This window comes from Lissotriton vulgaris, chromosome 4_1, assembly GCF_964263255.1.
Source record: "Lissotriton vulgaris chromosome 4_1, aLisVul1.2, whole genome shotgun sequence".
Lineage (NCBI taxonomy): Eukaryota > Metazoa > Chordata > Amphibia > Caudata > Salamandridae > Lissotriton > Lissotriton vulgaris.
The window spans coordinates 2091830504-2091902592 of NC_141691.1; the positions used below are offsets into that span (position 1 = coordinate 2091830504).

The window sequence follows — 72089 nt, forward strand, 5'->3', positions numbered from 1 at the left end:
GCAAACATTAAAAGAACGGTCATTGGTGTATGGGGAGTTTACCTGTTTTATACAGTCTGATATGGGCAGAAGAACAGCAGAGAGGCAATGGCTGTTGGTCTAAAAAATGAACAAACTCCGGTCTAGGGGGGGTGCAAGTCCATTTGAAATTCCCAGCTATGTTGAAGGTTATGTGGAAAAACAAGATGTATACCATGCAAGAACCGGAGGAAGTAGATGCACTATTAAAACAGAAGGGAGGGCCAGAATAAAGTTTAGATTACTCTCCGCTTCAGTCGAAATAATGTATTTGTAAATAATGTATAGAGACCACAGGGTGTGGGTCCCATTTAGATTCTAGTTTTCACTTTATATGTGGTTTGAATGGATATACATTAGGATTATTTGACATTAAAGTAGTATAGTTTATACTTGGATGCATAAGGCGTTATGGTTAGGTTGGGACAGGCACCTGGACTTGACTTGTCCGCATAGGGATATCTCAAAGGCGTTTTCGCTCTAGGAGATAATCAGGGGGGTTCCCTGGGGTGTGGGGTGAGGGTGGGGGGGGCACAGGGTGTTGGGAGCAGTTGGGAGAAAAAAAGAAAAAATTAGTGTCCTCGATCTGCCGTTTACAATTGGTTTCGCTTTGTTAATTTTTTTTATCTTCTTGGTTTCTAAAGTTAAATACAGGCTGAATGAATGCCTTAGCTTGTTGATTGGGAGGGAGTTTGGTAATATATAAATGGATAAGAATTTGGTGCATTTCATCTCATGGAATGTGAATGGGATGAGATCTAAGAGAAAATTGGCCTGTATTATGGAGTTCCTTAAGAAAGCTGAAGCGAATATAATCCTTTTACAGGAAACCCATTTAGAAGAAAGCCAATGTTTAGCTGAGCTTGGAACTGGGTTCAGAATGTAGCTTGCTCCAATCAGAGGGGTAGTATAATAATTATTAGATCAAATAGTGGAATTAAAATGAAAAGCCATCTTTCCGATTCTTCTGGTAGATGGATATTAGCCAATATTAAAATTCAAAATAGGGCATTAGCGTGCGTTAGCTACTATGGCCCAAATCAGGACAATCCAGACCTGTTAATCAAATTAGAGGCTGAACTTCTGTTAATCCACAGACCAGTGATTATTGAAGGTGATTTTAATTTAGTTCAAAGACCTGAGCTAGATTGAACGTCCAAAGTAAAATATATTACTCCTTTACACTCAATAGCTATACTTAGAACATTGATCCAACAATTAAGCTTGGTCGATGTTTGGAAAATTAAAATGGGGGATAAGAAGGTATATCATTTTTTTAAGTAAACAATATGGCCACCATTCCCGTATAGATAATTTTTTAATAGATCAATGCTTGTTGGAGAAATTAGAAAGGGTCAAACATTTCCCTGCTACTCCCTCCGATCATTCCGTGGTATGCCTCTCTTTGAGATTTCAGGGAAAAAGGGGTATAATTAGATGGACTCTATACCGGACATTCTTACTAGATGAGGCGGTCCAATTAAAGATCCGAGAAGAGGTCATGACTTTCTTTAAAGATAATAATAGGTCAGCAAAAGTCAGGTTATTTCGGATGTGTTTAAGACATTTCTTAGGGCCTTGGGAACATCAATATTGACGGGGAAGAAGCGTAGCTCTAGGCAACGTGAGAATGACCTGTTGAAAAATATTCAATTATTCAGCGGGCCTCCTTAGAGTCTTTTAGTGAGGTCCCTCGTCTTACTAAGGAGTTGGAGAACCTTCAATTAGAATACCGGGGACTTTTGGATATGATCATAATAAATAGATGGTCAATACATTGCAAAACTTCTCATACGGGGAGAAAAGTGGCTGGTTCTTGGCTTGGAAAGCCAAAACTGATAAAGTTCGTAAATATATAAATACCCTAAGAGAAAGTTCTACGGGCCAGATTTTAGATAAAAAGTACAAAAAAAGGGGCTGCAGTCTGGGGATATATGGCCAAATTATATAAAGAGGATACTACACCTGGGTTGGAGTTAAAGAACTTTTGGGTAGAATTGAGCTTCCTTCCCTGAATGAACATCAAAGAGTCTACCTTGCCTCCGTAATAAGTTAATAAGTCAAGAAGAGATTCGAGGACAGTTGAGAAGATTGTCGACAGGGAAGGCAGCTGGGCCAGATGGCCTTCCGATAGAAATGTATCGATCATTTGAGGATAATCTAATACCAGTATTTAAAGAGTTGTGTGATAAGATCTTGATAGAAGGAAGGGGAGGACCCTCCGAGGTCTTGGGCCGAGGCAACGGTCGTCTCAATTTTGAAACCAAATAAGTATCCGCTGGCAGTAGAGTCCTACAGGCTCTATATGTCTGTTGAACACTGATTTTAAAGTGTTCACAGGGATATTGGCAACCAGAGTTGCTAAGATTATAAAGAGTATAGTTCATGGAGACCAGAGGGTGCAAGAAAGTGCAAGAAACCCAATGAGAAAAGTGATAAAATGTACAACAGAAATAAAAATACAAAAATAAAAACATAAAAAAATAAATATACAAAAATAAAAATTCAAAAATAAAAATAGAGTGCCACGGTGTTTTACATTGTATCACTTTTCTCATTGGGTTTCTTGCACTTTCACCGGGTATTTTGTGGATTCTTTATTGTTACTTAGTTTATTTCTCGGACGCTTTTTGAGCCCTGGTTGCTCGCCCCTGTTTTTTCTATGCTCATTTTCCCTTACAAACTTTATTGTGTATTATAGTGAACACGTCGTTGTACTGCTTACAGGGACTGCACTTTGCAGTCCTCTTTCCCTGTTAACTATCCACCACGAGCATAACTTTCCTTACGCGTCTTCCGGGTTCCGAGAAGACGTTAGTTTTCTGCATACACACCGAGACGCTTACAACAGTGTTGAGGTGAGCGTTTACCCGTTTTCATCCGCAAGAGGTTATTTTCCCCGTGCTTTCACTGTTTTACTTTGATAAACGTGTTAGTACCGACTCACGCCACTTTTGTATAATGAACCCAAACTGTATAGTTAACCCGCTTTTGTCACAAACATGTGTGTTATATTTTTCAGCTTCAAATACCGTTTGGTATATACTCTATGTTGGTAAACTTTTTATCTCATGTTTATGCATGTCAATTAATCACTACTGCACCTCTTGGGTCTTTACTCCGCACGGGTGTCTTTTACTTTGGCACTTGGCATACTCAGACATGCCGGGTAATCATTCCTGTACCTTTAGGTATTCATTTATATCGATTTCCTTTTACCTTGGCACTTGGTCATTTCAATTTAGATGCTAGGTGATTATAGCTCACTATACTTACCACTGGTTCAATTTGAGCACTTTGTCTATTTTTAGGACTCCCACAATGTAACTCAGTATTCCATTTAATCTTTCAGTTTGGTCATTAGCTTGAGAATGAAAACTAGAATTCAACACTTTTTGGATGCCAAGTCTATTACAAAGGGATTTCCAAAAATCTGAGACTTCTGAGTACCACGTTCAGAGATAAATTTCAAGACTAATCCATGAGGTCTGAAACTGTCATAAACAGAGGATCAAAATAATTTCCGACACTGCGGGTAGTTTGGGAACAGCAGAGACATGACCCCAAATTCGACTGGAAATTGATGGTGACCTCAAGAGCCACACATATGCGCAAAAGCATAGCTGCAATTTGTAGATTCACTGCAAAGCTGGGTTACAAACTAATACATGAGATGGTTAAAATTGACTTGGCTAAAACAGTTTCTGTGGCAATGTATGAGGCAGCAATCTGGGGTCCAACCCGTGTGGATAGGGTACAAAAGGTAGAGGATGAGTTTGCTTAAAGATTATTATCTGTCCCAAAGCCTTGTTCAAATGTTATTGTTCATAGAGCATTAGCATTGCCATATATTACCAATACAATTAAACTGGCCCCTTTGTTATTATGGATGTCCATTTGGAAACAAAAGGTCGTCGAGCCAAATCAATCTATTCTGATGGACATCATGAAAATATAGCATGCCTCAAAAATGATATGGTTACAATATGTAAGGCGCATTCTTGAGTCTTTGGGGCTAGGGGATCTTTATGCCCACCCTGAACTCTGTGAAACCTTGAGTAAGATAAGACTAAAGAAATCTGCCACTGCTCTGACGCTGGTAGGGTCCTCCGTCCCTTCGCTTCTGTGCCACTGTCTCCCCCTCTTTTTGCCCCATTTTTCTCCTCTGCCACTCGGTTTCTTCCCCCCCCTGTGCCCCATTTTGGCTTCGGTCCCATTGTCTCCCCACTGCTGTGCCCCCTGCAGCCCCCTCACCCTGCCCACTCGCTCCTTCCGTCTCCCAGCTGCTCCTCCCTCAACTCCCCATAAATGCCGGACGCTGCGCAGTGAGGTGAGCACCCCCTGACCCTCCTGGTAGGTCGCTCCCCCTCCACGCAGCTCCGACTGTGCCCTTGCTGCCGCTGCTCTGCTGCTGGCAGTGTCCTCTGTCCCATCGCTTCTGTGCCACTTTCTCTACCTCGTTTTTCCCCATTTTTCTCCTCTGTCACTCAGTTTCTTCCCCCCCCTGTGCCCCATTTTGCCTTCGGTCCCATTGTCTCCCATTGTCTCTCCGCCGCTGTGCCCCCTGCGGCCCCGCCCCCTGCCCACTAGCTGCTCCCGCCTCCCAGCTGCTCCTCCCTCCCGCCTCCCCATAAATGCCGAACGCTGCGCTGCCGCGCCGCTGGCGCGCCTAAGGCAAGCCCATCTGCGCCCGTCCATGCCTGGACCACGCCCAGCGCCAGAACCACTGGACCCCGCAAAGGCCACAACACCAGACTCCACTACAATGCCAGAACCCTCCACGCACTCAACGCCGGCCGAAACCACACCTGCTTCCAGGCTTCCCTGAAATGGACCCACGGACTCTTCTCCTGCCACACCTGCAACTTCACCTGCGACAGAACCACCAAACCTCCAAGGACTGGACCCAACCACCTCTGCTGCATACTCCTCAACACCCGCTCCACACGCAAACACGCCGTCGAGCTCTGGGATCTGCTCGACACCTCCGCCCCAGACGTGATCTTCCTGACCAAGACCTGGTGGAACGACTCCTCGGCGCCTGACATCGCCATAGCCATCCCTGAAGGCTACAAGATCACCCGCAGGGATCGCGCCAATAGAATCGGAGGAGGAATAGCCATCATCCACAAGTCCACCCTCAAGGTCGCCTCCCATGCAGACGACACCCGCAACACCGCCGAACACCTGCACTTCCGGATCCACACAGACCCCAACATCACCCTCAGAGGAACACTCATCTACAGACCCCCAAGAACGCGGGCTCAGTTCTGCGACTTCATCGCCAGCTTCATCAGCACCCACGCACTTGCTCCATGGACTACATCCTCCTCGGGGACCTGAACTTCCACCTTGAGAACAACAACAGCGCCAACTCCGCCACCCTGATCGACAACCTCGCCAACCTCGGCCTCAGACAACTTGTAACCACACCCACCCACGCCGTCGGCCACACGCTGGACCCCGTCTTCTCCACAGGCACGCTTGTCGCCTTCAACCACACCACCGAACTCCACTGGACCGACCACCGCTGCATCCATTTCACCTTCAAGAAACCAACCACGCACAACTGCACTCAACAGCTGCCTCGCCGCTGCTGGACCAAAGTTACCGAAGACCAGCTGACCACCACCCTCGCTCAGAACACACCCACCAACCCCACCAACCCAGACGCTGCAGCCTGCAACCTCAGACAGTGGATCAACAACTGCGGATACAACCTTCAACGGCCACAGGATGCCAGCGGCTATCCATTGCAGCGTATTGCCCTTATACTCAGACTTCAAGAATTTTTATCGGAATTCGCCTGTCTTAATCTAAATGTGAAGGTGGAAGCATCAGTCCCCCCTTTCCTGCGTAGTAGCTATTTTCGCATATATCCTTTTATCAACACCTGCCGAGCATAATCATGCATGATCACACATGCTAGAGAAATCGACGCAGAAGAGCGTCGTTGGTATCAACAGCCATCTGGGTTTTTCATACAAAGAACATCGCTGTAGTCATCTGCCACATAGAGGCCTGCACTGGATAGAATATCTTTGGATAAAGCTTCACATATTCCCTATCCTTTTAAGACACCCGTCGAGCGTGATTCACTTATCTTAGTGGAATCAACGCGCAAGATCCCAGTTTATATCCATGACGAACTAGTTTTTGCTAAAAAAGAACACCTTTTGATGTATCTGCCCGCATTAAACAGACTGATTCCAAACATATTCCCGAAGTTATACATGAAATAGGGAATACTACTTTTGTGACTTTGGATATTACATGCTACATGAAATTACCTCACGTTTTTATTAATCAATAAAAAACATATTTCTTGCAACATTGAAGTAAGGCTGATTAGGACATCTGAGGGAACATGAGTTTGCTATAAGCGTTGCTTTGGAAATTCCTATAACAGAATTTGTGGCTCCTGAAGAAGGCGTCTTTGAAACACCGAAACGCGCGTCGGAAAGCATTGATTGCCACTCTATGGTCTTTTTAATATATGATTAATTTTTTGTTATTTCTGTACAATCTGTTATTTCTTGTTTCTTATTGAGTTATTTTATTGATTTTTATGTAATAATGACATGGATGTATAATTTGTTTTAATGTGAATATTTATTAAATGAAATAGAGTTTTTTGTACTTAATTGTATTTGTGGTTCCTTTATGCAGTTACCTTTCCCTTTTGTTTCAAATGATTATGCTATGATATACACACAGTCAACAACTTCGCCAACACCCTCGCCCCGCTCAAGAAACTCGCCCACAGCCACGCCAGCAAGAGAGCCACCTGGTCCGCCGATGAGCTACAGACTTAAAAAACGCGCATGCCGGAAACTGGAGAAAATATGGCTCCTCGAACGCACACCAGACAACCACGCAGCCCACAAGCACGCCACCCGCAGACATCACCACCTCATCAGATTAGCCAAGAGATCCTCCTTCAAAGACCGCTTGGATAACAACGCACACAACAGTAAAGAGCTCTTCAGCATCGTAAAGGACCTCTCCAACCCCAGCACCAACGCCAACGATATCCCGCCCTCACAAGAACTGTGCGACTCACTAGCCAGCCTCTTCCCCCACAGCTCATCCCTCAGACCAATGCTGTTCAACGTCTACATGGCCCCCCTTGCACAAGTTGCTCAACAGCACGACCTCAACATCATCTCCTACGCCGACGACAGCCAGCTCATCCTCTCCCTCACCAAGGACCCACACACCGCCAAAACCAACCTCCACGTGAGAATGAAGGCCGTCGCCGACTAGATGAGGAGCAGCTGTCTGAAGCCGAACTCGGACAAGATGGAGGTCCTCATCCTCGGCCCCATCCCCTCAGCCTGGGACGACTCCTGATGGCCGACCACACTGGGAACAGCACCAACACCCACCGACCATGCATGCAACCTAGGATTCATCCTCGACTCCTCCCTCTCCATGTCTAAGTAGGTCAACGCCGTCTCCTCCTCCTGCTACAAGACACTCCGCATGCTCCGCAGGATCTACAAGTGGATCCTGACTGAAACAAGAAGAACGGTGACACAGGCCCTCGTCCGCAGCTGACTGGACTACGGCAATGCACTCTACATAGGAATCCCAGCCAAACACTTACGACAACTACAACGCATCCGCCCGACTGATAATCAACGTCCTCCGCCACTGCCACATCAACCCCCACCTGAGAGACCTACACTGGCTCCCCGTCAGCAAGAGGATCACCTTCAAGCTCCTCACCCATGCACACAAAGCACTCCACATCACCAGAACAGCCTACCTGAACAGCAGACTCAGCTTCTACACCCCCAACCGCCAGCTCCGCTCCGCCAGCCTTGCCCTCGCCGCTGTCCACCGCATCCAACAAACGACCTCCGGCGGCAGAGACTTCTCCTACCTCACCGCCAAAACCTGGAACACCCTCCCTACCCACATACGGCAGACCCAAGACCTACTCGCCTTCAGAAGACTCCTCAAGACCTGGCTCTTCAGGCAGTAGCAGCACCCCCCTCCCCTCAGCTCCTTGAGACCCTCACGGGTAAGTAGTGTGCTCTACAAGTACTCTGATTGATTGATTGATTGAATAGATATAAAGTAAAAGCCAAAGTAATTGTAAATATTGCTATTCCACCTACGTTACATGGTGCATCTTCATATCTCACTTTTGTAGAAAATAATCATCACTGTTTCATTTTGACAAGATTTAGCTTCAATTATGTGACAATAATGTTGGGCTATCCTGCAAATGTTTTTTCTCTGAATCAATTAGAATTCTGCCCTTGTGACATTTCCAAATAATCTATTGTAAATATTGTATTATTTTGCCAATTTTATGTAAAGAAAAGAAAGAAAGAGATTTATTATACCCTTTTTAAAGAAATGTTATTTTCGCAGTCATATTACAGCATTGTCCGTTGTGCAACAGCTAGAGACATCATATGTGTGCTTTGCAATGGCCTCCTTTTTATACGCAGCTGTAAAAACTCGCAATCTAGCTAATCACTGATCAAATGTAAACCTTTTTAATAGAAATGAATTCTATGTTATGTTTAGTATCTTTTTAGGATTGTAAGAAAGATCATATGCCTGTGAGGTTTTTAGTTTAATTTATTGAAATCTAATTTGTCCTATGTACTTTTATGTATTTTTCTTAAATGTGAAATCATGCTATTTTATGATGAATTTAATCTTTTAGTTTGGTCATTAGCTTGAGAATGCAAACTAGAAGTCAGTACTCTTTGGATGCCAAGTCTATTACAAAGGGATTTCCAAAATTCAGAGACTGCTCAGGACCACATTCAGAGATAATTTTCAAGACTAATCATTGAGGTCTGAAACCGTCATAACAGAAGATCAGTCATTTTGAACACTGTGGGTAGTTTGTTAAGAGCAGAGACATGAACAGATTAGTGCACTAATCCACAGTTACCCTTATTGTGGTGAAATTAGGAGATGGGTAAATCTACAATAAATCTGTAAACATTGTTTCCCAAAGCACGAAGAGAATTTTAAGCGGCATTATGAATCCTGCTTTCTTTGAGTTAGTGATTGATTTTGGGCTCATACTTCACCAGATTTGTCAAAGCTTGTAATATCATGAATCAGAGTTAGCCACCAGAACCTTCAGACACCCTCTTTACACTTGGGGCGCTCACCAAATACGATGATTCCGAACACCATTCGGTCGGACTCCCATTGACTTTAGTGAGACTTTAGAGAGAGCCTGTGCTCCGACTGACAACATAGGCTTCCATTGAAGAAAGGGGTGGTTGCGGAAAACCTTGTACCAATTTGGCTAGCACCCCATTGTGCCTGCCACACTGTACATGGCTATAAAGAGGTGTCGGGGGCTACCCCCACGGGCTCCAACTGGAGTCCTCCAGGTGAAGGGGGCCCTGCTATGGCCCTCAAAGTCCATTTCTGACAGCTGTTCTGTGTCGGGCAAACTGATTTGGAAAGGCTGTCCTAATCTGACATCTTAATACGTCAGCTGGAAAAACGCTCCATAGACGATTTGGCTTTGACCAACTCAGAGTCTCCAAATGCCGGTCAGAACCAAGTCAGAAGGGCCACACGGTTACCTTTCCATTGTAATCAGTCATTGGGAAATGCATTTGAGTTGTTGGTAAACATGGGTTCCAACTTGGGTAAGTTAAATCGGAATGCCAGTCAGAGCCTCTCCGACCGACATCGTAATGAGGCCCTAAGTCCTTGGTGATGCTTCTTCCTCTGTGCACTGAGATCAATGAGTCATGACAAAGCTGTATTGTTTTTTGTGATTTTTGAGAAGGAATACAAAAAAAGGTGTAAGCAATGATGTAGATGAACTCCTGTAGCGCAATGATCCACGTCCAAGAATTCCATGATTTATGATATCACCTAGACAGAGAATCAGTGACAGCATTTCTGTGTCAGGAATGTAGGTTAGAAAATAATGTAATAGTTGAAAAAAGAATGCTCAGCGGGCTTGTCCACTATTCCGATATTCAGCCTGTTGGGGGACTTGAATATTTTTATGGTTGTGGGGACAGTAGTGCTAGAATTGGGCTCTGGGTAAAACATTTCTCTACTCTTTAAAGGCTCACTTAATAGCCAGAAGATATTTTTCCATCTTTCCGTCCGATATACAAAGAGAAAATATCTGAGAAAATAGATCAATCAGTTTTCAATAAACTTTAAAATCATATTTATTGATAATGAGAATGGATTACATTTTGATTACACATAATAAAATGTGGATTTCACATTGGATATCTGGAACTATATTGATTTTATTTATCATCCAATACTCAGGATGTGTTCCGGATTGCCTTCTTTTCACAGATCCAGCTGTTCTTGGCGATGCAGTCTTCGGGTTGGATCTCTTTACTTCTGAAGGTCCCACAGCTGCCTCCACGTCCCTGGTCTTTCAGGGCAAGGCTAGTAAAAAAAACAAATTAGGAGTTATGGGTATGTACCGTAATGAATTAATGGAATGATGTTTCTCTGTTGTGTGATGCCGGTGACTAGTCTATGGATTCTGCACACATTCCCATGGATGAAGGTAATCAATAGCGCAGTCAGGAGCATGCCAACTCTAAAATCAATGATCTAAGAGGGATCAGCCCTTGTGTGTCAATGAAAAAGGGGTGAGCACTTGTGTGTCAATGTAAGATGAACAGAACATCCAGGCATAGGACACAAACCCCCAGATGCATCAACAACCCATTTTGGGATTCCTTAATAGCAAAAAATACCGATTCGCTATTAAGGAACAGCAAAATGGAATGCATCAAGAAATCACTACAAAAATAGCGATATCTTAGAATTCCATTATTGCGACTCGCAAATTGCGAGTCGCAATTAAGGAATACCACCCCATTCATTCCAAATTGAGATTGCGATTTCAAGGGTGCAGGGGTGTCCAAAGGACACCCAGTTGCACCCCTGAAATTGATCTGTGCACATATGTTGCGCACACACATGCCCTTATGTGTGTGCGCAACATGAAACTTAAAAAAATGCACTTTAGTGCATTTTTCAAAGTTTTTGCAAATTACCATGAAGTTGTACTTCATGGTAATTTGCGTGCCCTATTAGCTAATTCACTATTTTTAAAACATTCATGCATTGCATTTAAGGAATCTCAATTTGAGATTCCTTAAATGCAACTAATCGCAATAATTACATTTTATTGGTAATTAAGTTTGTAATGTAAATTCATTTTTTATGACTTAATTATTATGTAAATTATGTAAATATTTATAGCATACATATAGGTTTATTTTTTATTTTTATTATATATTAAAATGTTAATTTTTTTTCTATCTTTAGTACAGTAGGATTGGGATTGTAGGGGAATAGGGTGGTAATTTTATTACAGTAAAAACAAAAGTTATTGAGAATACATTTTTGATTTTCAAGTAATATTTATTTACATTTTTACTTATAACAGTTTTAATTATTTAATTGTTAGTATGTTTAAATTATGATTATTTTAAAATAATTTACATTTGATTGTTTTTAGGGGTTAATGATAAATATGTTACTGTTAAATCACTTTAAATGCATTTTTATTGTACTGCATTTAAGAGTTCATGTTTTTTCTAAATTAAAAGTATTGTTTTGTAAGGTATTATGAAAGTTAAAATTTGCACGGTTTGCTGTTTCAGTGAAGGTAGGAAAGTAAGTTCTATTTTAGTTGTTTTATGTGTTTTTTTACAGGTTTTACTTATTTTTTGGGGGGGAAACGTATGTTAAATTGTTTATTTAGGATAAGATTTCACATTTTTTATCTGGTATTTATTTATATGTTTTTTTACAACAATTATTTGGAGGTATAATTCTATTTTCAGTTCCTTCAAAGTCCAACATTTTCCTTACTATTGTCTAGTTTGTTGTAGGGCAGTACATCTTACTTCCTCTGGAGTCCAACACATTCCCTCCTGTTTCTTTGACTGGAGTAGGACTAGTAAATTTGACCGCTCTCAAGTACAACGCTTTTACTATTGTTGCTTAGATTGTAGTGTGAATAATACATCTAAACCCATCGGAATTTAACAATTTCACTACAGCTGCTTAAATTGGAGTGTTTTTCTGTGAATTTCCAAGTGGTTTTTAATTCAGTCAGATATTATTACTATACCTAACTATTACAATACTTTGATCTTTGTTTTTCAATGAATTTCTATGATTATTTTTTAATGTAAAATAAGATTTTAGTATTGTTCAGCGCCAATCATGAGCCACCATGTCCAGAGTGGGAATGGCCACAGGCCAGGCCCTGGGCCGTACCCACGCTGGTGTCTAAACCCCCTGCTGCAATGCACATGGGCAGTTGGGCACAGGATGTGATGCCCACATACACGCTAAATGTAAGGGGTGTCATTTTAAGTAAGGCAGAACTACTGACTTTGTGAGAGAGTCAGAACACCAAAATAAAAAGGAGGCTATTGGCTTTATGAAGGGGTAAGGATATCAAGGTATACAGAGCATAGGTATTGGTTTTGACAAAAGATGGCCAATATTTATCATGAAATGTATATTTCATTGTTTCACACAGTTCAATAGTCAATAAAAGTAATTCTCATTAAAAAATATTAGGAAAGCTTTCTGAAACAGAAAATCAACATGTCTTTAAGTCTCAACATTTTTCAAGCTACAAAGCGCAGCCATAGAACCAACCACCAGAGGGCTTTGCACTGTAGCTGAAGAGCTTTGAGTTCCAACTAGCAGTTCTAAAGAAATATGGTAAGCTTTCCCCAGCTGTCCCATCAGCTACCCTTCCAACAGTCATTCCCGGTGCCTGCTGAACTACAATTAATGGATTGGGGCTTGCAGCCCACACCATGAGATTTTACCAAATTAGGAACCCCAAACCCTGGGGATGTATGCATTTTGAAGGGGAGGGGGCATGCAATCCCCTCCCCAAGCTTTTGCAGCCCATGTCGATCCAACAGCCAGAGGCATATTCATTTTTAATGGAGGAGGCACACGTCTGCTTTACCTGAGCCTTAACAGGCGTCGGTGACCTTATACCCTGGGACCATATTCCCTTTTAAGGGGATTGGGCGTTCGGCCCACATCTCCGAGCCTTCACAAGCAACGGGTACCCCACCACCAAGGCCTAATTTGGGTGCCCCCGTGCAACCACAATTCAAAACATGGGGGCAGTCGTCCCGCCTTCTACCCTCTTGCGCCCATCCTGTGCACATTGGGAGGCGTCTTTCACCTTCCATGACATAAGCATGATTTTTACTTTGCTCCTGTTGCAATTGGGCAATCTCTGTTTTCCTGCCCAAAAGAGCACGGGTTGGGAAAGATGTTTTGCACCGATATGGCTGGAGAATGTGTGCAGCTCTGGCCAGGTGGGAGTACACATTTCTTGAACTCCATAAAAAACAACAAGGGAGCTGACCTGTGGCATGGGGCCCAGTGGCCTTTGGAGCCATGGGGAGGGTAGGCCAAGCGCCCCTCCCCTTTTTAAGAATAGCATTCCTGGAGGATAGGGCCACAAGGTCTTACGGGGCACGGGAGAGATGCTGCATGCTCCCTTCTTTTAATTGGCGATTTTTCAGGCTGCGTGTCTCTTACCATTTAATTTAATGTCAACCTGGGGGAGGTATGGGGGGCCCGGGCCTCCTAGAGGCTTGGAAAGGGACCCCTCTCCTAAATATAGAAATGGGCCCCCTGGACCATGGCACACCCAGGATGGTAGGAGTTAATTTAAAAGGAGTATAAACGAAAAATAAAGACTGAACACATTCTTTTAAATCAGTGGTGCTGACAATTGAGTGCAAGTGCTGAGCACTGGAAACCACCGGCTCAGATTAAGCACTAGTTGCAAGGTAGGTCGACCTTTGGGTTCAAGCACCAAATTGATTCAATTCTCACACTATACATTTGTGCAGTGGAAGTTTAACCATTTCTGTCAAGAGTGTTGGGATATGATTTTATAGTGGACTACAATCTAACTATTTTATCTAAGTACTTATCTTTTAATAATTTCTGCTTTACATTACTCTGCACCATTTAGTTCTTGTTTACATATTTCAAAGTAGTACTGTTTTGTAGAGTAACTAGAATAGCAGTATGATGGTACGTACCAGAGGTTCATTTGGATGTAAAATAGAATCCGGCTCCTGTGCTGTAATATCCAGGTATCTTGCTTAATAAAACTCTCAAATAAATACAGAAGTAAATAAATAAATATGAAAACTAAATTGATCCATAGGTTTGCATGGATTATGGATTGTGTACTTCAAAAGTGTAGATTTATGGAACAAAGTGGTGTATTATTTACCCTCTTGTAACTTTCCTACCGTTGTCTAGACTGTCAAATGGATGCCATCAGTGGAACAAAACCCAATTGTTGATGGTATAAGATCTGCCCTTGTCCCACCACCACCCACCAGCCTTGCATCAAACTCTGATAACTTTCTGGAGCTATTAAGAAAATGAAATGATGAGATGCGTTGTTGAGTGGTGACTTTAAGCACAAGGTGGGGCTGTGGAACACAGATACTGAGCGCCAAACTAATTGACAGCAGCAGTGACTTCAAAGAAAGTTAACAACAGCTGCCTGAAACATCTGCTTTATCTATTTGTTTCCTATGAGTTCAATGCACAGCACTGAATTAGCTGTTGCAGATTGCCACCTGTGCCTTCTTACAGAGCTCATATACGCAGTTCATGTCATCCTGTTCTCTCTGTGTAGTCTCCCTCTATCTATGTACAAGTGCTAGGTCTCTCCAGCAGTGCCACAAATAAACCCCCTTATACTCATCTTGGTTGCTGTTCACTCCAACAAATCAGCACTTCAATGGCTGTTGTTATTCAGTAAGTAACTGGACTCACCAGAGTTCTTCACTAGCACAGCAAAGGGTTACTGAATGAGAGGGATACAGTCCAAGCCTTACCTCCCAGTCTTCAGTCTGGATCCATCCAGCCACCTCCATTCCATCATGACGTCACTGTACCTCAGTCCGATCCATGTGTACAATGACTTCTTCGCGGCAGTCTCAACCAAATCCTAGATGCAAAGAAGCAATAGAGAGATGTCTTCAGTGGCCCCTGTTTTCCTTCTTTTGTATGTCTTTGATTCTTACATCTCCAGCGTATATTTATAGTTGTTTTGTGTATAGGCTGCCTCCCAAAGGTTTTAATGAGACCACTATTACATATCCCTTTTATATTGTCAAAGCACGCACCTTTAAGGGTCTCACTACCGTTCTTATTCCCACCTCATTTATATGAGCACAGACTCTACCCAGTATTGTTTGAGTTTTTATTATATCCCTACGGGTTCCCCCTCTGTCTCCAGGTATCTGTCTCCTGGGGCCGCTTTCCTTGGTTTTTAATCATTTATAATCCTAGAGAGACTGATATTGGAGATAGGTTTCAAGTTGCTAAACACAAATCTCATTAGGGATCTGACTTTAAAGTTAGATGCACACAAGATCACTAATGCTCGGACGTCACAAAATTCTCCTTTTCAACATATCCCTTTGAGTCACACTGCTCTACTATTCACCCCTCTCTCTGACTCTCACTGTTTCGAATGTTGATTGATGTTGATAAAAAGGTTGGTTGACAAGGGCGGTAGTGCAGTAATGATTTTATTTGACCTCTCCACCGCCTTTGATATGGTTCACCACGCACTTCTCATCAAACACCTCCAATCGTTTGGTTTTAGGAATGCTGCACTAACACTGTTGAGTTTGTTCCTTAATGATAGACAACAACTCAATGGGAGACACAAGTTCCAAGCCTTTCTCTTTCCCCTGTGGGGTGCCTCAGAGGACTGCTCTTAGCCCAACACTTTTTAACGTATATATCACTACCCTTGTTAATCTCATTCTCAGTTAAGGTCTGGCGGTATTCTCCTATGCCGATGATACGCAAAAAGTGGTGCATATTTCATCGGACGTGAAAAAGAAGGCAAGTTCTGTATTTGTAAGTCTCATGTTGCAAGCTGGATTCAACAAAACTGTCTCAAGCTGATCAATAAGAATGAGGGGCTCAGTGGCTGAATGGATCTTCACGAGCCTGTTTCTGGATACTCAGGCAGCAGTACCGAAGCAGACAGACAGAAGCACACAGGGCCACTGAGCCCCTCATTCTTATTGATCCTAAAGTAACAAAGAAGGAGCCTGTTTTCATCAGGCACATTAAATTAAATCAAGTAGACGCCTGGACAGCACAATCAACATCCGTTCCAACTCCTATATTATCCTATACTCCTACAGTGCCCAATCGTTTTTTGCCAGCTCACCACAAACCTCATATGGGTGCCTGGCCGGGTCCCATGTGAGTATCTTTTCGAAGGTGCCACACCTTCCACAAGAGACTGTGGAAACTCACCCTTCAGGTGTCCCTACATTTTTAGGTCCTGAAGAGAACCTATATTTCAGACAGGGTCAAAACGCTGTCAACAGTTTTCAAAAGTGAACCATTCAAAACCAACACTAATGAATGAATGAATATAAGACTTTTAAAGCACCAGGGCATCAAGGCGCTAGCTGCAGAGAAATATGCAGGCAGGAGAAGACACACTCTGAACAGCATTTAAGGGAACAGCCAGGTCTTTAAAAACTTTTTGAAAGAGCGAGTATGATTTCTGCCCCGCAATTTCATCAGGTAGGGAATTCCACAGTTTAGCCGCAGCAAATGAAAAGGCTCTCCCGCCCCATCTCATCCTTTTGAACCTGGGAACAATAACAAGATGTTTGCTTGCTGACCTGAGTTTCCTAGTGGGAGCATAGTGTTTGAATAAAGCTTTAATGCCCTCCAGACCCAGGCCATAGTAGGCATTGTGAGTGAGGCAGAGGCTTTTAAACATAATTCTGCGGTCAATGGGGAGCCGATGCAGAGAGAGAAGAGAAGGCGAGACGGAGTGACATTTAGGCAAGTGCATCACCAGCCTTGCAGCGGCATTCTGCACAAGTTGCAGGCGACGCAGCTGTCGTTTGTTAATGCCCAAATATAGGGCATTACAATAGTCCAATCTGGACAGTATTAGTGCAACACCAACTTGTTTGAAAGGAATTACAAGATTTTCCTTATGAGCCTAATAAGATCAAAGCAGGTAGCCACCTTCCTGGAGACCTGCAGATTCAGAGAAAGGGAGCTGTCAAACAAAAATCCCAAATTTTTCCCATGGGATACGGGAATTGGGTAGATGCCCAACGAGTCGGGCCACCACCCCCTGACCAAATGTCCAGTGTCCCCAGAAATCAGGACCTCCGTCTTCTCGCCATTAGGTTTCAAATAGTTTTGCACCATCCATGACGAGACTGCTTGCATGCGATTTTTAAAGTTGCGAGCGGAGTCACTGATATTATGCATGATAGACGCCATTATTTGCGTGTAATCCGCATACGACAGCACAAACAGACCAAAAGATTTTACCACTCTTGCAAGCGGGGCTGAATGGATCTTCACGAGCTAGATATTAAATAACGTACGGCGGCAGGAAGGGCCCTCGGGCACACATTGTACAAGGGAGTCAGGATCTGAATAAAAATGTCCCAGTTTTACTGTTCGGGTCCGCCCGCTAAGGAAAGAAGCGAGAAGCCCAAAGCCGAGCCCCCAATACCTCTCTCCCTGAGACGCTCTTCAAGTCTATGTGGAGAGAGGGTATCAAACGCTGTGGTGAGATCAAGTAAAATTAGTAAGGTGGAATGACCTGCATCCACCTGAGTCCGAATGTTGTCAAATACCGCCATAAGGGCAGCCTCAGTGCTGTGACAGCTTCTGAAACCATGTTGAGAACCATCAAGTATATGGTGGTCCCTCAAATAGGCGCTCAGGTGAGAGTTCAGGTAAGATTCTAAAATCTTCGCTGGGACCGGCATAAGGGAGATGGGACAAAAATGTTTAAGTTCCATTGGGTCCAGTGAGGGCTTTTTTAAAAGTGGCCTAACCACTGCTGCCTTCCAAGCCAGGGGATATTATCCCTTCTAGATGGCTAGATTTAGGACTGTGGTAAGATGCGGTATAATCGCAGTTTAGCACTCTTAAGGACCTTCAAAGGACCAGGATCAGTAGGCAAACCAAACTCCTTCTAATAGATAATCGGTAGTTTCTAGTGACAGATTTGGAAAAGCAAGTAAACTTGCTGGTGCTGTCTATTAGATGAGTTTCAGGCTGGGCATGTAAGGCATTATTCAGATTTAAGGCTTCCAACTGGACGTAAATGTCTGATATCTTAGTGCACAAGAAGGTAGAGAGTCTATCGCAGAACTCATCATTGTATGACGCCCGGTTCACCGAACATACACTTTCTAATGGTCATTTTTTTGAAGTATAGGAAACCTTGTACATATGTTACACAAATGTCAATAATTTCCTAATTTTCTAGGTTCCATTTTTTCACTGGGACACCACTCACTGAATACTAAGTGCTTAATCTAATACCATGTATGTAAACTGTTTTGAAGATTATATAAATGAGTTTGTCTGTAATACAAATCTAAGGTGTATTCGACTCTTTCCATTGCCATTGTGCATTTATGCAATGAGATTGCTTCACTTATTGTCCACTAGGAGCCCTTAATATACCATGCAGCAATATAGGAAGAAGCTGAATACTTGGTTGTTTAATCAATAGATCAATTAGCTATTCCAGACTTGTCCATCATCGGGCAGGGGGTTTCCTTTTAATGGTATGGCGGGCTCTATAAAATATTTTATTAATTTATTCATTCATTATGATTTTGATCATTTAATAACACAACCACAAATGGACCAGTCTTCCTTCTTTTGTGGAATACCTCAGTCCAGTGAGATATGTGAAGCCAGCAGACCCCGCCATGAATCCCATACTCTACCATTTCAACCTCGTCATCGATGGTTATGAGGTCTGACAATCGGGAGATGCAGTATTTCCGACTCGAGTTCCATGATTTGAATTCCTCAGAGAAGAAGTAGCACCTGCCTCCTGATAGCATCCAATTGTAGGGGCAGATCTCACACAGAGAACCTGAAAGGAGGAAAAGAGGGTATTAGTGAATTGAAGTCAGAGGGATTTGCATTGAAATATACGATATGTTCCTAAAGTAGTTATGTTTGAAATGGATATTTCTTTGCAAAGGGATTTGCCTATAAAATTAAATTTTGTTTATTGATTGCCATGAAAATTGGCAATTATTCAGATCAGTTCAAAACTCTTTATTTGGGCCACCAGGGCTAAAAAAAAGAACAATTCAACACAGAGCAGCATACGTAGTAAAACATAATGTAAAACATTTTAGGCAATCAGTCAATTAAGTGTTGGCATGCCAAGTTTCTTGTAGATCCATCCGTAGGAAAAAATAAAAGTGAAAGCGTGAAAAGTGTATCATTTCCAATTTTGGATCTCAAAGAATAATTTTTTGCAAAATATAGCAAACACTTTGGGGCAGATGTATCAAATGATTTCTTTGTCGCAAACGCTGCGATTCGGTAAAAAGCAGCATTTGCGACAAAAAAATCAGAAAATGGAATGTATCATGTTAATCGCATCGCAATATTAAGGAATCGCAAATTTTGCAATTCCTTAATATTGCGTAAGCATTTAAGTAATTGCAAATTGCGATTCCTTAAATGCTATGTAAGAAGCAAATAAGTTTGCTAATTTACACTAAGAAATCGCTAATTACCACCAACTTGTAGTTGGTGGTAATGAATGAATGAATGAATGAAATATTATTTATAACGCGCAGCTATGCCCAGTGGGCGTCAAGGCGCCTAAACCAAAATATAAAGCTGATAGCAGACAGAAACACAACCTACTGGTATGCCTTAATAAAGAGCCAGGTTTTCAATGACTTCCTAAAGAGGTCAAGGGAAGGAAGTCGTTTGATTTCGAGGGGGAGTCAGTTCCACGTAAGAGGTGCCAATATGGAAAAAGCTTTGGACCCCCATCTGGCCTTCTTGGCTCTGGGGATTACCAGTTGGTGTTGCACGCTGGATCGTAAACATCTACTCGGAACATATCTGGTAAGTAATGAACCAAGGGCATCAGCCGAGCCTGCAGTTAGAGCCTTATAGGTAAGGCAAAGGAGTTTAAAAATGATCCTTGACGGGATGGGGAGCCAGTGGAGGTTCTTCCTCGCTAGGGTCATAGAAGATAACCAGGGCAAAGCGAGAGCAAACCGCGCTGCCGCATTCTGTATGACCTGTAGACGCTGGAGCAAGCCCTTGTTGGCCCCGGCGTACACTGCGTTACAGTAATCAAGCCTTGAGCCAACAAGGGCAATCACCACCTGTTTCCGCGCCTGTGGGGACAGATAGTGCACAATCCTTTTCAGGGTCTTGATGACACCCCAACAGGTCGCCACCGTTCTATTCACCTGTAGCTCCATGGAGAGCTGGGTGTCAAAGATGACCCCTAGGTTTCTAGCAGATTTGGTAGGTATAGGGCAGCTACCTAAAGAAGGAGGCCACCAGTCATCTGACCATATGTCCTGGTCCTTGCCAAAGACCAGGACCTCTGTCTTGTCCCCGTTCAACTTCAGGGAGTTGGAGACCATCCACTCTGCAACAAGTTGCATGCAGGCCCTAAAGTTAGAAGCAGTTTCACTGACAGAGTGGGTCAGGGATACCATAATCTGCGTGTCGTCAGCATACGACACTACCTCCATCCCCTGAGATCTTACAAGTCTTGCAAGGGGGGCCACATAGATGTTGAACAGGGTCGGACTCAATGCCGACCCCTGTGGCACCCCACACTGCAAAGACTTGGCAGGGGAGAGGTATTCACCTAGCATGACACGCTGCTCTCGATGTTGTAGAAAGGAGCTCAGGAGACTGAGCGCTGGTCCGACTACCCCTGCCTCCCTTAACCTAGATGTTAAAGTCAAGGGAGACAGGGTGTCGAAAGCTGCTGAAAGATCAAGCAGCACCAGTACGGTGGTAAGACCCAAATCTACTTTTCTGCGGATGTTATCCATGACTTTTGTCAAGGCAGACTCCGTGCTATGTAGCTTTCTAAAGCCATGTTGGGACCCATCCAGGAAGCCAGAGGCATCGAGGAAGTTCGAAAGATGGAGATTCAAGTGGGTCTCCAACATCTTAGCAGGGGCTGGCAGCAGAGAGATGGGTCTAAAATTTTTCAGCACTCCAGGGTCTAAAGTGGTCTTTTTCAGAAGCGGCTTTACAATGGCTCTCTTCCAGAGTGATGGAAAAATGCCCTGTTCCAGCGCTCCATTCATTACCTCAAGCATAGAGGGAAGAATTATCTCTCTGCAGTTTTTAAGTACCTTGAGGGGCAGAGGGTCAAGAGGGGATGAAGATTTAGTTTTATCCAGCAAGCTGCTGAGATCTTCTAGCGTAAGAGCCGGGAAGTGTTCAAGGGATGGAGGGGAGTCTACATTCCAAGCTTCCAATCGTGTAATTTGCACGGAATCCTCCGAGCTGAGTAAGATTCTCTGCGCCCTTAGGGCTATGTAGATATCGTCTATCTTTTTATAGAAAAAGTTCGATATATCATCACATAGCTCCTGAGAAGCAACGACTGGATCAGGAACCTGAAGAGAGCAAAGGGAGTCTACAATTTTAAAAAGCTCTTTGGAGGATGTTAACGAACAGGTTAAGTTGGAAAAATAGTCCTGTTTTTCCTTGATGATTCGCTTTCTATACTCCCGTAGTAGACTCTTGTAACCTTCTCTATCTTTTAAATCCCAAGATTTACGCCAGCCACGTTCCTTCTGTCTACATTGTTGTCTGAGCAGCCTCAGATCGGCAGAAAACCACGGGGCAGATGGCTTCTGTCTAGCTGCAAATTTCAGGGAAGGGGGGGCTAGCTCATCAGCAGCTTTGATAATGACATCAGTTAAATCTTGAGCCGAGTCATCAACCTTCTGTTTAGTTGAAATACTGATGTTGCGGAAAAAAGGTGCAAGTGCCTCCTTAGTAAAATTTTTGAAGCTCCTTTTAGATTGTTTTTTACCAGTGTCAGCCGTGGCATCAGGACACGGAATGTCTAGAGAAAGCGGGACTGCTAGGTGATCTGACCATGTAATTGGTACCGGTAAACCGACTTCAAGTCTGGAATCGTTGGAGAAGATCCCATCAAGGATGTGCCCCGCCTGATGGGTCGGGTGGAGAACAAGTTGGACAAGATCACAAGCCTCCAAGGAATTAAGCAGGGAGGAGGTATCTTTTGATGCAGAATCCTCTAAATGGAAATTAATGTCGGCCAAAATGGTAAAATGAGGCCTACCAAAATAAGGTTCTAAAATTCTAAAAAGTTCTGGGCAAAAATTGACTCTGGACCCGGGGGGTCTATAAAGCAGTATGCCGGAGAAAGAGCTCACCGGAGTATGCGTAATACAAAAATAGAGTGCTTCGAAAGGATCTGTGGAGACTGATAAGGGTTTTATTGTACAGGAGAGAGTAGATTTAAAAAGAATGGCTATTCCACCTCCTCTACAACGTTCTCTGTCTAACCTTAGAAAGGAGTAACCTTCAGGTATAGCCAGGAGAAGATCATGACCAGCGGACTCAGAAGCCCAAGTTTCTGTAACAAAAACCCAATCTGGATTTCTCAAGCTAACGAAGTCATGAAATTCGATCCCATGTTTAATCAGAGAACGAGCATTGACCAAAAAACCCTGTTTGGGTTGAGAAATATGGCTGGTGGACTGAGGAGGGGTGGTACGAATAGAGGATTGACTAGGACAAGTAAAAGAGCTGTTGCACGAGGGACAAAAACGAGCCCGGCTCAGAACTTCAGGTCTGAGCCGGTGATGGCAGCAAAGTGCACGAGGTCTCAGAGAGCAAAGGGTATTGTAGAGATTCTCTGGTGGGGGGGGAGAATGAGCGACGGAGAGCCCAGGGTCCAGCCCGTCCTGCAGCGCGTCCTCAGCGCGGACGGGCGCAGACGGGCTGAACTCTGGCGTAACTCCGGCGTCAGTCTGGCGTCCCCGCAGCGCGTATCCGCTGCGCGTCTGCATGACTCTCTTAAGTATCCGCCTAGCGTCCTCCTGGCGACTAGAGCGCGATACCAGCCAATCAGCGTTAGTGTTAAGCCATCCCCATCCAAGATGGCGCTGAAAACGGACCTGCGCCGGGAAGCGGACCCGCCAAACAGCGGTGGGTGTCCCAAGTTAAATGCAAGTAAGGGCCAGGTGCAGCGAGCGCTATTAAAAACAGGGGATAATAAATGAGGAATAAAAATAAATGAAAAACGAGGCAATATTAAAAACGAGCAGCAGCTCGGTTCCTGCAGTGCATTAAGCGCATGCACAGTTCAACTGTCAGCTAGAAAGAGAGAGCAGAGGGTTTACCTCTCTTAAGTATCCGCCTAGCGTCCTCCTGGCGACTAGAGCGCGATACCAGCCAATCAGCGTTAGTGTTAAGCCATCCCCATCCAAGATGGCGCTGAAAACGGACCTGCGCCGGGAAGCGGACCCGCCAAACAGCGGTGGGTGTCCCAAGTTAAATGCAAGTAAGGGCCAGGTGCAGCGAGCGCTATTAAAAACAGGGGATAATAAATGAGGAATAAAAATAAATGAAAAACGAGGCAATATTAAAAACGAACAGCAGCTCGGTTCCTGCAGTGCATTAAGCGCATGCACAGTTCAACTGTCAGCTAGAAAAAATTTGCGAATTCTTTTACAAATGCACTTTTTGGCATTTGTAAAGGTGCCATGTGGCGCTCATACATGCCCTCAGGGCATGTATGTGTGCCATATGCGCACACATGTAAGTTTCAGGGGTGCAGCAGGGTGTCCTTGAGACACCCTTGCACCCTTGACTTATTCTCAATTTGCGATTAGCAAATTGCGAATCGCAAATTGAGAATAACTTCCCATTCCCTTCTATGGGCCTCCTGGCCCATATAAATGAATGGGAAATTATTCCTTAATTTCTATTAGCAATTTGCTAATAGCAATTAAGGAATTTTTAGAAATCGCTAAAAAATAGCAAATTTTTATATACATAGAAATTTTTCAATTCTCAAATAGCGATTCTCAAAAAATCGCTATTTGAGAATCACAAATAGGTATTTTGATACATCTGCCCCCTTGTAAAGTAAATGATACCAACATGTTCAATTTAAAAGAGGAGATTTATTGAACAATAAATCAGGTATAGGGCATCGATTTCAGCCAACCTCCCAGATCAACTACTCCTTCTACTCTGCTCTATTTTAAGAACCAACCAGTCTTCATTCCACCACTGACATAATAGTGATGCCATCACCTACATACCACGCACCTTCCTCCCAACAAAACACAGTATAAATATATTTACAGAGCAAAGTCAAATATATCACAAGACATTAAGACAAAAATAATTGTACATAACATACTGCGTATGCTATAAATCAGATAACATAGTTCTTCAGATAAGAAGGTCTTTTCCAATACAGTGACCATATCCCTTCAAGAACAGAGGAACACAAATACTATTTTTCTGGTCATCTTTTTGCTGAATTGTGGAGGAATTGGTATTGTCACCCAACAGCCGTGGGTGCTAATATTTTTCAACATTATTCAAGTTCCAGATCCTGTTGTATTCTGACTTTATTGCATTTTTAAACAATGTCACTACTCTCATCATTCTAATGAATTTTGATTATGCAGATTTTGCCACACTAGGCTTGATTTTGACCCAGTCTCCCACATTCACCACTGTCTCCTTCACATTTTTCTGATCCTCAAACTTAAGCTTTCCTGTCAAAATTTTGCATCTCTCTTTATCTACCACTTCTCCTTAAATGTGTTGACCTGATAGTCCCCACCTTTTATTAACCCATCAAGGACATACTGAGAAGTTCTGTTTCCTACCCTTAAATACCTGAGATGGAGATTTTCCTCTTATGGAGTGTGGGGCTTATGTGTACACACCCACCTTTTCCTTCAATTATTTCATCCAACACTTGCCACATAAAACAGCAAGTTGGATAGTCTCCTTTAAAAGTATATTAAATCTGTCTATCATTCCATTCACCTCTGGATGATAGAGAGCTGACTTCCTATGGGTTCTACCCTTGTGCATAAAAAAATATTCCATTTGATAAAAGAATAGTTGGACCCCATTGTCTGTTAGTAATGAAGAAGGATATTCCTCGCTCTCAAACATTTTCTCCAGAAACAATATTCGGTCCTGTGTTCCACCTAATTCACTATTTTAACATCCAGCTAGCTAGAATAAAAATCAATGCAGCTCAGAATATACCTATTCATACTCGAAATGTTGATAGGTCCTACAATATCCAAAGCTATCTCCACAAAGGGACCCAACATTAACCTAACAAAGTAAGAGGATGTGTGTTATACTTCAGAATATTTCTGCTACTCAGACACTCACCACACCCTCTTGCAATTTGTTCCACCATCAAATCCATACCTGGCAACCAGTAATCTTCACACACTCTTTCCTTAGTCTTAAAGATTCCTGTGTGACTCCCATCAGCTTTCTCACTTATTCTTTCTCTCAAATTCTTAGGAGGTATCAACCTGCTACCCCTCAACAAAAAACCTGCCTCTTCACTCAGCTCATCTTGAAAACTCCAAAATGACTTAACTTCATCTCCACGTTCATTCTTTGTCATCCACCTCTCCTTCATCATACTCATTACCTCCTGCAAAACTGAATCAGCTTGCATTTCTTCCAACCTCTCCTTCTCTTGTATGATGCTAATCATGATATCACAAACTTTCCAGCCATTCTCCCATGATTTCGCTTTAATGGCACCACATAGTCTGGAAATGTAGTCCGATATTCAGCTCTTGACTCCTGGAACATACATCATATCAAATCAAATTCTTAAAGGACAACCACTTATTTGCAAGTTTGTATGGAAACACGTTCTATCACCTTTTTTTGTAAAGATCTCCTTTAAAGGCATATATTCTGCTGTTTTAATCTCAAAATGGTTTCCCCATAGAAATCATATCTGTTTCTTCATGGCCCAAAAATAGTCAGAGTTTTTTTCCTGTCACAGAATATCTCAACTCCGCCCTATTCAGTGCTCTAGAAATAAACAATACAGACCTTTCTTAACCATCAATCTCTTATAACAACACCCCATTAAGTCCTCTAGAACTGATATCTGTCATAACAATGGTTCTTGGGCCCTGTTCAAAAACACTCAGACATGGGGAATTTTGAAAACAGTTTTTCAGATGCAAATATTCTCTGTAACACTTCTTGCTCCACACCAACTCTTTTCCTTTCTTCATCAAATCCCTCATGTTCTCACTTTTCCCAGCAAAATTCAAAATAAATTGGCTGTAATAATCTGTCATTACCGTCAATTTAATAAAATGATCTTTGTTAGAAGGATTGGACATGTTACTGATAGCATCTACAAGATCGTGTTTGGGTCTTATCCCTTCACCTGAAACAAAATGACCCAAATACTCAATACAGGGTATGTTGAATTTACACTTCTCTATTTTCAGAGTTAATCCGCTAGATTGAAATCTCTGCAAAATAGCTCACACTATTTTGTTATGTTCTTCACAAGTGTTAACACACTCGTATGTGGCCCTGATAGATCTTGACACTGTGTAACCTTTTTAACAACCTTCTAGAACCCTTTGATGACCAATACCCCATATATCAATCCAAAGGGCATTCCTACATATTTGATTGTGCCAAAAGGTGTTACAAGCAATGTAATGCCCTATGATAATAGATGCAGTTTCACTTGATGGCACGCTGAGATGAGGTCTAGTGAAGAAAAATACTTAGCTCCTCCCAGAGAACACTGCATGTCATTTATGTTGGGGAGTGGGTAATGATCTACTATGACACACTTATTTAACTCCCTAAAATCTACACATAATCTCACCTCCCCATCAGTGCTTAATTTTTTTGCTAAAAAATAGCAAATTTTTATATACATAGAAATTTTTCAATTCTCAAACAGCGATTCTCAAAAAATCGCTATTTGAGGATCTCAAATAGGTATTTTGATACATCTGCCCCCATGTAAAGTAAATTATACCAACAGGTTCAATTTAAAAGAGGAGATTTATTGAAGGAGAAATCAGGTATAGGGCATCGATTTCAGCCAACCTCCCAGATCAACTACCCTATCTACTCTGCTCTATTTTAAGAACCAAACAGTCTTCATTCCACCACTGACATGATAGTGATGCCATCACCTACATACCACGCACCTTCCTCCCAACAAAACACAGTATAAATATATTTACAGAGCAAAGTCAAATATATCACAAGACATTAAGACAAAAATAATTGTACATAAAAAATACTGCATATGCTATAAATCAGATAACATAGTTCTTCAGATAAGAAGGTATTTTCCAATGCAGTGACCATGTCCCTTCAAGAACAGAGGAACACAAATACTATTTTTCTGGTCATCTTTTTGCTGCATTGTGGAGGAATTGGTATTGTCACCCAACAGCCGTGGGTGCTGATATTTTTCAACATTATTCAAGTTCCAGATCCTGTTGTATTCTGACTTTATTGCATTTTTAAACAATGTCACTTCTCTCATCATTCTACTGAATTTTGATTATCCAGATTTTGCCACACTAGGCTTGATTGTGACCCAGTCTCCCACATTCACCACTGTCTCCTTCACATTTTTCTGATCCTCAAACTTAAGCTTTCCTTTCAAAATTTTGCATCTCTCTTTATCTACCACTTCTCCTTAAATGTGTTGACCTGATAGTCCCCACCTTTTAGTAACCCATCAAGGACATACTGAGCAGTTCTGTTTCCTACCCTTAAATACCTGAGATGGAGAGTTTCCTCTTATGGAGTGTGAGGCTTATCTGTACACTCCCACCTTTTCCTTCAATTATTTCATCCAACACTTGCCACATAAAACAGCAAGTTGGATAGTCTCCTTCAAAACTATATTAAATCTGTCTATCATTCCATTCACCTCTGGATGATAGAGAGCTGACTACCTATGGGTTCTACCCTTGTGCATAAAAAAAATTCCATTTGAAAAAAGAATAGTTGGACCCCATTGTCTGTTCGTAATAAAGAAGGATATTCCTCGCTCTCAAACATTTTCTCCAGAAACAATATTCGGTCCTATGTTCCACCTAATTCACTATTTTAACATCTAGCTAGCTAGAATAAAAATCAATGCAGCTCAGAATATACCTATTCATACTCGAAATGTTGATAGGTCCTACAATATCCAAAGCTATCTCTACAAAGGGACTCAACATTAACCTAACAAAGTAAGAGGATGTGTGTTATACTTCAGAATCTTTTTGCTACTCAGACACTCACCACACCCTCTTGCAATTTGTTCCACCATCAAATCCATACCTGGCAACCAGTAATCTTCACACACTCTTTCCTTAGTCTTAAAGATCCCTGTGTGACTCCCATCAGCTTTCTCACTTATTCTTTCTCTCAAATTCTTAGGAGGTATCAACCTGCTACTCCTCAACAAAAAACCTGCCTCTTCACTCAGCTCATCTTGAAAACTCCAAAATGACTTCATCTCCACGTTCATTCTTTGTCATCCAACTCTCCTTCATCATACTCATTACCTCCTGCAAAACTGAATCAGCTTGCATTTCTTCCAACCTCTCCTTCTCTTGTATGATGCTATTCATGGTATCACAAACTTTCCAGCTATCCTCCCATGATTTCCCTTTAATGGCACCACACAGTCTGGAAAATTAGTCTGATATTCAGCTCTTGACTCCTGGAACATACATCATATCAAATCAAATTCTTAAAGGCCAACCACTTATTTGCAAATTTGTATGGAAAAAGGTTCTATCACCTTTTTTGTAAAGATCTCCTTAAAAGGCATATAATCTGCTGTTTTAATCTCAAAATGGTTTCCCTATAGAAATTGTACCTGTTTCTTCAATGCCCAAAAATAGTCAGAGTTTTTTTCCAGACACAGAATATCTCAACTCTGCCCTATTCAGTGCTCTAGAAATAAACAATACAGATCTTTCTTAACCATCAATCTCTTATACAACACCCCATTAAGTCCTCTAGAACTGATATCTGTCATAACAATGGTTCTTGGGCCCGGTTCAAAAACACTCAGACATGGGGAATTTTGCAAACAGTTTTTCAGATGCAAATATTCTCTGTAACACTTCTTGCTCCACACCAACTCTTTTCCTTTCTTCATCAAATCCCTCATGGTCTCACTTTTCAAAGCAAAATTCAAAATAAATTGGCTGTAATAATCTGTCATTACCGTAAATTTAATAAATTCATTTTTGTTAGAAGGACTGGGCATGTTACTGATGGCATCTACAAGGTCGTGTTTGGGTCCTATCCCTTCACCTGAAACAAAATGACCCAAATACTCAATACAGGGTATGTTGAATTTACACTTCTCTATTTTCAGAGTTAATCCGCTAGATTGAAATCTCTGCAAAATAGCTCACACTCTTTTGTTATGTTCTTAACAAGTGTTAACACACTTGTATGTGGTCCTGATAGATCTTGACACTGTGTAACCTTTTTAACAACCTTCTAGAACCCTTCGATGACCAATACCCCATATATCAATCCAAAGGGCATTCCTACATATTTGATTGTGCCAAATGGTGTTACAAGCGATGTAATACCCTGTGATAATAGATGCAGTTTCACTTGATGGCACGCTGAGATGAGGTCTAGTGATGAAAAATACTTAGCTCCTCCCAGAGAACACTACATTTCATTTACTTTGGGGAGTGGGTAATTATCTACTAAGACGCACTTATTTAACTCCCTAAAATCTACACATAATCTCACCTCCCCATCAGTGCTTAATTTGTAAAAAAAAAGTGCCAATGTTTTTCTCATACACTCATTACTATCTGTGCTGAATGTGGAGTTGACATTTAATTCTGCTACCTGTCCCACCATACACTATCTGCTCCTTATCTTACCCTTACAGGTTCTTTTTCACCCTGCAGCTTTCTTTCTCTGTCTTCTTATCTGTCTCTTCCTCTTTCTTTACCCCTTTAGTGCCTTTCTCTTTCATTCTTTCACAGGCCCCAAAAACGAAGAAGGCAGCGCTAGTAATGAGAGTCTGAGAAATGTGAGTCCAGGTGTGTGGGCCATGACTGTGGATCATTGTTACTAGAGTTAAGCTGACAGGTATGGAGAGCAAGTGTTTAAAATATGACTTGGTAATATTTTTGGTTATAACTATTAGCGCTACAAGCCGGGAATCAATGCGTGTTTTCCATGTTGACCAACTCACTTCAAGGATTTCAGTGTTAAAAACAAGTCACAGCTACTAGCAGCAAAGGGCAGGAATAAACTTTACCTACAGAGTTAGAGTAAAACCCACCAACACGTACATCTCTGATTCAGCATATGTAATCATTCTACATTTACATGGCAGGTGATGAGTAGATAGAAAAGGAGAGTGTGCAGGCAGTTATGCGTCATGTGTACTGTATTTTGTTTATTTACTTCCTTATTTAAGTTGTCTGTTTGTATTATTTAGTTATGGAATGGGCCTAAAATCCCTTCAGGACCAGATAAACAGGTGAAATGAAATTACTTGCACACACAACATATACGCCACTCACAAACATATCACCAACCACTTTACCTCACAACTTACACTCACACGCAATACTATACAAACTAAACCATCAACAAAACAAATATATAAGCACCTCCTTTCACTATTTCTGAAAAACAAAATATAACACACATACCGCCACAACAAAATCTCTCACGCTTAATACCTCATAATACTTTCTATCACAAACTACAAACATACACCCACCTTTCAGACTACACAAATGAACAAACTCCAATGCCAAGATTTCTCTCTTCCACCCCACCTAACACATATACAGTAACACAGCAACTCTCTTTCCACCTCCTCTCATCGAGAGGTCAATTTTGAACCTTACTACATGACCCGCATGCTGCACCACCACCCCTAACTCATACACCTTAAACAGACACACACAAAATCAGCAACATGCCACATCTCACAACTTCACTTGCCATGGGTACTGCACAGCAAAGTTACACTACAAAATCACCACAGCACTTCAACACCATCTCTACCACCTACACAGGCAGACCCATCAGAATGCCTTATTATCCTGCTGGACGAGGAATACAATGCAGAACAGCTACACAATTGCCATCCTCATACAGCTAATATCAATGCTAAGGAAAAACCTGCTGCAAGCCCCCAAAATACTGATCACTCTTCTACAAAACAAAATCACACTATCGCCAAAGTGCATTCTCTAAACTGTCTACTAATCTATGCTTGATAGCTCTCTAAAAACAAACATCACATCTATGACCTTATCACTGACGCAAAACCTGACATACTATTCATAACTGAATCATGGTTGGGAGATGATATGGTTCCAGTCCTGCATAAAGCCATTCCTCTATCACCCAAAATTGCATAGGCAAAAAAAGGAGTTTGCCTAGCTGTTGTGTTCAGACAAATATTACATATCATTAAATCTGACGACGTCTCCATAAAAGATGTGAGGCTCTTTTCACCCGATGCATTCCTACACCGTGTTTCTTTTGTAACTTCCTGACACTTTACAGACTTCCACCTAGCAATGCAACATCTCAGACACACTTCTAGACACTGTTTCAAACCTGATAACGCTACACTCCAACCTATGCATTCTGGGTGACCTCAACATTTGATTTGACAAACCCTACACGTCCTTTCTGAAAAAAGAAGCATTGTTGGGCTAGACGCACTAAACTGACATCAGATCATCCACAAACACACACATCGCTGTTACCTTTCAAAAAATGACACTGGTCACATGGTTAGACCAAACAACAAAAGAAGAAAGGTCTGGTCAGTCACAAGGCTGCCAGGAATATGGAGCAAAGAGATAAGAGGGTTTTTTTGTACACAGTCACTCTGATTGGGTAGGAAAGCCCTCACACACCGACCTGGTCAGTGTCATGCTTCATCATCGGGCCTCACCGAAGAGACCGAGTGTCTCTTCGGTGTGCTGCGACGCCAGAAAGACTGCGGAGCTGGTCGTGTGGGGAGGACGTGTTGTGAAAAATAGAAAATTAAAAGTGCCTAACAGGGTATCAAAAAAACTTTTAATGAGTGATCCTTAAGACACGTGTGGGTGGTATATGTGTCTGAATTTAAGTGCCAAGGTTGTTAGGATTTGGTTAAATTCAGCTAAATACCACGAGTTTAAAATTAATCAGTCAACATGTTTCTGCCGTGCTTGTGGTATGTATTCACCAAGGCATTCTTCAGGACTATACCCCGGCGGTATGGACACTCTAATAGTCCACCCTGACCTGGGGACGTGAAAGTGAAAAAAGGAAAAGTGAAAAAGTGCTTAAAAATTAGAAGAGCAAATGCTCATTCCAAAAAAGCCCCAAATTCAGGGGTGTATCAGCACCTGTAAGAGAAAATATACAGACAAACAGATATAGACATACATACGATTAGTATATGCCAGAGTAGACTTATCATAGTGCTCCTAAGATGGTGGCAAACTTTTGTGTGCACACAATAAATGATATCTTATGCACCATCCAAGTAGCCCTTGGGGATGTTGTAATAGTACACGCTAGGAGGTGGAGTGCTAAAGGTGGTTTAAAAACTGCTGTTGTAGTGGGGGAAGTAAAAACACGATGTGAATTTTCCATAAGGAGGGATCAATTTGACCAAATGGTCGGTGACCCCCCTAAGATGGTAAGTATGGAGAGTATCTCACTTTAAAACAGGGCGCTACTAGCACCATGGGTCTCGGGAGGAGGATTGGAGCGCGCCTGGCACATCCTAGGAAAGGAAAGAGTTAAATGTCAGTGCAACCCAAGCATACAAGTACTTAGCTTATGGTGATCGTAAAAGTCGTTCCACTGGGGATGCAGACTCACGCCCTCAGCGCTCTCAACCCGCTTCTCAACCTGCAAGAATCCTCAGAACCGGACCCCGACGATGGAGAGCGGGGCCGGTAAATGAGTTTAAAAGCGCTTTGTTTTCCGTTTGCGCGCTCGATTCTGGGTTGGGCGTGTCCCGCTCGAAGCGAGGCTTGGAGCGCACACGCCCATCTGGGCGGAGTGCGCTTCAGATCAGAATGAGGCTTGGAGTAGTGCGCCTATCCCTGAGCTTTACCTGAAAGGGATTTAGGCACGCTAACGGTTGCTGCGGTAACCGAAGGCGCTCGTTTCTTTTCAGTAATTGTTTGTGAAATCAAGTGTTTAGGATGGGCGAATTCCAAAACTTTGGAGGTATTAGCACTGCTGTGATTAAGGAGATAATTGAATGGTATTAGAGGAGAAATGCACACACTGTTGGGGAAATTACAAACATCTATGTTTTGTTGACAGACATAGTTCAATTTTGAGGCATTGATGATGGAAATGCGCAGGTTGTGAAAATGCACCAAATATTCAGTATTCGGTGGTATGTCTAATCAGATCACCTTTATGTCTTGTTATCAGATACAGTTCAGACATATGAAGCTAGGAGCCAGGGGGTTCACGATAGGACTGTGTTCCAGGGGATATCGTCGTTGAGGCCATTGGTATTTGTCCCCAGACGGTATACCCAGCGCTGTTCTTTTTCGAACAGTCTGTTTTGTACATTCCTTGTACCATCGATAGCTTCAATAACAGTCCACCTCATATCATTGGTGGTGTGATTTTTGTCTAGGAAGTGGCAACTCAATTCCGTTGTTACCTTTTTGCACCTTATGTTGCTCCGGTGCTCGCAGATCCGTTGTTTCACTTTTCTAGTGGTCATACCTACGTACCGGAGCTGGCAAGGACAGGTGATCAAGTAGATCACATTAATCGAGTTGCAATTGGTATGTTCACGTTGGGTCCACACTTTCCCTTCTTCTAGTGCCAGTGTTTTGGTAGCTTGTGTTAAGTGACACACACTGCAGTCCGAGCATGGGTAGTGCCCGGTAATTTTAGGGAGACCCCATGATGTTGTCACTGACGGTGTCGTGTTTTGAGGTTTCTCTTTTGGGCGTGTGTGGACCAGGGCATCCCTTAAACTGCGTCCCTTTTTGAAAGAAAAAAGGGGTTTTTCCCAGTCCTTTTTAAAGGTTTTCACAATATTCCAATGTTTGTTTATGCTCTTTTTCATGATGATTAGACCACCATTTGCTTGCTTTCCAATATAGAACAACACTAAGCGACGCATCTAAACCACCTCACGTGCATCCAACTATCGACTGTGGAACAAACTCAATTTGGAACACTTAGAAACACAACTAACATCCTGTGCAGATCTAGACACTATACATTCTGTTAAAAACTATATGAGTGGCTACAGGAAGCTTTTGATATCCTGATACCACTAAAAACCACACAACAGAGCAAAAGAGAACAAGCATCTTGGAGAAATACAGAGATAAAAGAGATTAAACATTAAATTAGAAATCTAAAACATGCCTGGCTCAAAATACACACCAATCAAGACACACTTCGCCTACAGAAAATTAACAGATTATACAAGTCATCTATCAAAAAGGCAAAGAAAAGAATCCATTCAGACAGAATTAAAAATGCTAAATGTGCAAGTAAAGAATGCTATGAAATTCTTAATAAATGTCATAAACCAAATAGCTTTGAATGATCTCATCCCATTACTCAAGATTTCACAGACAAACTGGCAAATCATTCACAGCAAAAGCAGAACTAAGTTCTGATGTATCAAATCTGTCTTGTGTGTAAACTACAAGACTGGTATTTAATCCCAAGTAGAAGCCACTACGTAATTGCAATCAAATAAAAAATGTATTATGAATGCATGCACTGAATTAGAGAACCAAAATACAGAAACGCCAAAGAAGCATTTTTCTCTGCAATGCATTTATTCTACATATTAGAGTCTAATCACAATTTTATTAATTAGATAATAGATTGCATGAAGTGAGAAAGAAGGGGGATTTAGGACGTTCTTGTGTGGGGTAGGTGAAGGTAATGATCACAGGTTTTAGAAAGTAAACAATTCAAATGATTCTGACAATCAACTGGTAAAGAAGACCAGTATCCGGAGACCTGTCCATAAATAGAACATGTACTTACAATAATGCTTTCAATTTAAACATGCACTAATGCATTCTCAAAATGTAGGACGGGTTAACAGGTACAAGTCTCGTGTGGGTGATAGCGTCGATGTTTCGACTCGGCTAACGCAAGGAGGGTGTTTTAGGACCTCTGCTGCGAGTCTTCTTTAGGACGGGGTAAAGCAACCTGGGGGTAGAGAGTGCATATAGTGTAAATAACTCAGGCGCTGTGTTTTTTAAGTATGATAAATGTAAGGGCGTAGTGGAGACATTGACCTAATCCTGGTGCCAGACCGGCATCTCAGGTGTGTCGAGGATTCAAGGGTGGGCCGCTGACCTCTGTCATACGACCATGCTTAGGAAGTGGGGAATGGCTGAAATCGCCAATAAGACAGGAGCCAGCCCGTGGTTTCCTCACCCCTTGTTTGGGGGTGAGGAAACAGCCTGGATGTAATATCCAATTACATCCAGGCTGTGGGCCCCAAGGATGGCCCTGATTCAATGTGTGATTCAATCACATTTCCTACGGAATGAAGCATATGAGCAGGCATAAGGTATCTCATATCTATACAATTCAGTACAGAGTGACTGGTGGACAGGTGTGTGACCACTCCACCCCTCGTAGTCGTGTGTCATACTGATTGCATTGCAGAAAAAATTGCTTCTTTGGCGCTTCTGTATTTTGGTTCTCTAATTCAGTGCATGCACTCATAATACATTTTTGATTGCAATTACGTAGTGGCTTCTACTTGGGATTAAATACCAGTGTTGTAGCTTACACACAACACAGATTTGACATATCAGAACTGAGTTCGCGTTGAATGAGTCACAGACCATTCTTTGTATTTCCGCATTGTACCCAGGTCCGATGACGATTATTGGGCTACGTCATTATCTATAATGGCATGTTAGCATTAAGACAGTTCAATTAATATACAAGAAATACATTGTAAGAAAAGGTTGCCTTTATCGATGTAACTACTACCTTTGGAAATTCAACAGAAACATCTTGTGGAATAAGCTGCCTTCTCCACAAATTCTCAAAAAGCTCCTGAGGGCACTCATTTCTCTCTGTACTAATATTTTGGCCCAAGTACTCATGGGGTGTGATAACAAATCTCATGCAATGAATTTCTACACTCAAGGTATTAAAACGAGGTTGTCTTGTAGCACAGGTCTTCTGTTCTCTATACATTTAAAATTTACCCAATATAATAGGTAATGGGCTGCACAGTTCCTCCTGCCAATGGTAATAAAAATAAAGATATTATTTATATGCAGAGGATGTCAGTTTTAGGAATTAACCCCAAGTCGTTTTTAACGTGGGTTGTCTCATCTTTACTAACTTTATACGGTTCATTATGTAAAGATGAAGTTAGAGAAAGTCAAGATCATGATTTAGGGGATACTTGTCCTCTCCTGTCTTCAAATCATAGTTGAGGTCTGAAAAAATAGACAAAGTGTCTTTTTTATCCACAAGATGGATTTTAATATTCATATTTACTATCTGGTGCCTGATGGGACCTCTAATTTTTTAGAGATAGGAGCAGTTTGTAAATCATCAGGCTAAAACCATCTGATGTTGAGAAGCACTCCATGTTACTCTAGTAGAGATTTTAATATTTGGACTTTGACTCCATTAACTACCTGACAAAGGATTCAACTCCCCATGCGTCAGCTGGAACTGGGCCTCATGGCTCATGCGAGCTAAGATAAAGGCGCTATCCTTAAGATGGGCTCAAATAATTAGTAACGTGGAGCAACACTCACCAAGAGCATGCATTAAGAATGGAGTTAGTTTCGTTGCATTTTAAGGTAACATTAAATGATTGACAGTTAATATTTTTTTGGCAGCTATTGACTAATATACATTCACTCGGATTTATTCAGTACACTTGTCAACTAAAATAGATATTCTATACTTCAAGTTTCAAGTTTTATTTTTTATGATAACGGAACTCTGTCGAGATCCACATAACAGTTTATCAATAAAAGGAAAAACAACATTAATTACATAATTAAATAGAAGTGTCAGTACAATGTTAAAAAACATTTAAAGAAAGAGAACAATTTAAAGCAAAACATTTCGTTAGGAGGATTAAACATAGCTACAATGAAATCATAAGCAGTAAAAATACACAGCTGAAAACACAAAGGTTTTAACCATTTACGTCTGTGTACCATAAGGGCTGGGCAAACAAAAACAACATGGTATAAATCCTGGGAATAAAGTTTACAAAGATCACAGATATCTGTACTATACTATTCTATACTTGTTTTTGTAAATACCCACTACGGCCCCTCGCGGCGGGATGCCTGGCTTTCACCTTGTGGATACCCTGCCCGGGGTTATCTCACAGGGAATACCAGGACGGGTTCCCAAAGCAAGCGCCGCGAGACCCCTTTGGGGTGATACGTGCGCTATATTAGTAACCACGGTTACGTTTTTTTTTACATAGATTCATATTTACTCTCGCATGAAATGAATTATCTTTTTAAGACATTTTGTCAAAATGGCATAAAACTAACAATTTGTATGCCATGTTCAGTGTTTGCAAGCTTAGGACTCAAAACTTTAATTACGTTCTATATTTCTGCCCAACTCTCAATAATTTGAGGTGTTGCATAAAAAGAATGTTTGTGAGTCAGACATTTTTAGATGCTAAACAAGTTAAATCAATTGTCTATGAGTATCCACAGGAATTCTATTATTTCATATTACTGTTTAAACTTGTCATATTTTTTTCCGTGTTTTTATTTTTGTAAATTGCATTGCGTTGTCGCCTTGTTTGTTATCCTCATCATCATGGTTTTACCAAACTTTGCAAAGATATATATTGGTAACAGTGATTCATGGGGATGCACTCGCTGAGGTGTTCTGAGTGACATCAAATAGAAACCAACAGCAAATCTCAAGGTAAAAAACATTCTTGTAATTCACTTTTTACTCATTTATGTTATGTATGAATCCACAAATCAATTGCCCTGCTTTCAACTGCCACTCATGGGCAGAGGAGTATCCTTATCCAAAAAGTAAAATACAGATAATGGTCTTCTGCCATCTACCACAGCACTCTTTATCCCTTCTCCTCCCTCCCCCTCTCCTTACCTTTGCATCCCCTTACCTCCCCACCCCTTCTACTCCCTTCCTTCCCCTCCCTTCCACCCCCTCTCTTTGCATCCCCTCTCCTTTCCCTCTCTTCCTTTCCCCTCTCTTCCGCTCCCCTCCCTTCCCTTCTCCTGCCCCCTTCCCATTCTCTTCCCACCCCTCTTGTCTCCTCTCCTCTTCCCCTCCCATTTCCTCCTTCCCCTCATTCCCCTCCTAGGTCTGCAAAATCTGATCAATACGCTACATGGATTTGCTGAATCTAACCTACTAGAAGTAAACACCAACAAGACCAAAGTTTTGTCTATAACTAGGGACAAACAACAACATACCTGGTTCCTCGGAACAAAGGCTCTTGTAAATTGCTCGGAATTAAAATATCTCAGAATCTTGGTTGATAAAGGAGGTTGCTTCTCAAACCAACTAGAGGCCATCAAGAGGAAAGGAATGCTGGTAGCAACCGCACTCAAAGAGATAAAGGCAAACTTGAATGGCCCTACCTTATTGCCACTTCTTCGCGTGGCGCAAGTTAAAATAGAGTCATCTTTGACTTATGGCAGTGAGGCTCTAAGAGGCAAAGATGCAGAATTACAGGATATAACCATTGTAAGGGCCTATCGACTTCTTTTTAACCTGCCAACTTACACCTCACAAGCCCAGATCCGATTAGAATTTGGATTGACCAGCCAACTGCTTGCAAGAAGAGGGTCTTACATAAAGTGTTGGCATAAAATGAAGAACGAACCGGAAACTACAATGAATCACCAGCTCTGGCAAGATTTAAGCAACTCCTCATCTAAAACGCCGGCAAAATCATACTTAGAGGAGTCTTTGACTGCGACAAGTTTGAAAGATTTATGGGAAACTCCACTACCACATGCGCAATTTAAGCGGGTAGTAAACAAGAGCATAAAAAGACAATCGCATGTGGAAGATAAAGCTACCTTTTCCCGCAGGTGACATGCCTGGATGACTCTGTGTACATACAAACTGCCGGGCCTGCAGGCATATTTTGGTCTTGGGTACAGCAGGAAAACGAAAGAAGCCTTTTTAAAACACAGGTTAGGAATTCTACCATCCATACCTCATCTACAACCGTGGCTGAGAAGGGCTTTCGGAACAAAATGTAGGTTGTGCGGTGCAGAGAATGAAGATTTTGAACATGTGCTATGCACCTGCCCGATGCTGAAAGAGGAAAGGGTCGCCCTGTTAAAACTGCTTTTAACGAACATAATATCCGCACACGCAGACAGGCAGTCCTGGCCTGCTTCGATCCGGGCCTTCCACCATTAAATGGGAAGTTAGTGACATTTTTGAAATTACTTGAGCGGAAAGTAACAAGTTCATGAACTTGGCCCTGACAAGATTAACTGAACTATGCCCAAGACAAGATGAAATGACCAACGCTCACTTCCCACAGTAACCGTTTTTAGCATTACTACTATTAATAACTAATGTCATTCTGGTTTTTATAAACAACTTTTTGCTCTTATAATCTTTAATCTGATGATATGTGTTTTAATGTACTTTTGTAATAGTTTTTATTAACCTGAGACAATAAATGTCTTCTAAATCCTTCCCCTCCCTTCCCTCCTTTTCCTTTCCCTTGCCTCCCCTCCCCTCCACTCCCCTACCTTTCCCATCCCCTCCCTCCCCTCATTTTCCTTCCCTTCCCCTTCCCCTTCCCCTTCCCTTCCATCACCTCATTTCCCATCCCTGTCTTCCCCTCCATTCATTCTCTTCCCTCCCCTCACATTCTTCCTACCCTTCCCTATTATCCCCTCCACTTCTCTCAGTCCCTGCCCTGCCCTTCATTCCCCCTCCCCTTACCTCCCCTGCCCTCCCTAAACTTGCATCGCCTCTCCTCACACCTGACCTCCCTTCCCGTCTTTTTCCTTTCCCTTCCCTTCCGCCTTTCCACCCCTTCGCCCCCTTCCATTCCCTTCCCTTACTTTCTCTTCCACTTCCCCCTTCCTATTCCCCTTCCCCTTAAATAACCTCCCCTCCCCTCCGTACTACTCTTTTCTTCTCCTCCCCTCCCGACCCATCCCTCTCCTCCCCTTCCACTCCACTCCCCTTCCATAACTTTTCTTCACTTTCCCCACCCCTGCCACTCCCCCATTCTCCTCCCTTCCAAACCCTTCCCCCCTTCTCTCCTCTCCCCTCACATTCACTGCCATCCATTCCCCTACCATACCCTCCCCTTCCATCCCCTTACCTCACCTCCCCTCCCCTCTACTTCCCTTCCACTTCCCCTCCACTTCTCTTCCCTCCCTTTATTTCTGTTCCCTTTCCCTTCCATTCCATCATATCATCTCCCATCCCTTCCTTCCCCTCCCTCACATTCTCCCTTTCCTTTTCTCCCCTCCCCTCCACTCCTCTTTCTGTCCCTGCTCTTCAGTTCCCCTCCCCTTCCCTCCCCTTTCTTCCTCTGCCCTACCCTTACCTTGCATCCCCTTACCTCACACCTCACCTCCCTTTCCCTTCCCTTCCCTTCCTCCTTTCCTCCCCTCCGCTCTCCTTCCCTTCCAATTCCCTTCCTGTACTATCCCATCCCCTGCCCCTCCCTATTCCCCTCCACTTAACTCACCTCCCATCCCCTCTGCACTCATCTTCTCTTCTTCTCCCCTCCTCTCCACTCACCACCCTTCCCCTGTCCTCTCCTTCCCTTCCACTCCCCTGCCTCATCCTGTACTTTTTCTTACATTCCCTTTCCCTCTCTTCCCTTGCCTCCCTCCTCTACTCTTCCCTCCCCTCCCCTCCCCTCCACTCCCCTACTCTACCCACCCTTCCTGTCTCTTCCCTCCCTTCAATTCCCTTCCCCTTCCCTTCCGTTTCCTAACTTCATCTCCCTTCCTTCCCCTTCGTACCCTCACTTCCCTCCCCTCCCATTTGCCCTTTCCTTCTTTCCCCTCCACTCCTCTCTCTGTCCCTGCCCTTTACTTCCCCTCTCCTCACTTCCCCGCCCACCCTTCCCCCTGCCCTACCCTTCCCTTCCCTTCCCTTCCATCCCCTTATCTCACCTCACCTCCCCTGTCCTCTTCTCGTCCCGCCCTCTCCTCCCCTTCCCTATCCCTTCCCCCTCCCCTCCCTTCCCATAATTTGCCCCCTCCCCGCCTCTCCCCTTTCCTTCCCCTCACATTGTTTGCGATCCATTCCCCTACCCTACCCACCCTTCCATCCCCTTACCTCACCCCACCTCACCTCCCCTCCGTTTTACTTTCCTTCCACCTCCTTTTCCTTCCCTTATTTTCCGTTCTCTTACCCTCCCCTGCCCCCTCCCATACCCTCCCCCTCTCCTCGCCTTCCCTTCCACTCCCCCTCCTTTCCCTGCCCTTCCTTCCTTCCCCTCCCCTACTCCCTTTCCTTGTCACCCCTCCCCTCTCCTTCATTCCCCCTGTTTGTCTTCCTTTCGCTTCCCTCTCATTCCATTCCCTTTCTTCCCCTTCTCTTCCCTTCCATTCCCTTCCTTTCCTTTCCCTTCCCTTCCCTTCCCTTTGCTTCCCTCTGCTTCCCTTCCCTTCCCTGCCTTTTCATTCCTTTCCTTCTCCATCCCTTCCCCTACCCCTTCCCTTGTCTCACATTCCTTGCCCCCGCCCTTTCTTCCCCTCTCCCTTCCTCCCTTTCCCTTCCCTCGCCTTCCCTCTCAACCCCTCCCCATCCCTTCTTCTCCCTTCCCTCCCCTCTCCCTTCCTTTACCCTCCCCTCTCCACTCCCCTTCCCTCCCTGCCCCCTCCCTTTTATCTCCTCCCCTTCCCTTCCCTTCCCTTCCCTTCCCCCTTCCATTCCCCCTTCCCTTCTCCCTTCCCTTCCCTTCCCTCCACTTTCCTTCCCTTCCCTTTGCCCTCCCCTCCCCTCCACTTTCCTTACCTTCCCTTCCATCCCTGTCCCCTCTCCTCCCCTCCCCTCCCCTTCCCTTCCCTCCCATCTCCTCTCCTACTTCCCTTCCCTTCCCTTCCCATCCCATCTCCTCTCCTTCCCTTGTTTACCCTTCCCTCTCCTGCTACAGCTGTACTCTCTCCTCTCCAGTGCTGCTCTGACAGGCTCTCAGAGAGCTGAGCCAGCGCAGTTTGGAATTCCTTCATGACGCAGCAGCGGGCAATAGCTGTATGTCGTAGCAGTGAATTACTGATTTTCGATCTGTATCAGGGAATACACAGCAATGCATGATTTGAATTGAATTCAATAATTGTACCTACCTTTAGAATCTCCGCACACTTGGTCCTTTAACTCCTGTGATGTCAGCTGGACATCCTCAAAGACAAATCCGGAATTTGTGAATGTCTGTGGTTCCAGGCACCTAGCACAAGAGTTCAGGTGTGCCAAGAAGTGACCTCTGAACACTGAAAAACAGATTTTATTAGCTAAACATAATGTAAATATCTGTAAGTGGGTCAGTATTAGATAGCAGATGCTAGTTGGATTTGGTAAAGTGCAGGTAGAAATAGGAGATGAACAAAAAAGAAGTTATGAACAGTCAAGTTGACAGGAGATATTACAGAATTCCTCTTACTCACAAACTACCATCATGATATCTGTATCGATGTAGGATCATACAATAATGATTCTGTATTTTTTTTCTTTTGGCCATAAAAACACCAAAAATGTAGCAAAGGAGTTATTTTCCCATGTATGTTGAGTAATGTATGTTGGGCAATATATAAACTCAGGATGACAGATTCACCTGAAACAGGTTGTAGTGGATCAATGATATGCAGAAAAAAACGCAAATGTTTGGGGTTAAGTTGACTCTGAATGGGGAGTTGAATATGAGTATGAGCCAACCGCCCGTGGGTAGATAAAAAACTGTTGCCTGTATCACACCCAGTGTCTCCCATATGACTTCAAGGAGCTCCGTACACCCGTGGAGAGTAAAGGTGTGGGCCAGAGGCAGACCTCTTGTCCGTCACTATAACCCCAGGACTAAAAAAGACTCTGCTAGCAATGACAGTGCAGCTCTCATTCTACTCAACCTGTCTGCTGTTTTCTGCAGCGCCTTCCACCCCAGCCTCATTCAACGCCTCCACAAATCCGGCATAAAAGGAACCCTTTCCACTTCATCTCCTTCCTCAGCGGATGCCTCCAGTCGGTCGGCCTGGTCGCACACTTCGATGACCAACACCCTCATCTGAGAAGAGCCCCAAGGTTATCACTCAGCCGTTCGCTGTACAGAGTCTCATTTGAAGCCGAAATACAAGGACCCGCTCTCCACTCGATCTATTTCCTCACCAGATGTCTCCAGAAGGTCGGCCTCGGTTGCTACACCTCGATCACCTCATCCTCATCTGAGGAGTGCCCCAAGGATCATCTCTCAGCCTCATGCTGTTCAGAGTCTCATTCAAAGCCAGCTTCAAGGACCCTCTATCCACTGGAACTCCTTCCTCACCAGATGCTCCCTTCGGGTCAGCCTGGTCGCCACCATCGTCATCTGAGCAGTGGCCCAAGGATCATCGCTCAGCCCCACGCTGTACATAGTCTTACTCAAAGCCAGCATACAAGGTCCCGCTCTCCACTTCATCTCATTTCTCACCTGATGTCCCCAGTAGGGCACCCTTGCTCACCTCACCTCGATGACCGCCTTCCTCATCTAAGGAGTACAACAAGGAACATCTCTAAATCCCACTCTGTTCAACACCAATATGGCTCCTCTCACCAGCGTCATCCAAACCCACAAATCACGATTGTCTGCTACGCTGACTACACCTGACTCATCCTTCCCCTCCCTGATGAAACACCCAGCATCCAGCACAACTTCACCCTCCACATGTCTGAAATCACCAGTTGGAAAAAAAAGCATCTGTCTGTAAGTGTGGCTCAATGGTTAGAGCGGCAGACCTTGATGCAGAGCTCTGGCCCGGGACCAGGGTTTCGATTCCCGCCTCGGCGGGTCTCGGGCTCAAAATTTCCTCGGACCTGCTATTCTCGCCTCGGTGCCTATTCTAATCATGGGTCCCACGCTGCAACTCTGTACAATAGCTTGCTTAATCTCCACAACGGCCCCAACAGCGCTGAGATGCCTGGCTTCACCTTGGGGGTGCCCAGGAGTGGACACTTCACAGGGAAAAACCAGGAAGGGTTCCTACAGCGGTATGAGTACAGCGCCTAGATGGCCTGGTGGTGAGTCGTGCGCTATATAAGTACCAAGTTATTTATTTATTATTATTAACTCAACACTGACAAAATGGAAGGGGTACTATTCGGCAAGGACTCCTCACTACGGATGTCCGCCTGCTGGCCAGCAGAGCTTGGGCTGACAGTGATATAATCGAAGATAAAAGGTCATGGAAGCCTTACAGGTGGTTGAGATGATTTAATAGAAGTACAGAGTAGAAGCTGGTGTTCCCATTAAAGGCTCAGGAGCAACTGGCAGAAAGAGAACACCAGAGCACCAAGTTGCATCGTGAGATCAGAAAAGTTAGAATGTTCTACTTAAAGAGAAATGCAAGCAGTAACAAAATAAGAGAATACAACAGACAGCCTGCCCAGTTATTCAATCCAAGAACCTAGACATAGGAGTCAATAACAAACTCTTGATGACCATGCACGTAAACACAGTTGCCTTCTCCTGCTCTATAATATGATAACGCTCTCTATGTCGGCATCACCATCCAATTGATTAGAAGACGTCAGATCATATAGACTCACCCTCAGATTCACACCTCACAAACACATCACCTTGCACCTCAGAGACCATCGCTGGCTCCCCGTTGGCACATGCACACTCGTCAAGCTCTTTACACCCAGATGCAGCCCTGCACAATCTAGGGCCCTCCTACCTGAACCACTGCTTAATTTCCCAAACCCTGACCAGAAACTTCTGCTCAAATGGCCTCCTGCCCCACACATCCCGGCATCTAAACCAGAGCTAGCCATCGTGCTTTCTCATACATTGCCCCAAAGCCGAGAAAGACCTCCCCATGCACTTCAATGCCACTTCCTCAGCCCTTAAGCTCTGCAAGAAACTGAAGACATGGCTCTCAACCTACACCACTGGTTCGACCAGCACATTCCCTTAAACTGGTGCTTGCATACCCTACTGGGTGAGATACACAGTCAGGACAGCCATGTTGGCAGCTGATCTGTTATTGCCCACCTCTGTATGAGGTCAATAGTGCTATAAACTATGGGACTGGGTATTTAAGAATTTCAGCTGTACATATTGCTTTTTTTCTGAATTTATATATTTACAATGAAAGAGTATAGTCATTTAATCAGTATATTTAAGCTCGAAGGTACTTACTGACACTTGCCAGACCTAACACAATCCCCAGAAGGAGTGCTGCCACACCCCCAAGAGCCACAGCCACAGATTTCCAAACACAAGAAGGAGAAGAATCTGCAAAGACCAAGAAGTAATTGGATGGAGAGAAATACTCATGTTATTGGAGATTGTATTGTTTTTGTACTGTGCTATGGGAAGGACTGTATTACAATGTATAAGCACCATGCCAGCTTCAGTCCTTCATCAATGATTAATTCTCAGAATCAAGTTAGAAAATATCCTGTGGATCACAGAATTATATAACTTTGTGGATTCCGAATAAAAACTGAAAATAATACAAGTGTCTAAATATTGTACAGTATCAATCTAGGTATCATTTTGTAGGTCCTAAATATACATCTCTCATCAGTGTGATGTCTTGAGAGCAATGAAGACAAACTTGCATCTAACCCCAAAGAACTTCACTTTATGATCAGTAAAACAAATTGTAAATATTTTTTGTGAACTCATTACTGTCATGACAGGAGTAGAAGAGAATTTAGAGGCTGAATGGCTCCGATTCTCCAAACGACTTTCCAAGAGATCCATATTCCCTTGTAACATGATTGGAAGCCTGTCCTTGTGGAGGGAGCAGTTTGCATAAATACCACCATTAGGAAACCATAAAGCCATATGCTTAATGTTGCATTTTATTTTTCCTATAAGAAGATGATAGCTGTGTAAATAATCAGATTTAGAACATTGCAATTTTGGAGATCCACAGTTCAGGCCGATATCTCAGGTTCAGGGCCTTTAACAACCGGCATAGTCCTTGGCAGTGGGTTCTAAGGCTACATAATAGATCATATTGGATTGTACTGAACTTTAGTCAGTCCTGGGTGCACCTACGGTAGAATGTAGAAATCAGTATTCTCAAAGATCAACTAGTTCTGTCTGACACCAGAGTCATGACCCAGGCATCTAGAATCATACAACAAATAGAGGAATAGATGTGTCAGGAATGACTAAATTATGCAAGTTTCTTGGTGATGGATGTCAGTCAATGGACACAAATTGTGTGGGTAATCCATTCTTAACTATTTGCGATTTTTTATGTCTGGTACAAATAACTTTTGATATGTATTTGCAAGTACTGGTCAATCATTGAATGGCGGCTTTCCTAAAGAAAGCATATTTTTGCAGAAACGCACATAGATAATTGAGGATTATTTAGCCACAATATCACATTTTGTATTGCATGTAGTGTCATGAAATATGAGATTTCCTTTTTGTTCCTTACTTTTTCTGGTTGGATGCACAAAGTGAGATTGTAGATATGAACGAAACGCGGGTGTTATTGTTTGGAATAATTATTATCTTCTTCTTTGTATGTCTTGTGGTATTTTTTTTAACATACATATAAATATATATGTTTAAGTGACACTCCATCTCTATCATTTGTTTGGTCCTGTGTATATTTTTAAAACTCAGTTCACTTTAATAAGAATAGTTGCCTTTAGCTTATATACACAACATTATGCAGCACCGCATACCACTTATGCAGCAAATTATGCAGTAAGGGAAAGAAAATGATGTGTCATTTTGTAGATTAAAGGCAAAATCTAAATAACATCCAGTGATAATATCACACTATTTCAATATTTCAACATACATCAATTTAACAGAAGGAACCCTATGTTTGTTTAAAAACTACAAATTCAATAGATTTGCTTAACAATGCTAATTCAACAATTAATGATATTGTCGAGCAAAAAAGCGCAGCAGTGACCTTTTATTAACATGGTCCTTTCTACTTCACAGAGTAAAATAAATTGAGTAAAACATTCAATGTTGCATTCAACAGAAACAATATCAACAGGTAAAATGTTCCTTGTAATAAAAGGTGTGCCACATTTATTCAGCTCAGATCTGCTGTGTTCCAAACCTACCTTCAGTTTTGGATTTACCTACATTCACACTACAGGGCCCTGTGGAAGTAGTTCATCTGCAGAATCATACAGAGGACATTTCACAATCACTGATGCAGTGTTTCACTAATAAACTCTTTATAATCCATAACTTTAGGTATTAAATAGAGATATAATGTACTCAGTCCTTCTATTGTGAAAGTTTGTACTGTCTACATATATGCATGAATACATATTTGCTAACTACTAAAAGGTGAGAAGTTAACTTTTGTAGTGTCAGGTGTGGGATTTCACCCCATGTGCAGTGACACTAAGAACCTGTATCACTTCCCAGCGCTGGTGCTCTTTCAGGCTGCCTGACACCATGCACACAACTTTGCAGCACAGTGCAAAAGTGTGTGTGATGACTAGCATACATCACCATAGTGCAAAAGTGTGTGTGATGACTAGCATACTTCACCATCATGCAAACGTGTGTGTGATGTCTAACATACATCACCATAGTGCAAAAGTGTGTGTGATGTCTAGCATACATCACCATAGTGCAAAAGTGTGTGTGATGTCTAACTTACATCACCATCATGTGTGTGTGATGTCTAACATACATCACCATCATGCAAAAGTGTGTGTGATGTCTAGCATACATCACCATCATGCAAAAGTGTGTGTGATGTCTAGCATACATCACCATAGTGCAAAAGTGTGTGTGATGTCTAACATAAGTCACCATAGTGCAAAAGTGTGTGCGATGTCTAACATAAGTCACCATAGTGCAAAGGTGTGTGTGTTGTCTAGCATAGGTTGTGTAGTGAAACTTTACCCTTACAGTACCATATACTACGCCCAGACATACTTTAAAACGATTCAAGCTTTGCATGTGAAATGTACAATGAGCAACCGAGTTTCTCATTTGTAAAAGAATAAGTTCTGATGCCAAAATTATTTTTCTGAGGCAGCTATATCTCGTCCAAACATAAGGTTTGCAAAATACCAAAGCTGTCTGGTCTTGATTCCACTTTATGCTTCTTTCATCCACCACCATCCTCTGCCTGCACCTTTATCTCACATATGCAGTTTTTTTATCCCTGCTTTCGTCCTTTTGTAATGATTTTTCTTCTTTCTTTTTCTCATTCTACTTCTTTCTACCTTTTTTACCTTTCCATGTAATCTTCTGAGTCTCATTCTGTTGATGAAAAGTTAGTCCTTGTCCCTAAACCTGAGCTCCTTTGGGCCTCACCTGCAATCACCAGCTCAATTTAAGCACTGAGCACACAAAGTCAGAAAAGTTTGGAGAAATAAAACATTTCTTCAACTTTGCCCTGCCTTGAGGAGGTGTCCTTGTTTGACAAAACTCTCTGTCTACAAATGTTGGCCGCTAGGGCGTTGCATCAAAAACCATAGGTGTTAGCTTGGGAACACACATGTTTTGACAGAATACTCACATGACGTTCAGGAAACTTTCAAGAGTGCTGGAAATTAAACAACTGGCCCTGAATCTTTTCTTGAAAAAGCATGGAGACAAGCATCTTTAAATGAATCCAATAGCTTGCGGTGTCTCAGGCTCCTCCAGTCTCTTGGTGAATCCTTACCTTTGTCCCTAGGTGTCTTCCTGCGCTTGAAGTGCAGAGCTGTGTATGTATCCTCGCCTTCCATTGGTGAATCCTGGCTGGATCCACAGCTGGCAGCCTATCATAAAACCAGGCCCTTGTACTGCTTCGGGAGGTTCAGTGTCTGTAGAGTGCTGCACGTGCACAGGAAGAGGAAGCCACACGCGCCAGACCCAAGGTGACCACAAAGATCTACTACTTTCAAGCATTGTCAGTGACCATAAGCGAGAGGCGGGGAGAGGAAATGTCCTCTATGAGCATCTAGCGCTTAGAAACACAAGTAGCTAAGTTCATGTAATGCAGAATCTATAATCAGCAGAGGGGATAACACCACGGTACTGATGCCCCATGACCCCCAGTCACCTTTAAACTCCCACTTTTAACATAAAACACAACTGATGTATGAAAGCATCAAAGCCATGAAGGGTTAATTTGACCCTCTGCAGGCCCAGGCCCAGGGTTCCACTCCACATCTCACCCTCCTCTCCGTATCTCACCCTCTTCTCTACACATCTCACCCTCCTCTCCGCATCTCACCCTACTCTCTACACATCTCACCCTCCTCTCCGCATCTCACCCTCCTCTCACTCCGCATCTCACCCTCCTTTCCACATCTCACCCTCCTCTATCTGCATCTCACCCTCCTCTCTCTCCGCATCTCACCCTCCTCTCCGCATCTCACCCTCCTCTCTCTCTACATCACCCTCCTCTCCACATCTCACTTCCTCTCTACATCTCATTCTCCTCTCCACATCTCACCCTCCTCTCTCTCCGCATCTCACCCTCCTCTCTCTCCGCCTCTCACCCTCCTCTCTCTCCACATCTCACCCTCCTCTCCACATCTCACCCTCCTCTCTCTCCGCATCTCACCCTCCTCTCCACATCTCACCCTCTTCTCTCTCCACATCTCACCCTCCTCTCCGCATCTCACCCTCCTCTCTCTACTCTCTCTCTACATCACCCTCCTCTGCACATCTCACTTCTTCTCTATATCTCGCCCTCCTCTCCACATTTCACCCTCCTCTCTACACACATCTCACCCTCCTCTCTCTCCTCTCTCTCCACATCTCACCCTCCTCTCCTCATCTCACCCTCCTCTCCTCATCTCACCCTCCTCTCCACATCTCACCCTCTACTGTACATCTCAGCATCCTTTATCTCCACATCTCACCGTCCTCTCTGCATCTCACCCTTATCTCCATATCTCACCCTCCTCTCCACATTTCACCCTCCTCTCTACACACATCTCACCCTCCTCTCTCTCCTCTCTCTCCACATCTCACCCTCCTCTCCTCTTCTCACCCTCCTCTCTCTCCACATCAGAGGATCCGTTGTCTATGGGGGGGGGTCAATGTGGTGGTCCTTCTTGTTTCCACCGAATGAGATGGTTGAGGAAGATCTGGCCTCTTATTCCTCAGGATCTGCGCGCTCAAGGAGCAGGGATTCTACCTTGAGTATCCTAGGGAAGCTGCATTTGTCATCTTGGAAGATTTTGAAGCTGCAGCGAGTTTATGATTTGGATCTCTTAAGCCCAGCAAGTTTATTTTGGCCCCTTGGCTTTTGGCAAAGACTCCACAGTCATCATCCCGACTGCGATTGTCTCTTGTTTCTAGTGTCCCTATGTTGGTAGTGGGGCTCTTTCAATGGTCACCCCTCAGCTAGGGAACAGCCAGCCTTTGCTTGTCAGCCATGGGAGCCTAAGCCTACTCTATTAAACACCTTATAGGAGCTCAAATCACATTAAATCTGTTAGCTGGATCCTCTTTTACAGCAGGTTATTCTGTACTTCTTCCCGTCCTAGCGCTAAGAGACCCCTGGGCATACCTGCACTTGCAATTAACCCTCTCAGTGAGCATGACTATAATAGAGATTTTGAGATTTGAAGGACAATATTCAATCAAAGATGAGTTTGTATAGCGTGTCTACTCACCTGTGAGTGTCTCAAGGTGCCAGGGGGTTGCTGATCCATCTGGGTGTGGAGAATCAGTTGAAGAGCCAGGCTTGAGGCCCGTCCTGAATTGGGTCAAAGAGGCAGGAGGTGGGGGGGCCAGGGTGTTCAAGGTCTTGACAACAAGGTAGGAGAAGTGTCCTCATCCTGTTCTGGTCTTGTGGATCTGAGACGAGGGCAAGTTGGGTGGAGCGGAGTTGTCTGGGAAGTATGTGGAATGCGAGTCGGGCGTTCAGATGTTCTGCTCCTGTGTCGTGGAGAGCCTTGTGGCCTGAAGGTGATTCTCTTGTTGATTGGGAGCCATTGGAGCTATGTTATGTGGCTGTGGTGGAGGATGTTGACGACCAGCCTGGCTGCAGCGTTTTGGACATATTGTAGTTTCCTGCGCTGTTTGTGGGTGGTGCCGGAATTAAACAGTAACTATTAACAAGGACACTACACCACAGATGGGCCACTGCTGCCCAGGTGGAAAGAGACAAAAGAAGAGGCAGGCATGGGCTTTGGAATGCCTGAGTAGCCCGTTTACCAAGGGCTGCACAAAAACCCTGTTGGGTCAATTTGTCCTGGTGTCAAGGTTCAGCAGGAGATGATAGAGGAGCAGGGATACTGTGGAATATGTAAAAGAGAAGGAGAAGAAACGTTATTGAGGAAGGCAGAAGGAGAGAGACACACAGTGAGTCAGAGAGAGTGAGTGACAGACGTTGAGGTTCCGTGACGATTTGAACCCGTGTTTTCAATATTGTCGGAAATACATAATACTGGTATCAGCGAACCGCAAATGATCCATTTAGCATATCCTGGTGTTTTCGCTACGCTACGAGCAAGAGCACTCCTGTAATAGACACATTTCTGATCTACCCACGGCATCCATCTTAGATCATGGCAGCCATTTTGTGTTTCTTGCCCTCACATACGCAATAACCTCTGATCACTTCATTTCGATTAAGGACACGTAGCCTTAGCCTGAGATTCACCTCTTTGGTGACACGTGCACCTTAGACCAGATCACGCTGTAGCTGCATGACTCGACAAAGGCTGCCTCCTCTGCCCGAGGCCAGCCCTGCTAAACTGGTCTTCGTGTCCATTGACCTGATCACGATTAGGCGGCCGAAGCTGGTAGCCTTGCCCATTTACAACCCACAAACATCTCCTATCCCACTTTCCCATCTTCCACACCTTGCTCCGTTCCTTTCTTTCTGAAACTTTATTAGGGGGAGGTAACGAACTTTACGATGAGGCGGTCCGGCTCTTGAATGCAATATTGACAAGGGATTATGATGGAAAAGTGGGAACCCCTCATTCGTACTGTTTAGACATCAGATATTATCGACGATTCCTGTGCAACGCCAAATATTTATTGTTTAGGACACAAAGGTTTGGGAATGTATTACATGTAAAGAATTTGCCTCAAGCTCAAATTTTAGTATATAAGGAGCAACCCTCTTTGTACAAATTGAACAGGCTCCTAGTTACTGCCCATGCGTAGTTTCTGTGACTTCTGTGTCCCTGCAGTAATAAACCTTTGGTCTTTGACGCCACCATCGAGAAGCCCGTGTTTCTGTTTATTTGTGCACCAAGACAGGTGGAACTCCGGGGTCTTCGGGTGTTGTTCCCTGACACCTCTGGACGGAACCAAAAAGTCCAGAACTCCAATTGGCGCCCCACGTGGGGCGACGTCATTCGGTACCGGTCCAAAAGCCTGAAGAGTTCGAGAAGCTTCGTGTGAAGATTCCTGAGGGAGGCGCCCCACTTCATCGATCCCGGCATATCGCAAAAGTGGCCCGACGTTCTCTTCCACGAGGGTTTCCCGTTCAGGACGGCTGCAGTGGGCCGTTGCCTTGACCGTCGCCCTGTCTTGGACCCGAGGTGCAGTCCTTAGTACGGCGAAACAAGACGGGTTTCTCCTTGGTGACGTCTTCAGTGCCTCAGTTAAGTATTTAGTGGTTGCTAGTTGGTTACTTCGTAAGGGTTGTTAAAATCCTTTTTGGTTCTTGGTTTGGTTTGGTTTCGTAAGATTGTCGCTGGTTATTCTGGTTACGATAATCTATTTGGTTTAGTTTGGGTATCGATACATCAGTTCGTTTTGGTAGGCCTAAGTTCTTGGTTCAAGTGCACATATCTGTTTCTCGTTTTGTTTGTCTTGTGTTCCGGACTGAAAAATGGTAGGTCGGAAAAACTGTATGTTGTCTTGTTTCGGTTGCAACAGTGACTCACGATTGGAGGACTCATGTCTGGTTCCTCCGATTGGGACTCCCCTATATGACTTATATTGTAAACATGGTGTGGGTCCTATATCTTATAATGAGGTGTGGGTCCGCTACACTGAGAAAGACGGTGTCCTTAGTTGGCCACTGCATGGTAGTTTTGAATCAGAAATTCTCGACAATTTAGAAGCGAAATTGTTTAGGAAGAAAGCCCGGCCGGCAATGTTTGATTCTTTCCGTTTCTGGCGAAAAGAATCCAAACAGAGAGAAATTAAAAGGTTAAAGAAAGAACAGAAAGAACAAGAAGAGTTGACTCTAGAGCAAGCGGCTAAGCAGCTGCAAGTCGACGAGTCAGAGAAGGCCATAGAAGTGGCCATTAGAGAGCATAACTTAGCGATTGACAAGTGCTATCCTGCCTTACCATCGAAAACAGCTAAGATACTAGAGGATTCCGAAAATGATCCTCTGCTGTCTTATTTGTTACGGTCACCTCCACCGTATGCACAAGGTGCTACGGCCCCGCTTGTACCAAATGTCCAATTGCCGGTTGCTGGACAACCCGGTATTCCTGCTCCTGCCCCTCAGAATCAAGTTCCTGTACCTCCTGTGATTAATGTGAATGTTCCTACGGCTCCTCCTCTTCCTGGATTGCCGACTTCTATACCTGTATCTGTCTCGCTTACACCTACTGTTCCACAAACTATTTTTCTCGATACTCCTACTGTTCCACTATCTATTCCTACCTCTACTGCGTTCTCTACGTCTGCGAGTGTGTTGACTCCACTTTCTGTTCGTCGAAGAATCACTGATTCTGTTTCTAATATCCTGTCTCCTTTCTATAAAACTCTAATCAAGACTCCTACTTCTGACTCTGTTCAGAGACGTAGTCAGCATCCAAGCACTGAGGAACGGGGAATTTTAGATTCCATGGCTCTCAGATGGATTTCGAAGAGTAGAAGATATAGTACGAGAGATGTGCTAGATACCTTTATGCAGTGGAAGGAACCAACGCAACGGTATGTCTTCGATGAGATGTGCTCGTTGTTACGTGAGGAGATAGAAGAAGATGATGTTGAATCGAATTTAGAAGACTTAATTAAGGTTCAGAAAGAGTTTGCTGCTGGTATGATAGTAGGTGAAAATATAGAAGAAGCGATGGAACTGATCTTAAGTTTTAGGAACGATCCATCCCTTCGTTCCCCGAGAGATTTAGAGAAAGGTAGGTCGAAGCTGAGTCGCCAATATCCAATGAGGGAGGTTCCTCCAATTTGGCGCGAAGCTGTGCAAGCTGACAATGTTGCTGGTATTGTAGCTGCTCCGGCACAGTTCCAGAGAGTGTGGATACACATTCCGTGGAAGCGAGCCGAAGTGTTAGCAGTCAAGCAGGCCTTGCCAGATCCGCGTAAGAATCCTGCTGGATATTACAAGGAATTAACACAGACAGTTGAGGCTTGTATAATGAACTTAGCAGACATTGACATGTTGTTTGGCAACGTAGTTCCGCAACCAGTGTGGGCTAAAATTCGTAGAGAGGATCATCAAGTTGCCTTAGGTGGTGATTGGGCAGCTATCACTGCAGCGGATGGTCAGCAAACGGGTGGTGCAAAACCTGAACCCCTAATTGCTAATCTTCCAGGTCGGATAATCGATCTAATGAAGACTCTGATGCCCGCATTGCGTGTTAATTGGGATAAGTTATCCGCATGCAAGCAGAAGAAAGACGAAAGTGTCTCCGATTTTTTCACGAGGTTCGAAGAGACTTTTGTAGATCATAGTGGTCAAGATATGAGCACAGAAGGAGGACAGAGACTGTTTGTCGATAAATTTGTGCATAATTTGTTACCTGAATTATGCAATAAATTAAAGGATTCAGAGAGTGCGTGGGCTGTCTCTACGACTGCACAAATACTTGCAACTGCCCAGTATTATGAAAATAGGGATAAAGAAGAGAAGGAAAAGTCGGAAAAGAAAACGAAAGATTTAAAAACTAAAGTTCTTTTGCAACAGGCGTATCCGCCTCGCACAAATCAGACTAACACGCAACAGAATTCATATCAAAGGACAGATTATAGTTCACCGAGGCCTCAATATCAGTGGAACCAATGTGCGTACTGTAAGAAAGAGGGTCACTACAAGAATGAGTGTCCGATCTTAGCGCAAAATAATGCAGCAGCAGCTCAGAGAGGTCGTGGTGGTTTTGTGCAGAATTCTAGAGGTCGAGGACGAGGTGCTATGCCTCCACAGACGAATGATCGTCCTTCCAATCACTTTGATCAGCGAAATGGACAGTCTATTCAGCAGAATAGATCTCCACAATACCTGGTTGAGGACTATTGTGAAGCAGATGAGGGATTTCAGCAAAATGAATACTAGGACAGCCATGGACAGAGAGAGGGAGTAGTATCAGTTCCAGTGGATCAGAGTGGGCCTTATGTCGCAGTAGCAACATCAGGTGTAGTCGAACCGTTTCTGTTGGATACTGGTGCCGCAAAAAGTTCTATCATTCATGCGAAACTCCCTGGCGCACCTTTGTCCGGCTCAACAAATGTTTCTGTAGGTTTTTCAGGCGCCCCTGTTTACAACCCTATATCTGGTCCTTTGTCTATTTCTGTTGGACCGTGTCAATTGAAAGCACCACTGATTTTGACGACGGGTTGTAATGAAAATCTGCTTGGTTTAGACTTGTTAAAACGACTATATGCAACATTGTACTGTTCTCCGGAAGGAGTACAGCTTACATTGGGTAAAAATATCATTTCTCCAATGTACTTGTCAATGAATGCACTCCCACCAGAGCTACGTTCACTCCCTGATTCTCTTTGGGCGACTGGTCCTAATGATGTAGGTCTTTTAGAAATTCCACCTTATGTAGTCACTTTGAAAGCAAATGTCAAATTTCCACGAATTCCTCAATACAAAATATCTAGTGAAGGTGAACGTGCACTTTTATTGATTGTGCAAGATTTGATTAAGAAAGGTGTGGTTGAAGAAACTAGAGGTAATGTTTGTAATAGTCCTGTGTTACCGATTTTGAAACGAACTGATCCTACAAAGCCTCCAGTGTATAGGTTTGTCATCGACCTCAGAGAAGTCAATAAGATTGTGGTCCCGCAGTTTCCTGTGGTTCCAGACATTACTGCCTTGTTAACATTGATTCCCGCTACAGCCACTTGGTTTTCAGTCATCGACTTGAAGAATGCCTTTTTCAGCATTCCGACGATTGTGGAGACTGCAAGAGTGAGTCAGAATTCTGCCCAAGCTGCAGAATTAATAGCTCTAACAAGAGCGTGTGTTTTAGCTAAGGGAAAGAGAGTGAATGTTTTTACAGATAGTCAGTACGCATTTGGCGTGGCCCATAGTTTTGGCCGTTTGTGGAGAGAAAGAGGTTTCATTACGTCCCATGGGACTAAGATTCAACATGGTCAGCTAGTTAACGATCTGTTGGAATCTCTAACCTTGCCGACTGAAGTTGCGATTGTGAAGTGCAGTGCTCATAAAGCAATCACGGATGATGTTGGTCGTGGGAATGCTTTTGCTGATGGAACTGCTAAACAGACAGCGAGAGACATGATGAGCAGAATGTATGTTGCTATGTCTGCAAGGTGGATTGCTGAATCTGGAATGTGTGAGGATACAATGGAAAGTGTGAAAGAGATTCAGAAAGAAGCAACGGAGGAAGAGAAACGTGTATGGAGAGAGAGTATGGGCAAGTTGGATTCGAATGGGTGTTGGATCAATTTGACAGAACAGCAGCGTTGGATGTTGCCTGATGCGTATGTGCTTGCAGTGGTGACAATGGCGCATGGAGTAGCACATATAAGTTCTAAAGGAATCTGTAAGATGTTGGCTCCGGTCTGGAAGAATGATGGGATCAGTAAGTGTGCAGAGAGAGTGGTGAAAAACTGTATGGTATGCCTGATGCATAATCCTGGCAAGGGAACTCCAACTCCTGCTGGTCACTTCGCTCCCCCTTCCTGTCCCTTTGAAGTGATCCAGTTAGACTTCATTCACATGGATCGCTGTAATAATTTGAAATATGTCCTGGTGGTAGTCTGTGCTTTTTCCAGGTGGATCGAAGCATACCCACTAAAGGACAATACTGCCCTATCAACTGCCAAGATCCTTCTCAAAGAATATTTCCCTAGGTATGGAATGCCACGGATTGTATGGTCAGATAACGGAAGTGAGTTTATAGGGAAAGTTATGCAGAGTGTGTGTGCCGGTCTGGGCATAAAACAAAAGTTTCACAGTGCGAACCATCCCCAGTCTGCTGGTTTAGTGGAGGGTTACAATGGCACCCTCAAGCTGAAATTAGCTAAGATACAAGCATCCACAGGTTTAGCCTGGCCAGACGCACTTCCTTTGGCTTTGTTATCAACGAGGGCAACTGTACATTCTAGAGTGGGACTTAGCCCTTATGAGATAGTATTTGGCCGCCCGGCAAATATTTGGGGTGTGCCGAGGCCTAAGGAGTTTTGTTCTCTAGAATATCCTATGTTGATAGACTACCTTTACGACTTGACTGCTAAATTGAGTCTTATTCACCAACAGGTTTTTGATGCTTTACCAAAGCCTCCGGAGAGTCCAGGGCATCAGCTGAAACCCGGCGACCACGTGGTGGTCAGAAACTTCGCGAGGACGAAGAACCTTCAGCCGAGATACATCGGCCCCTTCCAGGTCCTACTTGCAACGAGGACAGCAGTTCGTGTGGCTGGCCGCAAGCATTGGGTGCACGCCTCTCACGTCAAGCGTGTACCCTTGCCACTTCCTTACGACGACTGGGTGAAGAAGGGAATTGGTTCCTCCGAATTTGAAAGCACACCCAAGTTCATCCCTTTCAGCGATGCCGAATTGATTACTGACACTTCAAAATCTGACTCTCCTCCTGAAAAGACTCCTTTGAACTCTGAACATTTGTCTCCTGCATCAGAAGAAACTCTGTCATCTGCGAACTTAAACACTGCAACAGATACCAGTGATACGCTATTTCCCGATCAAACAGTACCTGCGAAGCAAAGATATAATTTACGAAACCGTAAAATGGACAAATAAAGCAGGCAACTGCATATTGTGATATTTTGAAATATTGAACTTTTACATTCAGCCAGGAAGTTTGTTATTGTTTTATTGTTTTTAAAATTGCCTTGCCGTCTGGGTAGCCGTAGGGTCGTGGCTGTGTGCCTAGTTGAATCTGCGGGGGTCTGACACAAGGTCGATCTTTCTGTTGGTTCTGGGAACTCCTAGGGCTGATAGAGGCATTTTCATCTACGTACACATCATCAGTGGTCGCGAGCGGATTGTAGAAGATGGAGCTTCCTGCGCTGCAACGAGAAAATGTGATTTATGTTCGCAGAAACAGACTTTACAGAATTCTTCATAGCAAATGCTTTTTGATACAATGTGCCATTACATTCTTGATCGTTTTGATAACGTTGGTGGGTGGAATCGTTTTCAGTATAAATTTGATTTATGTGCCAGTAACTACAGTACCTCCCCTTGATCCTGCTGCTTCTACTGTTTCTTCTATACACTCTTTCCACTCGCTTCCTGAACATGAGCAAGCCCGACGCTCAGAATTCATTAACAACACTTTTGTACAGCTCTTGCACCAACACCAACTGGTAGTTAACACTACAGACTGTTGGGTGTGTGGCTTGATACCCCACACTATGGATAAAGGTATTCCCTATCTGGTTTTGCCTTTCAGCTACAATGGATCATTTCAGGCCCTTCAAACCATCTTTTCTTATGCCCTTGAAACCTATCCTCCGCGTCCACCACGTTCCACTAAATATAACTCTGCCAACAAAGCTTTAGTTCAGGGAATTATTGACATGATCAAGGACGTCAATAATACTCCATCTTACCCTAGAGACGAATTGCAAGTGTATTTGAGTTGGAATTCTTCAGAGTATCGCCTTATTTTAGGAGAAAGCAAGCGTAAAAGCTCAACTCCAATCTGGGTCGTACCTCACCGAGGTCAGGTCTGTTTGCGAGGTAATGGGAGAAATCCGAGAGCTCAGCTAGGGAGGAGTGAGTGCGTAGAGACTTATGTGTTTCCGGCTAACTCTTCCCCTGCCTTTCTTACTGCTAGGGGTACCTACTTCATCTGTCGAGACAGAGCTTATACATGGTTGCCTGCTGACTTTTCAGGTTCATGTTATATTGCTCGATTATTGCCACCAACATACACTGCTTCATCTGACTACCACAGAACCAGAGTAGCGAGAGGTGTCTTCAGCAAGGAAGATACTGCTGGTCAGGAAGCTGGAGACTTCTTCAAAGGCTTCCTTCCGTTCTGGGGGCCTATGGCCAATAGTAGAAACATACGTCAGCTAACACGGGTAGTTGAATCTACTATTACCGAAACTGCTGGTGCCCTTAGCAATTTGACAGCTGAGCTTCAGGCGGATAGACTCATGACGTTGCAGAACCGTATGGTTCTAGACGTTATACTTGCAGATCGAGGTGGGGTATGCAGAATGATCCAATCGAGCTGCTGTGTCTTTATTCCTAATAATGCTCCAACAGTCTACGAGGCGATCTCTAAGCTACACAAGATTTCCGACTCTATACATGTAGATAAGGGAAACTGGTCCTTCATGGAGTGGTTTTGGACTTTGATCTCAGCGTGGGGATGGAAGGTTCTTATGGTCATTGGTGTCATCTTAGTATTCCTATTCTCATGCTGCCTGATTATCCAGTGTGGTCCAGCCCTGTGTAGTCTTTGTGCTACAACCTGTTTTAGAAAACCACCTGTGTTTGGAGAAAAGGCACGAGAAAGGATGATGATACAACAGCATGTCACTGACCTGATGAGCATAGAATTAGATTCTGACATAGACTGAGTAATTGCCTATGTAAGGGCAAAAGGAGGGTCTGAGGTTCCGTGACGATTTGAACCCGTGTTTTCAATATTGTCGGAAATACATAATACTGGTATCAGCGAACCGCAAATGATCCATTTAGCATATCCTGGTGTTTTCGCTACGCTACGAGCAAGAGCACTCCTGTAATAGACACATTTCTGATCTACCCACGGCATCCATCTTAGATCATGGCAGCCATTTTGTGTTTCTTGCCCTCACATACGCAATAACCTCTGATCACTTCATTTCGATTAAGGACACGTAGCCTTAGCCTGAGATTCACCTCTTTGGTGACACGTGCACCTTAGACCAGATCACGCTGTAGCTGCATGACTCGACAAAGGCTGCCTCCTCTGCCCGAGGCCAGCCCTGCTAAACTGGTCTTCGTGTCCATTGACCTGATCACGATTAGGCGGCCGAAGCTGGTAGCCTTGCCCATTTACAACCCACAAACATCTCCTATCCCACTTTCCCATCTTCCACACCTGGCTCCGTTCCTTTCTTTCTGAAACTTTATTAGGGGGAGGTAACGAACTTTACGATGAGGCGGTCCGGCTCTTGAATGCAATATTGACAAGGGATTATGATGGAAAAGTGGGAACCCCTCATTCGTACTGTTTAGACATCAGATATTATCGACGATTCCTGTGCAACGCCAAATATTTATTGTTTAGGACACAAAGGTTTGGGAATGTATTACATGTAAAGAATTTGCCTCAAGCTCAAATTTTAGTATATAAGGAGCAACCCTCTTTGTACAAATTGAACAGGCTCCTAGTTACTGCCCATGCGTAGTTTCTGTGACTTCTGTGTCCCTGCAGTAATAAACCTTTGGTCTTTGACGCCACCATCGAGAAGCCCGTGTTTCTGTTTATTTGTGCACCAAGACAGGTGGAACTCCGGGGTCTTCGGGTGTTGTTCCCTGACACCTCTGGACGGAACCAAAAAGTCCAGAACTCCAACGTAAGGTGAGAGCGCAAGAGAGAAAGTGTACATAAAGAAAAAGTGAGACATCCAGGATTAGGGTGAAAACGACCAAAACAGCGTGTAAGACTGAGATTGACAGAAACTGAAAGACAGAGGCAGTGTAAGACAGCGTGATTCAAAGAAAGAAAGATTTAGAGTGAATCTCGGAGAGACAGTTCACCATCTGTACAGTAAGGGTAGGTCTGCTGGTGACACCTGTTTCTGCTCCTTACTGTGAGTGCAGATGTGCTGTACTGTACAGTATCATTGGCTGTGAAGCTGACCTTTCATGGAAAGGGGGATAGACAGAGTGAGGGGCAGAGGGGGTAAGACAAGTGGAGGCAGAGTGAGAGAAAAAGGAAGAGAAAGAGAGATACTGAGTCAGATATAGAGCAAGGAATCAATCAATCAATCATAACACTTGTATAGCGCACTACTCACCCGGAAGGGTCTCAAGGCGCTTGGAGGAAGGGGGCCGCTACTGCTCGAACAGCCAGGTCTTGAGTTGTCTCCTGAAGGCGAGGTGGTCCTGGGTCAGCCGAAGGTGGATGGGGAGGGAGTTCCAAGTCTTGACCGCCAGGTAGGAGAAGGATCTGCCTCCGGCGGTGGCTCTTCGGATGCGTGGTACGGTGGCGAGGGCGAGGCTGGCGGACCGTAGCTGGCGGGTGGGCATGTGGAAGGTCGGGCGGTTGTTGAGGTACTTGGGGCCCAGGTTGTGGAGAGACTTGTGTGCTTGGGTGAGGAGCCTGAACGTGATCCTCTTGTTGACGGGGAGCCAGTGCAGGTTCCTCAGGTGGCCGGAGATGTGGCTGCGTCGAGGGATGTCCAGGATGAGTCGGGCGGAGGCGTTCTGGATGTGTTGGAGTCTTTTCTGTAGCTTGGCTGCGGTTCCGGCGTAGAGGGTGTTTCCGTAGTCCAGACGGCTGGTGACGAGGGCCTGGGTGACCGTCTTCCTAGTTTCGATCGGGATCCATCGGAAGATCTTGCGGAGCATGCGGAGGGTGTGAAAGCATGAAATCGCAGACGGCGTTGACTTGTCTGGTCATCGAGAGGGAGGAGTCCAGGATGAAGCCCAGGTTGCGTGCGTGGTCTGTTGGCTTGGGGGCGGTGCCCAGGGCTGGGAGCCACCAGGAGTCGTCCCAGGTGGAGGGTGATGGTCCTAGGATGAGGACTTCTGTCTTGTCTGAGTTCAGTTTCAGGCAGCAGTTCTTCATCCACTCGGCGATGTCTTTCATCCCTTCATGGAGGCTGGTTCTGGCGGTGTCGGGGTCTCTGGTGAGGGAGAGGATCAGCTGGGTGTCGTCGGCGTAGGAGATGATGTTGAGGTTGTGTTGGCGTGCAATGGCTGCGAGAGGTCTCATGTAGATGTTGAAGAGGGTGGGGCTGAGTGATGATCCTTGCGGGACGCCGCAGATGACTTCGGTGGCCTCGGAACGAAACGGGGGGAGGCGGACTCTCTGTGTTCTTCCAGCGAGGAACGGAATGATCCACTTCAATGCCTTCTCTTGGATGCCGGTGTTGCTGAGGTGTTGGACTAGGGTGCGGTGGCAGACAGTGTCGAACGCGGCGGAGAGGTCCAGGAGGATGAGTGCCGCTGTTTCCCCGTTGTCGAGAAGGGCTCGATGTTGTCGGTGGCTGCGATGAGGGCGGTCTCGGTGCTGTGGTTTGCTCTAAAACCGGACTGCGAGGGGTCGAGGGATCCATTCGTCTCGAGGAAGGCGGCAAGTTGTCTGTTGGCGATCTTCTCGATGACTTTGGCTGGAAAAGGGAGGAGCGAGATGGGGTGGAAGTTTTTGAGGTCGGTGGGGTCCGCTGTTGGCTTCTTCAGTAGGGCGCTGAGCTCGGCATGCTTCCAGCTCTCCGGGAAGGTGGCGGTGTCGAAGGAGTTGTTGATGACGTCTCGGAGTTGGGGTGCGATGGTGGAGGCGGCCTTGTTGAAGACGTGGTGGGGGCAGGGGTCAGTCGGAGATCCGGAGTGGATGGTGTTCATTGTGCGGGCTGTGTCTTCGGTGGTCACTGCGGTCCAGGTGCGGAGGGTGGCAGTGGGGTGCGTTGGTTCGACGGTTGGGTGCGAGGATGGTGCGCCGAAGCTGTTGTGGATGTCGGCAATCTTGCGGTGGAAGAACGAGGCGAGGGAGTCGCAGAGATCTTGTGATGGGGTGATGTCGTTGTTGCCGGTGCTGGGGTTGGAGAACTCCTTGACGATGCTGAAGAGTTCCTTGCTGTCGCGGGCGTTGTTGTCCAGTCGATCCTTCAGTGATTTCTTCTTGGTGGCGCGGATAAGCTGGTGGTGCTTGCGGGTGGCGTGTTTGAGGGCGGTCATGTTGTCAGTGGTCTGGTCGAGGAGCCAGGCTTTCTCGAGGGTGCGGCAGGTCTTCTTGGAGTCCTTGAGTTCGTCGGTGAACCAGGGGGCCTCCCTGATCTGGGTTTGCTGGGAGGGTTCTTCAGTGGTGCAAGGTCATTGGCGCAGGCGGTCAGCCACTGCGTGAAGTTGCGGGCTGCTTCATTGGGGTCCGGTGTGCTGGCAGGTGGGTTCTGGCTGAGGGAGGTGGTGAGTTGGTCGGGGGTGATCTTGCTCCAGCTTCTGTGAGGAACCTGCTGCGGGTGGTGGTGGGTAGTGGTTTTTCTGAAGCTGAAGTGGACGCAGCTGTGGTCTGTCCAGTGAAGTCCGGTGGAGTGGCTGAAGGCGATGTGCTTGCTGGATGAGAAGACGGGATCCAGCGTGTGGCCGGCGTAGTGGGTGGGAGTGTTGACCAGTTGCTTGAGTCCGAGGTTGGCGAGGTTGTCCAGCAGTGTGACTGTGTTGCGGTCCTTGTTGTTCTCCAGGTGGAAGTTGAGGTCCCCTAGGAGGATTTAGTCGGCGGAGGGGAGGGCGTGTGGTCTGATGAAGTCTGTGATGTCTTCGCTGAATTGTGTGCGTGGTCCCGGGGGTCTGTAGATGAGGGTGCCTCTGAGGGTCGTCTTTGGGTCGGTGTGAATGGTGTTCGGCGGCGGTGTAGGTGTCGCCGGCGTCGGTCGTGATGCGGATGGTGTTCGTGTGGACGATGGCGATTCCTCCTCCGGTCTGGTTGACACGGTCCCTCCTGATGATCTTGTATCCGTCCGGGATGGCGATGGCGATGTCGGGGGCAGAGGAGGCGTTCATCCATGTTTCAGTGAGGAACGCGACGTCTGGTGATGTTGTGTCGAGCAGGTTCCAGAGTTCGACGGCATGTCTGTGGATGGAGCGGGTGTTGAGCAGGATGCACTTGAGGTCGCTGCTGGTGTTTTGCTTGGTGGGAGCGGTGCATGTTCGGAGGCAGGTAAACTTGCAGGTTGTGCAGGTGAAGGGTCAGTGGAAGCGTTTCGGGGCTGCCCGGCAGCAGGTGGGGTTCCAGCCGGTATTGAGTGCGTTGAGGGTCACGGCGTCGTTGGTTTGGCGGGTCGTCTTGCGTCGATGGGGGCCAGGGGTCCTGGCACTGGGCGCGGGCCAGGCGCGGACGGGCGCAGACGGGCTTACCTTTGGCGCGCCTTCGGCGCACAATCGGCGCGCCCGCTGCGCGTCAACGCTGCGCGTTTGCCACTCTGCCATATTTGGAGAGTGGGGGGGCGGAGCGAGGGAGGAGCAGCTGGGAGGCAGGAGCGGGGCGGCGAATGGGAAGGGCGACCGAGGGAAGGGGGCGGGGCCGCAGGGGGGCAGCGGCGGGGAGGTGGCGGGAAACGCGGCAGGGCACAACAAGGGGCCAACAGAGGGAGATATACACTAAATAGAAACAAGGAGCAAAATAATACAACAAGGGGCAAACAGGGGGAGAATTACACAAAAATTAAACAAGTACCAGAATTTACACAGGGATAGAACAACGCTGCGAAAATAGGGCAAAAGCAGCAGTAGCAGTCGAGGGCCAGGAGCACAGCTGCGGGCAGCGGCGGCACTCGTCGGGAACGGGGGGCAGCCTGGGCTCACTCTCGGGGAGTGTGCGCGGTGCGTGGGTTGACCGGCCCAGAGGAATCGCTGCAGTGAGAGCATAAAGAAGAAAAAAAGAGAGAGAACGAGAGAGAGTGACATAGAGACTGAGTGACAGAGTAATACAACGACATGGAGAGAGCATGAAAAGTGCCATTGTGAGTCATCTTGGAATAGAGACTTAGGGCCAGATGTAGGTAGCTAAATAACAGTCGATAACGGCCGAAAATCTGTGATTTTCCTATTACTGACCGGTATTTGGCCATTCTAATCTAGGGGGCTGGTTTTAAGGATTCAGTAATTTACTGATTTCCTATTTTAAGGATTCGGTAAAATACTGATTCCTTATTTTAAGGAATTGTTAAATTACCGAATCCTTAAAACCTATTTAGGTAGCACTTAAGTTAGTGCATATTTGCTTTAAGGATTTATTTACCACCTACTACGAGTTGGTGGTAAATACCGAATACCTTTAAAAAAGCAATAGTTTGCTTATTTCAAGGTGCCATATGGCTGACATGCATGTCCTTAGGGCATGTATGTGTACCACATGTGCACACATGCACGATTCAGGGGTGCAACAGGGTGTCAATGTGACACCCTGCCACCCTTGAATATGCTCCCGCTATTACCGATTTGGTAAATACCGAATCGGTAATAGTGAATGGCTTTCCATTCACTCCTATGGGCCTCCAGGCCCATAGGAATGAATGGGAAGGTATTTCTTATTACTGAATCGGTAATAAGAAATATTACCGAGTCTGTATTAAGAAATATTACCAAATCTGTAAATTTTACTGATTTATTACCTACATCATATTTACCGATTCCTAAATACCGAATCGGTAAAATTCCGTATTTAGGAATCGGTAAAATGAGATTACCTACATCTAGCCCTTAGTTTCAAAGGGAGCCAGAGAAAGACAAAGGTATGAATGTAGATAGAGGAACAGAGAGAGTAAAAGTGAGTCCCAATGATACACTACGAGAGAGGGCAAGGGAGAAATCTGAAGTAGAAAAGAAAAGTACCCAAAAAATTAAAGATTCAGCCCAAACTTACAATAAAGTATAATAAAAATGTAAACCACAGTAGCAACCAGTGGAAATAAACCCTCAGGAACAAACTATTGAAACTTTTGCTTTAGAGACAGTATAAAAATACAACAAGCCACCGAGCAATTCATAAGTGTCTAACATGACACTGTCAGTCTGTCTTTAACCACAACACAACCACAAATGAAAAGGAAGAGGAAACCAAATGACGACGCCTCACACAGTGTTTCAGCAGCAGTTCAACCCACGGTGAACATTATTAAGTACCAGACTCTGAGGTCTGATTATTAGAGAGCACATTACTGAGTAACGGGCCCTAAGGACTGATTACCAGAGTGTATATCACTAAGTGACAGTCCCTGAGAACTAAATACCAGAGTGTACATTACTAAGTAACAGGCCCTGAGGATTGAATACCAGAGAGTACATTACTAAGTAGCAGGCCCTGAGGACTGAATGCCATAGTGTACATCATTAAGTAACAGGCAATCAGGACTGAATACCAGAATGTACATTACTAGGTAACAGGCCCTGAGGACTGAATGCCAGAGTGTACATCATAAAGTAACAGGCGCTGAGGACTGATTACCAGAGTGTACATTACTAGGTAACAAGCCCTGAGGACTGAATACCAGAGCATACATTACTAAGAAACATGCCCTGAGAACTGAATGCCAGAGTGTACATCATTAAGTAACGGGCACTGAGGACTGAATACCAGATCGTACATTATTAAGTAAAAGGCCCTGAAGACTGAATACCAAAATGTATATTACTAAATACCAGGCCCTGAGGACTGAATACCAGAATGTACATTACTAAGTAACAGGCCCTGAGGATTGAATGCCAGAGTGTACATCATTAAGTAACAGGCCCTGAGGACTGAATACCAGAGCGTACATTACTAAGTAACATGCTCAGAGGACTGAATTCCAGAGTGTACATCATTAAGTAGCAGGCACTGAGGATTGAATACCAGATTGTACATTACTAAGTAACAGGCCCTGAAGACTGAATACCAAAATGTATATTACTAAATACCAGGCCCTGAGGACTGAATACCAGAATGTACATTACTAAGTAACAGGCCCTGAGGATTGAATGCCAGAGTGTACATCATTAAGTAACAGGCCCTGAGGACTGAATACCAGAGCGTACATTACTAAGTAACATGCTCAGAGGACTGAATTCCAGAGTGTACATCATTAAGTAGCAGGCACTGAGGATTGAATACCAGAGTGTACATTACTAAGTAACAGGCACTGAGGACTGAATGCCAGAGTGTACATCATTAAGTAACAGGCACTGAGGACTGAATACCAGAGTGTACATTACTAGGTAACAGGCCCTGAGGACTGAATACCAGAGTGTACATTACTAAGTAACAGGCCCTGAGGACTGAATGCCAGAGTGTACATCATTAAGTAGCAGGCACTGAGGACTGAATACCAGAGTGTGTTTTACTAAGTAACAGGCCCTGAGGACTGAATACCAGAGCGTACATTACTAAGTAACATGCTCAGAGGACTGAATGCCAGAGTGTACATCATTAAGTAGCAGGCACTGAGGAGTGAATACCAGATCGTACATTACTAAGTAACAGGCACTGAAGACTGAATACCAGCGTGTACATTACTAAGTAACATGCCCTGAGGACTGAATACCAGAGGGTACATTACTAAGTAACAGGCCCTGAGGACTGAATACCAGAGCGTACATTACTAAGTACCAGGCCCTGGGGACTAAATGCCAGAGTGTACATCATTAACTAACAGGCACTGAGGACCGAATACCAGATTGTACATTACTAAGTTACAGGCCCTGAAAACTGAATACCAGAGTGTACATTACTAAGTAACAGGCCCTGAGGACTGAATACCAGAGCGTACATTACTAAGTACCAGGCCCTGAGGACTAAATGCCAGAGTGTACATCATTAACTAACAGGCACTAAGGACTGAATACCAGATTGTACATTACTAAGTAACAGGCCCTGAAGTCTGAATACCAGAGAGTACATTACTAAGTAAAAGGCCCCGAGGACAGAATGCCAGAGTGAACATTACTAGGTAACAGGTCATGAAGGCTGAATACCAGAGTGTGCAGTACTAAGTACCAGGCCCTGAGGACTGAATACCAGAGCTTACATTACTAAGTAACAGGCCTTGAAGACTGAACGACAGAGAGTACATCATTTTGTAACAGGCACTGAGGACTTAATACCAGAGTGTACATTACTAAGATAAAGGCCCTAAGGATAGAATACCAAAGTGTACATTACTAAGTAGCAGGCCTTGAGGACTAAATACCAAAGAGTACATTATTAACAGGCCCTGAGGACTGACTACCAGAGTGTGCATTACTAGGTAGCAGGCCTTGAGGACTAAATACCAGAGAGTACAGTACTAACAGGCCCTGAGGACTGAATACCAGAGTGTACATTACTAAGTAGCAGGCCTTGATGACTAAATACCAGAAAGTGTATTAGTAACAGGCCCTGAGGACTAAATACCAGAGTATAGATTACTTAGTAACAGGCCATGAGCACTGAATACCAGAGTGTGCATTACTAAGTAACAGGTCCAGAGGACTGAATACCAGAGTGACCATTACTAAGTAACTGGCCCTGAGGACTGAACAACAGAACATACATTACTATGTAACAGGCCCTGAGGATTGAATATCAGAGTATCCATCACTAAGTAACAGGCACTGAGCACTGACTACCAGAGTTTACATTACTAAGTAACAGGCACCAAAGACTGAATACTAGAGTGTGCATGTAACATGACCTCAGGACTGATTACCAGAGTGTGCTTTAATGAATGAACTGGAGATTTAGAGCTCAAGGCTACTCAGTAAGAGTGTCCCAGTGCTAAAGTCTCACACTATCAGAAACCTGACCCACAGACCTAGCATTGAAAGAGACAGGTTTTGAGCCATTTCTTAAAAACAGTCAGGTCAGCCGTAGATCTGAGAGAAGTTGGTAATTGGTTCCACACTTGAGCTCCCAGCAGCTCGAAAGATTCAAACCCCCGGAAGGCATACTCTGGGACGCAGGAAAGGCCCTTGTAGAATGACCTCAAGGATCTGGCAGGCAAGTAGTGGCTGACTCCTGCCCTGTGGTAGCCGGCACCCCTACCATGAAGGGCTTTGAAAATCATTACCAGGGCCTTAAACTTTATCGTTTTACTCATCGGGAGCCAGTTTAATACCTTAAGATGTGGGGCCATGTGGGACCTGGGCAAAAGCCTAAGGATCAGTCTGGCCGCGGCATGCTGAACCACTTGGAGGCGCTAGAGGAGACAGCCTGGAAAGCCCAGGTACAGAATGTTTGCGTTGTGCAGTCTGGAAGTAACCAGAGCCTGGACCATGGTTTTTCTGGTGTTGAGTGAGAGAAGGAAACAAATTTTCCTAGCATACGCAGCCTGCCATAGCAGATACCCTTTAAGGACTAGACTTGGGGTCTCATAGAGATCATGCTGTCAATGTGGATGCCAAGGTTCTTAACCATAGATTTGGCTGAGAGGAGTGGAGACATCTCTTCCGGCCACAATAGTCTCTAGTCAACCACAGACGGAGAGCCAAAACAGACAAATTCTGATATGTCTGAATTACATTTAAATTGGTTCTTGTTGAGACAGTTAAAAAGTGAGGCATGATCTGATCCTTTCACCATCAAAATCTGCTCCCTTCTCGCAGGTGAAAATCAACTGCGTATCATCGGCTTAAGAAATTATTTTTGCCCCACATGCTTCCGCCAGAGATGCGTAGGGCGACATATACAGGTTGAAAAGAGTAGGACTTAGAACAGAGCCCTGAGGGACTCTCACTTTCAGGGTGGGCATGGGGGAAGCAAAATGGGGCGTAAAACGAAGTAACAAGTGCTAAGGACTGACTACCAGAGTGTGCATTATCATGTAACAGGCCCTGAGAACTGAATGAATAACAGAACGTAAATTACTAAGTAACATGCCCTGAGGACTGAATAGCAGATTGTGTATTACTAGGTAATAGATCATAAGGACTGAATATCGGAGTGTGCATTACTAAGTAGCATACCCAAGGACTGAATACCAGAGTGTGAATTACTAAGTTACAGGCCCTGGGGACTGAGTACAAGAGTCACTAAAAGAGTCAGGACACTGGTAAGAAAGGAACAGGAATCTGCAGAACAAAAGACAACTCAGTGAAATGCAGGAAGCTGTGTCTTCAGACAGCTTTGTAAGTTAATGCAGGAGTTTGCACCCTGAAGAAAAAGGGAAAGAGTGATAAACCTCGCATTGATATTTGTGGAAATACAGCTCATTAACATGATGCTGGGAGGGTGCTCATCTATGCTATATAACAAGTGTTGACAAAGTCAATGGTTATTGCTGATTTCTAAGTGAAAGTTGCTCTTCAATTATGGTGAGTTTGTTCTTGTGTTTGTGTATCTGGAAGAGAAGATGAATGTGAGAATGAGTCAATAGTTCAGAGGATGAGTGTGTGCATGGAGGATGGGTGAATGAGTGTGTGACTGAATTCTTGGGTAGGTAATAGGTTAGATAAATTCAAGTGAGTGATTACATGGATAGTTTGAGTGTGAGTGTAAGAATAGATTGTTGCATGATCTCACAAATGGATGAATGAGTGAGTGAGTGCACACATGAACAGAGACTGAATGTTTCAACTTTACGGTCTGAGCCCTCAGATAACATTAGTGATAAAGCTATAGAAATGTGAAGAAGTGCCAGCACATGCAAGATGTGTCCACAGCCATTGTTAAAAGATCTTCAGCAGAGATACGGGGCCAAGATGGTTCCACAGCCATTGTTAAAAGATCTTCAGCAGAGATATGAGGGCCAAGATAGTTCTGCAGCCATTGTTAAAAGATCTTCAGCAGAGATACAGGGGCCAAGACGGTTCTGCAGCCATTGTTAGAAGATCTTCAGCAGAGACACGGGGCCAAGTTATTTCCACAGCCATTGTTAAATGATCTTCAGCAGAGACACAAGGCCAAGATGGTTCCACAGCCATTGTTAAACTATCTTCAGGAAAGATACGGGGCCAAGATGGTTCTGCAGCCATTGTTAAAATATTGTCAACAGAGATACAGGGCCAAAATGGTGGATCAGTAGGACGTGCATCTCCACATTCCACCTGCCTCATCTAGCAATTACAGAGCTTTCTGCCATTTCCCCACTCCATGAGACACTGGAGGGGGCTACATGAGATGACCCCGACACAGCACAGTATTGAGATGTGCAGCGATCCTGGGAATGGCTGTGTTGAGAACGAACAATCCCTAAACTCCCTAAGCAGTCTGAAAATAGGCATCTCAGCACCGTCACAAGGACACTTGTGGGTTGCTTGTGTTCTGGTTCAGGGGGAACCTGGCCTGGAAGTTCGGTTTACACTTTTCCCATTGACAAAATTCCATAAATGTTCACTTTTGTGCGGGTTTGAGCATCTGAAAACTCTCCCACACAGACACAAATGGTATGAATTATATATTTTTTTGATTGAGGGGGGGTGAAAACTCCTCAAGCAACAACCACAATCCTTGTCAGGGTAACCCACATAAGTCACTAAATTAACCTGTGCCTAACCCTATGGTAACTTGACACAAACAAGAATAAAGTGAAATCACACTCCACATCAAATTAAAGAAATAGGGTAATACATACAATGAAATCAGAAATCACAAAACTCCAAACAGTAGAACCGGAGTTATGAATTTTAAAGTGAAAAATGATGCCATTAAGAACAAGGCACCTAACTCTGGTATCTGGCGCGAGACAGGGGCAAAGTCAAAAGTTAAGCCTGACTGTGATAAAGTACAATTCAGCTACAAATAGTTAAGTGTGCCCGATCGGGCTTGTCTTCGGACTTAGAAGTATTTTTTAAGAAAAATATCTGAGAAGGTAAAGTTTAGCGTGGCAAGGCTGCTGAACAAAGTTGCAGTGAAGATTACAACATTTGAACTTTGTCACTTTTTTGGAAGTGAAAAATCTCAAGTTAGATGAAGCTGCAGGCTGTAGCCGATGAGGGCTGCCTGAGGGCAAATACCATTACAGAGAGGAGTCACTGACAGGATTTGCTGTTTCTCAGAGGATTTCAGCAGAACTGAATGTTCTCTGCAGGTCCAAGAGTAAACTCAAGGGTTGGTCTTAGGGTCCAGTGTTTATACATGTTGTCAGCCTTTGGAGTGGGAGAAACTTCTAGTTTTTTCTACCATCTTGTTTTGGTATTTCCCCTCTTTCCCTGCCCAGACTCCAAGAGGTCTAGGGTGATAAAAGACTCTTTGGAAGTGTGCAGAGGCAACTCATTTGAAATGTAAGTAGA

At 44.2% G+C, this 72089-nt stretch overlaps 1 protein-coding gene across 1 annotated transcript; it reads right to left on the reverse strand.

Moving 5' to 3' along the window:
• Window positions 1-10291: 10291 nt before the first annotated feature.
• On the reverse strand, window positions 10292-48845 carry LOC147725104 (killer cell lectin-like receptor subfamily F member 1). Its single transcript, XM_086967108.1, has 6 exons — window positions 48759-48845; window positions 45281-45376; window positions 42240-42383; window positions 18819-18970; window positions 14907-15019; window positions 10292-10428 (listed from the first exon to the last, which is right to left on the reverse strand). Exons 1-6 carry the CDS (start codon window positions 48820-48822, stop codon window positions 10299-10301), a joined length of 699 nt encoding a protein of 232 aa, XP_086823234.1. The 5' UTR covers window positions 48823-48845; the 3' UTR covers window positions 10292-10298.
• Between the last annotated feature and the right edge of the window lie 23244 nt (window positions 48846-72089).

Bases quoted from the DNA above. Each gene is read 5' to 3' on its own strand.
- LOC147725104 (XM_086967108.1), bottom strand. From the start codon at position 48,822: ATGGAAGGCGAGGATACATACACAGCTCTGCACTTCAAGCGCAGGAAG. The intron at 18,971-42,239 runs GTAGGTACAATT...TCCTCCTTTCAG, and splicing joins AGTGTGCGGAGATTCTAAAG to GTTCTCTGTGTGAGATCTGC. The intron at 15,020-18,818 runs GTAGAGTATGGG...CTTTGCATCTAG, and splicing joins TCGATGACGAGGTTGAAATG to GATTTGGTTGAGACTGCCGC.